Source organism: Gorilla gorilla, chromosome 1 (assembly GCF_029281585.2).
Source record: "Gorilla gorilla gorilla isolate KB3781 chromosome 1, NHGRI_mGorGor1-v2.1_pri, whole genome shotgun sequence".
In the NCBI taxonomy this organism is placed as follows: domain Eukaryota; kingdom Metazoa; phylum Chordata; class Mammalia; order Primates; family Hominidae; genus Gorilla; species Gorilla gorilla.
This window is the reverse complement of record NC_073224.2, coordinates 115934897-115999739: the sequence shown is the minus strand read 5'-3', so window position 1 is coordinate 115999739 and position 64843 is coordinate 115934897. Positions and strand designations below refer to the sequence as shown.

Genomic DNA, 64843 nt, shown 5'->3' with positions numbered 1-64843 from the left:
AGTTGACATTTGAAATATCTATTATCTTCAAGGAAGCCTCACCTCCTATTGAGAGAGGTATGATCCTACTCTCTGTTCACAACAAACAAGAATGTGAAAACATAGTTGTTAAACAGTGGTACAAAAACCATCGCAGGGGTTGTTCCATTACATTTCTAAATTATAGAATTATGTCTTTATACTTGCAAATCAAAATTTATCTAGATTTTTTCTGGTGCATGATGAGTCCCTTCCAATTTGCAATGTCAGGTCTTTTATCCGCTCAAGAAAATTTCCTTCTATTGTATCTTTAGAGCTTATGGTTCACTTGTCCTGACTTTTCTTCAGGAGCATTGATATCTATGTGTTGGATTTTTATGGTCTTTCCTCCATATCTGTTATTTCTTCTTGGATAATTTTCATCTCTTTGTCCTTTCTTTTGGCATTTGGGAGAATTTCTGATATTGATTCTTTACAAAATTGATTTGGTATTATGTATTGTTAATTCTGCTCTTTATTTTTGAATTCTACTGTGGCACTGTTTCTTAACTCTGCCAGCTCCTTTTACAATTCAATCTAGTATCTTATTATCTTGTGTTTCATCTATTGTTTTATAGAGTCCATGTTTCTTTAACCTTTTTTTTGAGAGTACAAAACAGATTTTAAATAATTTTTATTTTTAAGTAAAGATTTTTTGAAATTATGCCATTCTTTTACTTTTGGTCTTAATTGTTTTCTTCTCATGTCTCTGAAACCTTCCACAGACTCCAGGTTATTCTCTGTCTAGTTGTTGTTATTTTCCCTATCTATTACTTATCTATAAAACTGAGAATCTCATCCATCCCAGAATACGTATAGGACCTGACTAGACACAATAAAATTATGTCAACAGAATTAATAAAAATGTAAAGAAGAATCCTCTTTGACTATTGGATAAGTAAATTTCTAAAAAATATTTAAAGGAAGACAAGTAATCTATAATTCAAGAAAAATAGAGTTGTCCTAGAATTTAGTGCCTTAGGCTGAAGCAATTATGAAAAAAAAAAAACTGGAGAAAGTTGACCTTCTGATGTGAGAGATCATAGAGAGATGAACAATTGTAATATCATAATGACATTCCCTGTCATAATGTCTGCCTTATAGATATCATTGAGTTTTTTAATTGTTAAGTTATATTCCACTGGCTCAGGTCACTTGCGTTTATCTAATCTCATCATTTTCTGTTGGTTACATTGATCTAACTCAATTTTGGAGGTACCTCATTGTTTCTTCCATCTACAGATCTGGCTAGTTTAAAGATGAAAACTGCAGCAGATGAGAAAGAAAAATACAACGTGAAAATTTGGCTGAATTAAAAACACTAAACAGTTTTCAGGAAAGCTGAGTGTCAGAGAGAAACAGACACTGGAGGAAAAGAAAAAAAGAGGACACAAAAACTGTCCTGGCCGAAGGGGTCATGACCACACATTATCCTCAGATGACGGCTTCTAATTTTTTCTTCTGCTTGATCAATTCTACAAAGACAAAAAAGTATAATAAAAAAGTTTTAAATTTCAAAGTTTGAAATGATATTAAAGTGGCACACAGTTTCCTTGGGAAAATCAAGTGAGAACCACAAACTCTGAGACTAATTCCAGCAAAAGTATGTAAATCAGTTTGATCTAATGGTACACGGTTAGCTTTGAAGGCCAAAAGGAACTGGTATCTAATTCTTATTCCTCTCTTCACTAGTTTTGTGACCTAGGGAAATTTTGCAATCTTTCTGAGTTTGTTTTCTCATCAGGAGCAGGATAATACCTAAGTAACAGGATAGTTCATAGATTTTTTTTTTTTTTGAGATGGAGTCTCGCTCTGTCACCCAGGCTGGAGTGCAGTGGCTCGATCTCGGCTCACTGCAAGCTCTGCCTCCTGGGTTCATGCCATTCTCCTGCCTCAGCCTACTGAGTAGCTGGGACTACAGGCGCCCGCCACCACACCCAGCTAATTTTTTGTATTTTTAGTAGAGAAGGGGTTTCACTGTGTTAGCCAGGATGGTCTCGATCTCCTGACCTCATGATCCACCCGCCTCGGCCTCCCAAAGTGCTGGGATTACAGGCGTGAGCCACCATGTCCGGCCAGTTCATAGATTTAAATATGATTGCATGGCAGTGGACATGAACCATAATTGTTAAGAATATATTTACACTGAGCTCTCCTTTATCCCTTAAAATTGTAGACAAACAACAATTGACAAAGAATAGACACAATGTTCTAACATAAATATTCTTCCTTTGTTTCTAGAAAGAAGTCACTCATACAGTAAAAATAGAGAGAACCTAGTTCATTTTGAACAATCTTCCCCAAACCCTGAAACAGGTCTACTTTCTAACACCAGAGATGTCTTGAATGAGTCCCACCCCTGCAGTCCCCTCTCTCTGGAATAGACTGAGGAAGTTTGCTCCAGCCTTAGAACAGCATGGGCTGGCAAGCGTGCTCAGAGAGGCTCTCAACTTCAACTCTAAAGGTCCTGAGGAATATGTGCAACTGGGTCGGGTTAAGGCCAAGCTGAACCACATGACCAGGGCTCTCACCAGCACCAAAGTCAGTGGAAGGATATCAGTCCCCAGAGCTCTGTCACAGGCCATGGGATGCTCCATGGAGGGGTGGTGAGCATATGAATAACAATCAGGAGAAACATCGGTAATGGACAGGAGGCATAAATAAACAATGTCCGCCCTCCAGTAAAACCCAGGAAAGTTCTCATTCAAAAAACTATGTCTTGAAGAAAACATAGGTACAAATCTTTGTGACTTTGGATTAGACATTTTTTAAGTAGGCATGAACAACCCAAAAATAGATAGATAAATGGACTTCACTAAAATAAAAAACTTATATGCTTCAAAGGATAATGTCAAGGAAGTGAAAAGATAATCCACATAATGGGAGAACTATTTCCAAATTATATATTTGACATGGGTCTAGTACCTAGAGTATATAAGGAATTCATATAACTGAGCAATAAACGACAAACAACCAAATTTAACAATGGGGAAAAATCTGTGAGTAGAGGTTTCTCTAAAGCAAACACACAAATGGCCAAGAAACACATGCAAAGGTGTTCGATGTTTTTCATCATTAGGAAAATGTAAATTTAAATCAAAATGAGATACCACTTCACACCCACTAGTATGGCTTAAGAAAAAATAAAGACAACACATGTTTGGAAAGTTATGGAGAATATGGAATTCTCATATATTACTAGTGGGAATGTAAAATGGCATAGCCACTGAAGTTGGTAAACAGTGTGTAAGTTCCTCAAAAAGTTAAACATAAAAGAAAGTTAAACATAAAGTGACATGATGCAGCAATTGCACTCCTAGGTTTATAAGCAAGAAAATGAAAAACAGATGTTCACTCAAAAACATGTACAAGGCTGTTCATAGCAGCATTATTCATAATGGTTAAAAAGTGGAAACATCTTAAACCACCATCAGTTGATGAATAAACAAAATGTGGTATAATCATATGGTGGAATAGTATTTGGCCATAAAAAAGTTGAAGTACTGATGCAGGCTAAAAAGGATGAAACTTGAGAACAAAATGCTGAGAAGCAGATGCAAAATGCCACACTTTGTTATCCCATATAGAGGAAGTGCCCAGAACAATTACATTTGTATATAGAGAAAGTAGATTAGTGGTTGTCAGAGACTGCAAGAAGCGGGGAATTGGAGAGTGACTGCCCATAGGTACAGGCATGCTTTTTGGCATTATGAAAATATTCTGGAATTAGGTAGTGGTGATGGTTGCAGAACTTTTGGAATATGGTAAAAGACACTGAAATATATGCTTAAAAATGGTGATTTTTGTGATATGTGAATTATACTATAGAAATAATAATAACAGTAATAAAGCAAGGTGTCTTTCCACATCTCCATGCCTTGTATTTTCATTAAAAAAAAAAAAAAGCATTTCAGGGCCAGGCTCAGTGGTTTACTCCTGTAATCCCAGCACTTTTGGAGGCCTAGGTGGGAGGATCGCTTGAGGCCAGAAGTTCAAAACCAGCCTGAGCAACATAGCAAGACTTTGTCTCCATGAAAAATAAAAAATTAGCCAGAAATGGTGGTGTGTGCCTAGAGTTCCAACTACTTGGAAAGCTGAGGCAGGAGGATCGCTTGAGCCTAGGAGTTCAAGGTTGCAGTGATCTATAATCACCACTGCACTCCAGCCTGGGTGACAGAACAAGACCCTGTCTCAAAAAAAAAAAAAAAAAAAGGCATCTCACTTTAATAGTAAGAGGCCAGAATATGACGCTGGCAGCATGTTGTGAGGAAATGTATTAGATGAAAAAAGTTAAATTCCAGTTCTCCTTTTTTCAGAAATGACTTATAGGGGAGAGAAACACGTACTTGGAAAGAATTGACCCAGCTGAAATGGAAAATGTGGGAAGGGGATGGGGAAGAGGCTGCTCCACCTGAGATCCGGCTCCAGGACTTACAGCAAGGGGAACTTGGGTAAGTTACAGACTCTCTATGCCTCAGTTTCTTCCTCAGCAAAACAGAAAGAATCATCCCATAAACTATAAGGTCGATGGTATCAGCGGGTCCCCAAACTGACTGCACATCTGAGTCATGTTAACAAACACATTCCAGGCCCCACCTGAGCCCTCTGAATCAGAATCCCTGCAAGGAGGACGATGAACTTGTATTTGCACTGACTTTCCCAGCTGTTTCTTACTCTGATCAACTTGGGGGTAGGACCCATTGAGCTGCATCACATCATTCCAAAGCCAAAACACAACAGCAGGACAAGAATATTTTCAAGGCAGTCTCTAAAGCAGAGGAGAAACTGTTGAGGGAACCTAGAAGTAAAGGAGATCTGGCTTGCTGGGCTCCATTTGAACTTTGAGTACAACAGAGACATGAGCCCTTTGGGACACATGCCTGAGGTAGTGACAGTCCAACTTTGGAAGAGTGGAAGCCCTAGTTTCAAATTCAAGCATGCTTTGAGTAGAAATTAAATTTACCTCTTTTTGCACAGCAACATGGCCAATCTTTCCTAAGCTGCTCAGCTTACAAGAAAAGGAATCATACTGCTAAGAATTCAAACTTCAGCAGTCATAGATAAGTAAGGAAGTCTTATAAACCTATTCTAGCCACCGAACCAGAAACCCGAAATTTAGCAGGTTCTTTCAGTTTCAGGACAGTTGTGTTCACTAGATCAGAGGCATTGAGACATGAAGAACAGACCCTTAAAAAGGGAAAGTGTTCCCTTCAGTTTGAGGACATCACTGGAACATTAGGGAAGTGGGAACACAGCTGCTCACTCTACAGTATGGGTTGCCTTTGTGTCTGGAATGTGTCTGACGTCCTGATCCCTGTGCACATTTCAGGGAGCCTTGGGAGGACCCTGAATCACCGATGGAATTGGACAGTGCATGGAGATGGCTCAGCAGGACGAAGGTAAATGCAGGGGCAAGTCCAGGTCATATGGAGAGACAATGAGTGGCGCTGATGGGGACAAAGATAAAATCAAAAGTTTGTGCTTCATCTTCAAAAACTCAAGCTGATGACAAACTTGGCCTGATGAGAAATAATAAGTATTTTTCTATTTACATGAGAATTTAATCTCAAAACAGAAATCAGAAAAATATGAAGTCCAGGGCATAAAACCTAAACCATTGCTCATATCAAAGTGTAAAATCTTCTCCATAAGACATACATTGTGGTTATAAAAAGGCAAAAGTCTTAGTGAGAATCATTGGTATTCCACAGAAGAGTGAATTAAACACAGCCAAGGGAAGACCCACGTCTCATACTTCTCTTGTATATTCCAAAGTTCCAGGGAAATTCCAAGTGATAGAGGTTATTTCCCATACTGTTAAAGCAAGGTTTCAGACACTTCTGAATTTTGGTCCCAGTACTCTAGAAGGGCACACCTCTGTCCTGGAAAATAATACAGGAATGAATACTCTTCCCGTGACTCATTCTGGTCATTCTTCCAGCATCACAAAAACCAAAAAATGGAAATATGGCCAAATACATGATTAACTATCCCTCATCTTCAGGTTTCTTAATTGTTACTTATGGATAATAGCATTACCTTAAGGATTATGATGAAGATACAATGTCCAAATATAAACACAGTTTTGAGCAAAATGCCTTGTACGAATTGGTCGATGAATAATTACTAAATATGTGAATACTTACTGGATTGTATGGATCCTATGAATAATTACTGAATAATTATTGTGATTGCTTTTATTGGCTGTGCTGAAAACTCATCCCTTTGTGACCTCAAGTAACCCATGTCACTTTGTGAACCTGCAGTTTTTTCATTTAGAAACTTGACAGATTTTCATTCTGACACAGAATGTCAGGTCTTCCAGACCCTAGAAAATACATTGACTTAAAGCTTTTGATACATCTCAGAGCATCAACCCACTGCACCCTCAACTCAGGCAAGTCCAGCAGCCAATCTTAGGAGACCTGGGCTGCAGAACAGTCTCTCAAGTTCCAGGCTCACAAAACCTAGGTGGGGATGAAAACTGAGAAAGCAAAGAGGTGGTTTAGGGGATCACTCTTTCCTACTTGTTCCTCTCACCTCAAACTCACCTTCTACTGCACAGCAACACTGAGGATCACCAACCAACCCTGACCATAACCTTGATCTTGCCATGTTCTGTTAGTGGAATGCAACCCAAAATCAATGGTGTTAGGTCATCTCAACAAAATATATATCAAACCATATTCCATAAGAACTGCTCGTGGCCCTGTTCTTTTCAGTATATGGGAAAACAAAATGGAAACAACAAAATAGCATCAGGTTTACAAAACTTCCCAAGATAGATGGTCACACATGTTTTCAGGAGACCTCTATATAAATGACTTTGATCACTTGATACCTTGAAAAGAGGTCTTGTGGCACTAGAATGACATCTATAAGTGACAAGTATAAAATGTAGTGCTCAGTGACATTAAAAAACAAATCAACCCACATAGAGGAAGAGCTTTGGACGTACGGATGTCAAACTGGCCTAGAATGTAACGAAAACCCAAGAAGGTGCCCCAGTAAGAAAGAAGAAATCAACCTAACAATGGGATGCAGCAGCAAGAATACTGAGACAGGAAAGAAAACATTTTAAAAAAATGAATTATTCATCCACTTTCTAGTGGATACAGAAAAAACTGCAGAAGACCCAGAGGATATCAGGGCAGGCTAAAAGTTTGATATCTTACACCTGTGGAAAAGCCTTAAGCTCTGTTTTAACTGAGAGCAGGTGGGGTGACTTCATGACTACCATTAAGAAAATATAACCTGTTGGGAAACTGTTTCTGCCTTGATGATGTTGTACAGACAAGAGATAAACAGTGAGGAATATGCTTAGATGTACTGGGAAAGACACGGGTCTGTGGCATTGTCACAAGGGTACACGAATACTGAGAGTGAATGCTGAAGGAATGATCCCCATTGGTGGTGACCCTCAGGTGAGACTAGGGTGCCTGTGTTTCAGCAAAGCCTGGGCAATTGGAATGCAGGGCTCCTAAGATTCCATGACACCCCCACCTTCTAATTCTGTTATTGCAACTGCAGACGGTTACCTGGCACGCTGGCCACAATCTACCTCACTCTTATCAGAGTCTGAGCTACTGGCAATGTTTTCAGCTCTGAGTTCAGGCACCTCGAACCTTGTTTTTGTGGTGAAGGATCCTAAAGTGCTGTGGGGAGTGATCACATTTTTCACAACAGTAAGTTAAGAATTTCAGTTACTGACATCCCTCAGTCCTGATTAAACCTATTTGATTTCACCAGTTTTTAACCCATCGTGTTTGCCTTTCTTCTCCCCAGTCCTTGGCTCCACCTCTCCTGCCACAAACATCAGCATGGTGGTATCAGCTGGCCCTTGGTCCAGCGAGAAGGCAGAGATGAACATTCTAGAAATCAACGAGAAATTGCGCCCCCAGCTGGCAGAGAACAAACAGCAGTTCAGAAACCTCAAAGAGAAATGTTTTGTAACTCAACTGGCCGGCTTCCTGGCCAACCGACAGAAGAAATATGGTAAGATCTATAGGCTCACCATCATGAAAGTGATGAATGATGTCTTGTCTTCTCTCTGAGACACTAAATGCTCTCTCCATCAAAAATAATTTCATCCTTCCTGTACTTCTGGGAAAACAGAAATGGGTATTTTAACATTTTGTTAAAGTTGGAAGACAGAGGTACCAAAGTATTTAGCAACTTTCCATGTTTGCAATCAGGTGGGGGTGGGACTAGAGTTAAACTCACAGTTATTGATTTCTGACACAGGCACAGAACGACCTGTTTTCTCCAAGGGGCTCAATCATGTTTTCAAGAATCCTCTCTGTACCATATAAGATCCCGCAGACTAATAACATCTAGTCTGTTGTTCTAAACGTCTAGGACTAGTGAACTTTTATTCAGTTCAAGTTTCTGTTGAGGCCCAATAGGCAAAGCTCTGTTCTAGTGACTCTGAGGGAAACTTGGTGATAGTACCCAGTACCTGCTCTGAGGGGCTTCAAGAGGAGTCTGCTCCTAATAGAACCTGTGCTATCTATAAGTGACAGCATCAAGAGCAGGGAGTAGGGGCCGTGCATGGTGGCTCACTCCTGTAATCTCAGCACTTTGGGAGGCTGAGGCGGGCAGAGCACGAGGTCAGGAGTTTTAGACAAGCCTGGGCAACATGGAGAAACCCCATCTCCACTAAAAATACAAAAAGTAGATGGGCGTCATGGCGGGCAACTGTAATCACCACTAATCGGGAGGCTGAGGCAGAAGAATCCTTTGAACCCAGGAGGCAGATGTTGCAGTGAGCCAAGATTGCGCTATTGCACTCCAGCGTGGGTGACAGGGCAAGACTCGTCAAAAAACAAGCGAACAAAAAGATAAATAAAAATAAAAATAAAAAGCAGAGAGTACCTTGGTGAGAGTGAAGTCCTGCTTCCTGGGGCACAGGCTCTTGTTCCTAAAGAGGAAGAAAGATCACACCCGAGAATGTGTGGAAGCAGCAGTGCAGTGTGCAAAGCAGGGACCCTCAGCCTGTCTCCTGGGCTCCATCCAAGTTGCTTGTCTTGTCTGTCCGTCAGTTTCCTCATCTGTTCAGAGGGTACTACAATAATACCTACCTCTGTAAATTGCTGCAATGAATTACATGAGCTATTTCCTGTCAATCTCCTCAAACATTAATTGGCACAGTGTAAACACTACCTATTAGTTCCTCTTCTGCTGTTTCTAAATTAACACAAACTAATCTTATGCTGTTTCTAAATTAACACAACTAATCTAAATCTTAATGCTGCCTGACATACTAGTAAAGTATTTGGGCATATTTCCTTCATGGCCTTATTGTCTTATGTCTCACACTTTATGCTTCAGATATGATTCTTAAAACCATATCTGAATATATGATTTAAAAATGAAATATTTTTAAAGTCCTTGACATATTTGCCCTTGAAATACTCAGTAAAAGGGAAACCATCAGTCCCATAGTCCTAGGGGCCTTCCCGACTGTACAAGAAATCACTACTCATGCCCCAGTGCAGTGTTTTAGAGGAGAGGCTGCAAGGCTTGGGAAAGTGGCCCCGCATTCAGAGTCAGACCTCAGGGACTGTGAGTTCTGACTCCACTTCGTTGTGGTTGAATCATCTTGTCAACTTCCTTGATGCGCCCTTGAGTTTCTCTTTCTTCGTCTTTAAATTTTGGAGGATCAGATGCCAGAAAGTCAGGAGACTGAAGAGTAAAGATGTGGAAATCCCTGCCTAGAGCCTGGTACTGGGGAGAGTTTTGTCCTTGGGATGGACCTGGCTCCTGCCCTGTAGGCAATGACCACAGCAGCATGTCCAGCCTTCCACTGAGGCAGGCGTGTCTGTCTTTTCTCAGAGTATGAAGAGTGCAAAGACCTCATAAAATCTATGCTGAGGAATGAGCTACAGTTCAAGGAGGAGAAGCTTGCAGAGCAGCTCAAGCAAGCTGAGGAGCTCAGGTGAGGGGACCCCGTCGGGGGAGGCAGGCGGGTAGGTGTGTAGATCTCTGAAGTACAGCAGCTCGGTGGGGAGAAGTAAGAACGAAGCTGGGCCAGGGGAAGGGCAGAAATTGCCATGGCAGGCTCACGACACACAAATATTTATCAAACAGAGAACAAGGATAATAATAAGTTATGTGTTGCAGTTGTTTCTTAGAGCCTTGTTTTCTCTTTTTCAAACAAGTAATTGTTGAGGTGAAATTTGCATAACACAAAATTAACCAAAGGAGTGGGAACCACACAGCAGCATTCAGTATACTTAAAATGGTGTGCTATCACCACCCCACTTACCCTTAGTGAGAATCACCTCCTGACTGACTGCGGCTTCTCATTCTTTCACTCAATCAATGTTGCCTTCTCGAACCTGTCATTCTTTTCTTCTTTCATCTTTTCAATTCGCCCCATCTGCACCTGGCCTCATTTCTGTACATGGCTTTGTATCTAGTGGCTGCAAGATGCACTATGTGTATTTTCACATGGAAATGTCCATGGCCAGAGTGAGGAACTGAAAGGATGTCTTTTTGAAACGGAATTAGGAAGACACCTACTTTTGTTTACAGAAGGGAAAGATGAATGGAACATCATCGAGGATCTTGCAGGAGCCCTCTCTGATACAGAGGAAGCCTGTAAACCATTTTCTATTCTTTCTCTTGGCCACAGACATTCCTTTCAACATGTGCTGACCTTCTGCTTGGAGGTCTCCTTGAGGACATTGTCTCAGAAATCTCTGTTGCAATATTTGAGCGGATCACTCAACCCTTTCCACTCTTAAATTTTCTCTACCGTCTCACCTTAGGCAATATAAAGTCCTGGTTCACTCTCAGGAACGAGAGCTGACCCAGTTAAGGGAGAAGTTATGGGAAGGGAGAGATGCCTCCCGCTCATTGAATCAGCATCTCCAGGCCCTCCTCACTCCGGATGAGCCAGACAAGTCCCACGGGCAGGACCTCCGAGAACAGCTGGCTGAGGGGTGTAGACTGGCACAGCACCTTGTCCAAAAGCTCAGCCCAGGTAAGGTGGCCATAGGCCCTGATGACCCAAAACCCCAGGCTTATGAGAGGCTCCAGACCTCCACACTTTCACAATGACAGTTGTATCAGTGGGGTTTTTTCTGCTACACATATGTGGTCATGACATGACCAGGACTTCCTGGGTAAGAGCAGAGATGGGAAACCCATGGGTTTGGAGGTCACAGTATTGCAAGTGTCCCTCCTTCCTTGATGGAAGGTGGTCTTTGGAGCAAGAGACAGCATCTATCTAGTTTTAAAGGACAGGAAGGGGGCTGTGATGGGAGGGCGCTCGTTGGAGTGAAAAGAGCTCTGGACTAAGAATGAAGGTTCCCAGGCTGTCTTTTTGGCAATGTTCTTAGTAACTGTCGGTGAGTGAGTGATTTATCCTTCCAGAGTTTCTCTCTCTTCATCTGCAAAGGCAGACAAATTGTCTCTTGCAAGGGTCTGAAGCATCCAAATATGGGAACACTTACGAATGCTTTTCAAAATGAGATGAAGCCCCTCTCCGTTTGGTGTTGGAGAAGGCACTTGGTGTAGGGGCATTTGATGGTAGGAAGTGCTTCAGAGTGGAGCACTCCCCATGGATAGAATGTCCCTGAATAACACAGCAGAAGCCACATGGAGGGCCTGTGCAGTCTCATGACACATAGAGGACTGTAGGACAAGTTTGTCCTCTCCTAAGAGAAAGAATGAGGTTTGAAATGCGAACTGTGACAGGACACCAAGCCTGTTCCTGGGAATCAGATCTGTGGCAGGATGGGGGAGACAGCTGCCAAAGTCCAGAGAGAGGGTGCACAAACCTCCAGTGATATGGGAAGCAAAAGGTCTTTTCAATATTTGGCCACATCTTGATGGTGGCCCTCCAGATCAGAAATGCATTGCCCGATGGACCAGGAAACCATGCCAGGGCATTTTGTGAAAGATAAAACATGAGAGTTTTCAGTACAATGCTGAACCATACATAGATGTTCATGTCTCTGTGCACATTGGGCTGACTGTGCTTGCAGAATGTGAAGTGGGAAATATCTGAACGAACATTTGGTATTTACAGAAAATGACGAAGATGAGGATGAAGATGTTCAAGTTGAGGAGGCTGAGAAAGTGCTGGAATCATCTGCCCCCAGGTGACACTGAATACTCAGGAGCAAGTAATGGGTGGTAACATATGAAAATGTCTAGGAGGCACACCCTCTCTGGCATCTATGATGGGCCAAATGCCCGCATTCCCTTGGCCACAGTATGTGAAATTCAACCCAGCTTAGACACAGGGTGCGGCAGCTGTTGTGTTTCTCTATGTGTGCCGAGTGTCATGTCTGTACCATACAGGGATAGCTGAGTCTTCATCCTCCTCAGCTCCTATCTGTCCAGTACACTGAACACCAGCTGCTCTCTTCCTCTCTGGTTCCCATGGCAGCCATGCTCTGTTGCAGAGAGAAGAGGATTGCCTGTTCCCTCTTTCAGGGAACCTCCATTTTGCTTTCTGGGACCACTCTCTTAATGCCGCCTGTCAAAACCAACTAGGACTCCCTGGGGTCCAATCCCTCTGTGTTTAATCTTCTGTCATCTCTGTCCCACCTGGCTCATCAGGGAGGTGCAGAAGGCTGAAGAAAGCAAAGTCCTTGAGGACTCACTGGAGGAATGTGCCATCACTTGTTCAAATAGCCACGGCCCTTGTGACTCCAACCAGCCTCACAAGAACATCAAAATCACATTTGAGGAAGACAAAGTCAACTCAACTCTGGTTGTAGACAGAGAATCCTCTCATGATGAATGTCAGGATGCTCTAAACATTCTCCCAGGTAGCCTCTATTTTCCTTGTGTCTCATACCTCTGTCTAGGCTATGGAAGATCAATTCTGAGGACAGGCTGTATATACACATATTGTTATTGTTTTAGTCAGAAACTAGGATGGAGCTAGGTGCTGTGACTCACACATATAATCACAGCACTTTGGAAGGCCCAAGTGGGAGGATGACTTGAGTTCAGGAGTTGAAGACCAGCCTGGACAATATGGTGAAACCCATCTTTACAAAGAATACAAAAAATTAGGCAGGCATGGTGCTGCGTGCCTATAGTCCCAACTGCTCAAGAGACTTAGGTGGGAGGATCGGCTGAGACGATCCTCCCACCCTCGTTCACTCCTCTCAGGCTAGACTCTCTCTCGTTTTCATTGGCTTGTCTTAGCTATTAATAAGAAGTCTCGGCCGGGCACGGTGGCTCACACATGTAATCCCAGCACTTTGAGAGGCCGGGGCGGGTGGATCACGAGGTCAGGAGATCGAGACCATCCTGGCTTACACGGTGAAACCCCGTCTTTACTAAAAATACAAAAAAAAAAAAAATAAATTAGCTGGGCGCGGTGGTGGGCGCCTGTAGTCCCAGCTACTTGGGAGGCTGAGGCAGGAGAATGGCATGAACCCAGGAACCGGAGCTTGCAGTGAGCCGAGATTGTGCCACTGCACTCTAGCCTGGGAGACAGAGCGAGACTCCATCTCAAAAAAAAAAAAAAAGTAAGTCTCTGACCAGGGGCGCTGGCTCACATCTTAATCCCAGCACTTTGGGAGGCAGAGGTAGGTGGAACACCTGAGGTCAGGAGTTCGAAACCAGCCTGTCCAAGATGGTGAAACCCCTTCTCTACTAAAAATACAAAAATTAGCTGGCATGTTACTTGGCGCTTGTAATCCCAGATGCTTGGCAGGCTGAGGGATGAGAATCGCTTGAACCCGGGAGGCAGAGGTGGCAGTGAGCTGAGATTGTGCCTCTGCACTGCAGCCTGCGCGACAGAGTGAGACTCCGTCTCAAACAAAAAACAAAAAACCAAAAAAGAAAAAAATTAAAAAAGCAAAATGAAATCTTTTGTGCTACACAGAAACATTGGCCACTCATGGGGTAAAAATCTCAGGGCCAAGCCTTGCTTTATAGAAACTTATAAGCAAGAAAAGTGTAGAAGTGTTTATGTCCTGGTTTCAAGGTGACTGCATAGCTAAGACAAGTTGACTTAAAGGAGATCAAGACTGGAGATGACAAGAGTGAAACCAGGGAAACAACATCTTCAAATAAGTAGACAAAGCTGCCAGTGACATCCCTCAGTCCTGATTAAGCCTATTTGATTTCACCAGTTTTTAACCCATCATGTGTTTGCCTTTCTTCTCCCCAGTCCCTGGCCCCACCTCTTCTGCCACAAACGTCAGCATGGTGGTATCAGCCGGCCCTTTGTCCAGCGAGAAGGCAGAGATGAACATTCTAGAAATCAATGAGAAATTGCGCCCCCAGCTGGCAGAGAAGAAACAGCAGTTCAGAAACCTCAAAGAGAAATGTTTTGTAACTCAAGTGGCCTGCTTCCTGGCCAAGCAGCAGAACAAATACAGTAAGATCTATAAGCTCACCATCATGAAAGTGATGAACGAAGTCCTGTCTTCTCTATGAGAAACTAAGTGCTCTCTCCATCAAAAATAATGTCATCCTCCCCATACTTCTAGGAAAACAGAAATGGGTATTTTAACATTTTGTTAAAGTTGGAAGACAGAGGTACCAAAGTATTTAGCAACTTTCCATGTTTGCAATCAGGTGGGGGTGGGACTAGAGTTAAACTGCCATTTATTGATTTATGACACAGGCACAGAATGGCCTGTTTTCTCCAAGAGGCTCAATCGTGTTTTCAAGAATCCTCTCTGTACCATATAAGATCCTGCAGACAAATAACATCTAGTCTGTTGTTCTAAATGTCTGAGACTAGTGAACTTTTATTCAGTTCAAGTTTCTGTTGAGGCCCAATAGGCAAAGCTCTGTTCTAGTGACTCTGAGGGAAACTTGGTGATAGCAGCCAGTACCCGCTCTGAGGGGCTTCAAGAGGAGTCTGCTCCTAATAGAACCTGTGCTATCTATAAGTGACAGCATCAAGAGCAGGGAGTAGGGGCCGTGCATGGTGGCTCACTCCTGTAATCCCAGCCCTTTGGGAGGCTGAGGCGGGTAGAACACGAGGTCAGGAATTTGAGACCAGCCTGGGCAACATGGAGAAACCCCATCTCCACTAAAAATACAAAAAGTAGATGGGCGTGGTGGCAGGTGACTGTAATCACCCCTGCTCAGGAGGCTGAGGCAGGAGAATCCTTTGAACTCAGGAGGCTGAGGTTGCAGTGAGCCAAGATTTTGCCATTGCACTCCAGCCTGGGCGACAGGGCAAGACTGTTAAGAAAAATAATAATAATGATAAATAAAAATAAGAATAAAAAGCAGAGAGTAGCTTGGTGAGAGTGAAGTCCTGCTTCCTGGGGCACAGAGTCTTGTTCCTAAAGAGGAAGAAAGATCGCACCCGAGAGTGTGTGGAGGTAGCAGTGCAGTGTACAGAGCAGGGACCGTGGGCCTGTCTCCTGGGCTCCATCCAAGTTGCTTGTCTTGTCTGTCCCTCAGTTTCCTCACGTGTTCAGAGGGTACTACAATAATACCTACCTCTGTAAATTGCTGCAATGAATTACATGAGCTATTTCTTGTCAATATCCTAGAACATTTATTGGCACACAGTAAACACTATCTATTAGTTCTTCATTCTGCTGTTTCTAAATTAACACAAACTTTATTAACATTTGGGCATATTTCCTTCATGGCCTTATGGTGTTATGTCACACTTTATGCTTCAGATATGATTCTTAAAATCATAACTGAAGATATGATTTAAAAATCAAAGATTTTTAAAATCTTTCACATACTTGTCCTTGAAATTCCCAGTAAAAGGGAAACCATCAGTCCCATAGTCCTAGGGGCCTTCCCGACTGTACAAGAAATCACTACTTCATGCCCCAGTGCAGTGTTTTAGAGGAGAGGCTGCAAGGCTTGGGAAAGTGGCCCTGCATTCAGAGTCAGACCTCAGGGACTGTGAATTCTGACTCCACTTCGTTGTGGTTGAATCATCTTGTCAACTTCCTTGATGTGCCCTTGAGGTTCTCTTTCTTCATCTCTAAATTTTGGAGGATCAGATGCCAGAAAGTCAGGAGACTGAAGAGTAAAGATGTGGAAATCCCTGTCTAGACCCTGGTACTGGGGAGAGTTTTGTCCTTGGGATGGACCTGGCTCCTGCCCTGTAGGCAATGACCACAGCAGCATGTCCAGCCTTCCACTGATGCAGGCGTGTCTGTCTTTTCTCAGAATATGAAGAGTGCAAAGACCTCATAAAATCTATGCTGAGGAATGAACGACAGTTCAAGGAGGAGAAGCTTGCAGAGCAGCTGAAGCAAGCTGAGGAGCTCAGGTGAGGGGAACCCATGGGGGCAGGCAGGGGAGCAGGTGTGTAGATCTCTGAAGTACAGCAGCTCGGTGGGGAGACGTAAGAGCTAAGCTGGGCCAGGGGAAGGGCAGGAATTGCCATGGCAGGCTTGCTACACACAAATATTTATCAAACAGAGAAGAAGGATAATAAAAATTTATGGGTTGCAGTTGTTTCTCAGAGCCTTGTTTTCTCTTTTTCAAACAAGTAATTGTTGATGTGAAATTTACATAACACAAAATTAACCGAAGGAGTGTGAACCACACAGCAGCATTCAGTATACTCAAAATGGTGTGCCATCACCACCCCACTTACCCTTAGTGAGAATCACCTCCTGACTGACTGCGGCTTCTCATTCTTTCACTCAATCAATGTTGCCTTCTCGACCCTGTCATTCTTTTCTTCTTTCATCTTTTCAATTCGCCCCATCTGCACCTGGCCTCATTTCTGTACATGGCTTTGTATCTAATGGCCGCAAGATGCACTATGTGTATTTTCACATGGAAATGTCCATGGCCAGAGTGAGGAACTGAAAGGATGTTTTTTTGAAACGGAATTAGGAAGACACCTGCTTTTGTTTACAGAAGGGAAAGATGAATGGAACATCATCGAGGATCTTGCAGGAGCCCTCTCTGATACAGAGGAAGCCTGTAAACCATTTTCTATTCTTCTCTTGGCCACAGACATTCCTTTCAACATGTGCTGACCTTCTGCTTGGAGGTCTCCTTGAGAACATTGTCTCAGAAATCTCTGTTGCAATATTTGAGCGGATCACTCAACCCTTTCCACTCTTAAATTTTCTCTACCGTCTCACCTTAGGCAATATAAAGTCCTGGTTCACTCTCAGGAACGAGAGCTGACCCAGTTAAGGGAGAAGTTATGGGAAGGGAGAGATGCCTCCCGCTCATTGAATCAGCATCTCCAGGCCCTCCTCACTCCGGATGAGCCAGACAAGTCCCACGGGCAGGACCTCCGAGAACAGCTGGCTGAGGGGTGTAGACTGGCACAGCACCTTGTCCAAAAGCTCAGCCCAGGTAAGGTGGCCATAGGCCCTGATGACCCAAAACCCCAGGCTTATGAGAGACTCCAGACCTCCATACTTTCACAATGACAGTTGTATCAATGGTGTTTTTTTCCACTAAGCTTATGTGGCCATGACGGAGATGGGAAACCCATGGGTTTGGAGGTCACAGTATTGCAAGTGTCCCTCCTCCCTTGATGGAAGGTGGTCTTTGGAGTAAGAGGCAGCATCTATCTAGTTTTAAAGGACAGGAAGGAGGCTGCGATGGGAGCAGGCTTGTTAGAGTGAAAAGAGCTCTGGACTAAGAATGAAGGTTCCTAGGCTGTCTTTTCGGCATTGTTCTTAGTAACTGTCGGTGAGTGAATGACTTGTCCTTCCAGAGTTTCTCTCTCTTCATCTGCAAAGGCAGACAAATTGTCTCTTGCAAGGGTCTGAAGCATCCAAATATGGGAACACTTATGAATGCTTTTCAAAATGAGATGAAGCCCCTCTCCATTTGGTGTTGGAGAAGGCACTTGGTGTAGGGGCATTTGGTGGTAGGAAGTGCTTCAGAGTGGAGCACTCCCCATGGATAGAATGTCCCTGAATAACACAGCAGAAGCCACATGGAGGGCCTGTGCAGTCTCATGACGCATAGAGGACTGTGGGACAAGTTTGTCCTCTCCTAAGAGAAAGAATGAGGTTTGAAATGCGAACTGTGACAGGACACCAAGCCTGTTCCTGGGAATCAGATCTGTGGCAGGATGGGGGAGACAGCTGCCAAAGTCCAGAGAGAGGCTGCACAAGCCTCCAGTGATATGGGAAGCAAAAGGTCTTTTCAATATTTGGCCACATCTTGATGGTGGCCCTCTAGATCAGAAATGCATTGCCTGATGGATCAGGAAACCATGCCAGGGCATTCTGTTAAAGATAAAGCATGAGAGTTTTCAGTTGAACGGTGACCCATGCCTAGATGTTCATGTCCCTGTTGCACAATGGGCTGACTGTGCTTCCAGACTGTGAAGTGGGAAATATCTGAACGAACACTTCTGTATTTACAGAAAATGACAACGATGACGATGAAGATGTTCAAGTTGAGTTGGCTGAGAAAGTGCAGAAATCGTCTGCCCGCAGGTAACACTGAATACTCAGGAACAATTAATGGATGGTAACATATGAAGAATATCTAGGAGGCACACCCTCTCTGGCATCTATGATGGGCCAAAAACCCGCATTCGCTTCGCCACAGTATGTGAAATATAACCCAGCTTAGACACAGGATGCGGCAGCTGTCACGTTTCTCTATGTGTGCTGAGTGTCATGTCTGCACCGTACAGGGATAGCTGAGTCTTCATCCTCCTCAGCTCCTATCTGTCCAGTGCAATGAACAGTGGCTGCTCTCTTCCTCTCTGGTTCCCATGGCAGCCATGCTCTGTTGCAGAGAGAACAGGATTGCATGTTCCCTCTTAATGGGAACCTCCATTTTGCTTTCTGGGACCACTCTCTTAATGCCGCCTGTCAAAACCAGCTAGGACTCCCTGGGGTCCAATCCCTCTGTGTTTAATCTTCTGTCATCTCTGTCCCACCTGGCTCATCAGGGAGATGCGGAAGGCTGAAGAAAAGGAAGTCCCTGAGGACTCACTGGAGGAATGTGCCATCACTTGTTCAAATAGCCACGGCCCTTATGACTCCAACCAGCCACATAGGAAAACCAAAATCACATTTGAGGAAGACAAAGTCGACTCAACTCTCATTGGCTCATCCTCTCATGTTGAATGGGAGGATGCTGTACACATTATCCCAGGTAGCCTCTGTTTTCCTTGTGTCTCATACCTCTCTCTAGGCTGAGGAAGATAAACTCTGAAGACAGGCTCTATAAACACAAATTCATTTGAATAAAAAACTATGATGGGTTTCTGAACAGATATCAGGGAGTTTTTTTGTCCTTCTCAGCTAATGTCATGCCTTTGTCTGCCAGTCCCCAGTATCAAGTTACTCGACCCCAGGCAAGTGTGACAATCTCACAGTCACCTGAGTGCAGGAGGTGCACAGGCAGTATCTGTCAGGTCTCCTAGCTTTGATTCAGTATCTCTTGTCATCTGTGATTAAGTCATCTGTACCTGAACAATGTCCATGGAGTTTCTATGCCTGTTTAAGGAAGCTGGCAGCCTTGCCTTTGTATTTGGAAATATTGTTCCCCAGGCTTCACTGCTCTCAGCTTTCATCTGGATCTCCTTTAAGTCAGCTTGCTTAGCTGCACAGTCACCCTGAAATCAGGACGGAAACTTTTCTTCTTTACTTTGCTGATATATTTCCTTAAAGCAAGGCTGGACCCTGGTTCTCCACCCTGTCAATGCAATGGCTGATCCAATGTTTCTTTGTAGCATCGTAGATTTTTTTTTTGTTTTTTGTTTTTTGCGATGGAGTCCTGCTCTGTCACCTAGGCTGGAGTGCAGTGGCACCATCTTGGCTTGGTGCAACCTCTGCCTCCCAGATTCAAGTGATTCTCCTGCCTCAGCCTCCTGAGTTGCTGGGACCACAGGTGCACAACATCACATCTGTCTAATTTTTGTATTTTTAGTAGAGACAGTGTTTCTGCATATTGGCCAGGGTAGTCCTGAACTCATGGCCTCAAATGATTCCCCTGTCTTGGCCTCCCAAATCACAGATTCTTTTTAAAGCAAGAGTTGTTCAAATGTATCTATCAGTCTTGTTTCATGTATAGATGCCTCTAAACATTTAATGTCCCTGTTACCTAGTGATATAAGTCCGTATTGCAGCAACACTCTTAGAAAATTGTTTGACCAATTTTTGGAGATTTTTTTGGGGAAAAAATTTAGTTTAACTTTGACTCAGGCAGGGAATATGGCATTATGGTCTACACGTAGAGGGAGATTTTGGCCTGCGGGTCTGGAAAGCAGGGTCATCTAATTCTCACCAAAGTTAATCTAGGGCACCCTAGAATATTCCTGTCAGAATCCTTATTCTTGCACTGAGAATAGTTATGTCCTTGTGCTATGACTGGACAGTGATTTGGTCATATGTGAAGTATGAATTGCTTAATGTGACCTGCTTCTCTGAATTTATTTACAGAAAATGAAAGTGATGATGAGGAAGAGGAAGAAAGAGGGCCAGTGTCTCCCAGGTAATGTTGTGGAATTGTTGGCTGTTAATTCAGTAGCGACATCTGGAGATTGTAGATTTAGGGAAAATGAGGAAGTGATGAATAGAACTATTTCTTCCATTCACCCAGCTACAAATTGCGCTGATTTACAATGTTGTATGTTATTTGTGGCACTTGTATTGGTTTTAATTTCATAGTCCTCTCAAGATAGGAACTTGCCATCAGATGAGCCAGGTGAACTAGCCAAACAGGGTTTTCTTGTTGATCTTTTCAAAAAACCAGCCCTGGATTCATTGATTTTTTGAAGGTTTTTTGTGTCTCTATCTCCTTTAGTTCTGCTCTGATCTTAGTTACTTCTTGTCTTCTGCTAGCTTTTGAATTTGTTTGCTTTGCTTCTCTAGTTATTTTAATTGTGATGTTAGGGTGTCAATTTTAGATCTTTTCTGCTTTCTCTTGTGGGCATTTAGTGCTATAATTTTCCCTCTACACATTGCTTTAAATGTGTCCCAGAGATTCTGGTATGTTGTGTCTTTGTTCTCATTGGTTTCAAAGAACATCTTTATGTCTGCCTTCATTTTGTTATTTTCCCAGTAGTCATTCAGGAGCAGGTTGTTGAGTTTCCATGTAGTTGTGCGGTTTTGAGTGAGTTTCTTAATCCTGAGTTCTAATTTGATTGCACTGTGGTCTGACAGTTTGTTGTGATTTCCATTCTTTTACATTTGCTGACGAGTGCTTTACCTCCAACTATGTGGTGAATTTTGGAATAAGTGTGATGTGGTGCTGAGAAGAATGTATATTCTGTTGATTTGGGGTGGAGAGTTCTGTAGATGTCTTTTAGGTCTGCTTGGTGGAGAGCTGAGTTCAAGTCCTGGATATCCTTGTTAGGCTTCTGTCTCATTGATCTGTCTAATATTGACAGTGGGGTGTTAAAGTCTCCCATTATGATTGTGTGGAGTCTAAATCTCTTTGTAGGTCTCTCAGGACTTGCTTTATGAATCTGGGTGCTCCTGTATAGGGTGCATATATATTTAGGATAGTTAACTCTTCTTGTTGAATTGATCCCTTTCCCATTATGTAGTGGCCTTCTTTGTCTCTTTTGATATTTGTTGGTTTAAAGTCTGTTTTATCAGAGACTAGGATCGCAACCCCTGCATTTTTTTGCTTTCCATTTGCTTGGTAGATCTTCCTCCATCCCTTTATTTTGAGCCTATGTGTGTCTCTGCATGTGAGATGGGTTTTCTGAGTACAGCACACTGATGGGTCTTGACTCTTTATCCAATTTGCCATTCTGTGTTTTTTAACTGGGGCATTTAGCCCCTTTACATTTAAGGTTAATATTGTTATGTGTGAATTTGATCCTGTCGTTATGATGTTAGCTGGTTATTTCGCCCGTTAGTTGATGCAGTTTCTTCCTAGCGTCAATGGTCTTTACAGTTTGGCACGTTTTTGCAGTGGCTGGTACCGGTTGTTCCTTTCCATGTTTAGTGCTTCCTTTAGGAGCTCTTGTAAGGCAGGCCTGGTGGTGACAAAATCTCTCAGCATTTGCTTCTCTGTAAAGGATTTATTTCTCCTTCACTTGTGAAGCTTTGTTTGGCTGGATATGAAATTCTGGGTTGAAAATTCTTTTCTTTAAGAATGTTGAAGGTGCTGGAGAGGATGTGGAGAAATAGGAACACTTTTACACTGTTGGTGGGAATGTAAACTAGTTCAACGATTGTGGAAGGCAGTGTGGCAATTCCTCAGGGATCTAGAACTAGAAATACAATTTGACCCAGCCATCCCATTACTGGGTGTATACCCAAAGGATTATAAATCATGCTGCTGTAAAGACACATGCACACATATGTTTATTGCAGAACTATTCACAATAGCAAAGACTTGGAACCAAGCCAAATATCCAGCAATGATAGACTGGATTAAGAAAATGTGGCACATATACACCATGGAATACTATGCAGCTATAAAAAATGATGAGTTCATGTCCTTTGTAGGGGCATGGATGAAGCTGGAAACCATCATTCTCAACAAACTATTGCAAGGACAAAAAACCAAATACCGCATGTTCTTACTCACAGGTGGGAATTGAACAATGAGAACACATGGACACAGGAAGGGGAACATCACACACTGGGGCCTGTTGTAGGGTGGGGGGAGGGAGGAGGGGTAGCATTAGGAGATATACCTAATGTTAAATGATGAGTGAATGGGTGAAGCACACCAATGTGGACATGTATACATATGTAACTAACCTGCACGTTGTGCACATGTACCCTAAGACTTAAAGTATTAAAAATATATATATATATACACATACACACAAAAAATAATAAAGGAAAACTATACATATGGAAAAAAAAAGAATGTTGAATATTGCTCCCACTCTCTTCTGGCTTGTAGGGTTTGTGCCAAGAGATCTGCTGCTAGTCTGATGGGCTTGCCTTTGTGGGTAATCCGACCTTTCTCTCTGGCTGCCCTTAGCATTTTTTCCTTCATTTCAACCTTGGTGAATCTGACAATTATGTGTCCTGGGGTTGCTCTTCTCGAGGAGTATCTTTATGGTGTTCTCTGTGTTTCCTGAATTTGAATGTTGGCCTTCCTTGCTAGGTTGGGGAAGTCCTCCTGGATAATATCCTGAAGAATGTTTCCCAGCTTGGTTCCATTCTCCCCGTCACTTTCAGTACACCAATCAAACGTGATTTGGTCTTTCCACATAGTCCCATATTTATTGGAGGCTTGTTCATTTCTTTTTACTCTTTTTTCTCTAAACTTCTCTTCTCGCTTCATTTCACTAATTCGATCTTGAATCACTGATGCCGTTTCTTGCACTTGATCGAATTGGCTACTGAAGCTTGTGCATGCATCACGTAGTTCTCGTGCCATGGTTTTCAGCTCCATCAGGTCATTTAAGGTCTTCTCTACACTGTTCATTCTGGTTAGCCATTCGTCTAATCTTTTTTCAAGGTTTTTAGCTTCCTTGCGATGAGTTCGCACATCCTCCTTTAGCTCAGAGAAGTTTGTTATTACCGACTTTCTGAAGCCTACTTCTGTCAGCTCGTCAAAGTCATTCTCCATCCTGCTTTGTTCCATTGCTGGCGAGGAGCTGCGATCCTTTGGAGGAGAAGGGATGTCAGGTTTTTGGAATTTTCAGCTTTTGTGCTCTGGTTTCTCCCCACCTTTGTGGTTTTATCTACCCTTGGTCTTTGATGATGGCGACCTACAGATGGGGTTTTGGGGTGGATGTCTTTTTTGTTGATGTTGATGCTATTCCTTTCTGTGTGTTAGTTTTCCTTCTAACAGTCAGGTCCCTCAGCTTCAGGTCTGTTGGAGTTTGCTGGAAGTCCACTCCAGACGCTCAAACAGGGATTTCTTGGTGTCGCCTATTCTCTCCCATGTGTTTAAATCCAGGGAGAGATGTATATATGCTTTCTTCCTATTTGTTGGTAGTATGTTGGCTAGTATTTTTGCAAGAAAAGAAATTGAAAAAGTAAATATATTATATCAAAATATTGGGAAAATGGGGCCCTTAATACACAAGATCTGTGTCTGCACTGCGTCAAGAACTCTCTTCACTTGAATGCTGCGTGTAAAATTCAACGCAATTTATGCAAAGTAGTTGAAGCCCTGTGTCAGTTCTCTGTGCTGCAAGTCATGATGGTAGTTTACAGGGAGAGTCTGGGTGCCCTGAGTTGGCTCATCTGTGGCAAATGTACTGAGCACATGCTGCCCATTTTTGCTCTGTCCCCAGAGCAGTCACCCTCCACCGTGTATTTAGAAGGATAGTTTTATTTCTCTTGAAGGAAAAATGCCTTTGGTTTCTGTGACCACTCCATTCTGTCTCCCATCAGATCATCTGGGAGGTTTTGTTGTCTAATGTCTGTTGGTTAAATCTTCTATCATCCCTGTCCTGCCTGGCTCATCAGGAATCTGCAGGAGTCTGAAGGGGAGGAAGTCCCCCAGGAGTCCTGGGATGAAGGTTATTCGACTGTCTCAATTCCTCCTGAAATGTTGGCCTTGTACCAGTCTTACAGCAGCACATCTCACTCATTAGAGGAACAGCAAGTCTGCATGGCTGTTGACATATGCAGTGAGTACTCCATTGTGAAGGTGACAAAGCTCCAGTTCATGGCCCAGGTAGACCCCATAATCTTTGGGCCTTGTGCCCCTTGTTGGGCTGAGATTTGCCATCACTGTGGGCTGAACCTATATATCAATGTAGATTTCAATCACTCTGGAGTCGAGTCTGAAGCACAGGCATGGGGTGGGTCAGTGAACTTTGCTCTCTTCCTAGTCTCAGGCCATGCCCGTGCCAACCTGGACTGACTGTCACGACACTGAACTCAAGGCAGGTGTGGCAAACTCACACCAAACTATGCAGCACATGCCCAGGAGTTTTCTGTCAGATCAGCTCATCTGAATTAAATGTCTCTTGCCAGCTACAAAATTCCTTATGAGTTTTGTTCCCAAAGCATGTCTGTGTGGTTCTTTACCTGCCCAAGGCCAGTGTCACCCTTGTCTACCTCTCAGTGAAAGATGTGACCCAGGTTTCACTGAATTTATTCCCATTTTCTGTGTCTCCTAAGTTCGCTTCTTTTAGCTCATCTGTCCGTCATGTTCCTGGTATGTTTTCTAGATAAATGGCTGACTTTTCACCCACAAAAGCCATAATAGCTGATGCTTCTGTGTAGAACCAAGTTTCATTTTGACTCAAGAGCTGGTACACTGCACCCCTTCATCAAATCTCTGTGTCCACAATCTCATAAACTATCAAATTCTGGGTATTTGATGAGAGAAAGCTTAATATTGAAGTATCTCTCCTATGAGGTGTTAAAACTATTTGCCTACAATTTATTGGGGAAAAAATTGCTCATTTGTGTACACAAACCTAGGACAGAGCACATAGGGAAGATAACATTCCAAAACAGGGTAATTTTGCTCAAGGCTCATGAAAGAACCCAAGCCAGTTTTCTCAAGACTTGACCTCAGGCCTACTGGAATATTTCTCTCAAAGTCTCCTGTTCTTACACTGACAAGACTGATGTCCCTCTGTTAGGATTGGACAGAGGAATGTTTCTGTGTGCAAGGAAGAACAGCTTAATGTAAAAGGCCCCATCTGAATTTATTTGCAGGACATCGGTGGGATCAAGTGAAAAAGGAGGACCAAGAGGCAACAGGTCCCAGGTGAGTCTGAGAAATTGTGGACAGTTAATTTGATGTTGACACCTGGAGATGCCAAGTCCAGGGAAAACAGTACATGCTGAAAATAATGATTTTGTCTTGTCAGACAAGTCTGAATTATGCCTACTACATTGCTTTTTGGTTCTTATTAGAGTAAATGTTTAGGTTTCCATTTCTTCCTACCCTTATCATTTACTAACCTAGTGAAGGTTGACCATACCTCAAAAGCTGTATTCTCATGGTGACTGCAGGGAAACTTGAGCACATTTTATGCAAAATTATTGAGGCCATGCTTTTCATGATCACTTTTCACTGTGTGTCCTGAGGGCACAAATACAGAGTGTCCTTTGACTCCCTCATCAGTGTGTCACCTGGCCAATTCACCGAGCTCACTCTGTGTGTGTGTCTGTGTGTGTGTGTGTGTGTGTGTGTGTCTTTCTCTTTCATCCTTTTCTACCTGGCCCTAGTCTATCCCAACATAAAGGCAATAATTTGTTACCTCATTCATGGATCTGTCCTTTTTCTTTTCAAACTCTTCCTTATGTTAGCTATGAAATCTAGCTGGGGCTGTGTGGTTTCTGATTCCCCCTGGCTTATTCTTTACTTTTTCCCACTTTTCCAGGCTCAGCAGGGAGCTGCTGGATGAGAAAGAGCCTGAAGTCTTGCAGGACTCACTGGATAGATGTTATTCAACTCCTTCAGGTTATCTTGGACTGACTGACTCATGCCAGCCCTACAGAAGTGCCTTTTACGTATTGGAGCAACAGCGTGTTGGCTTCGCTCTTGACATGGATGGTGAGTACCTTTCTATGAAGGTGATAAGGATCCACTGAGTCTTCTGGTTAGGGTCATATTCCTACTGCAAGTGGCCCTTACTGAGCTGAGAGATGTCATTGCCACAGGGAGGACCTATAGGCACATGTAGGTTGAATGAAACTCTAGTTCCACTTGGAAGCCCAGACAAGGGATGGGTCAGTGAGCAAGGCTCTCTTCCTAGTCTCAGGCCATGCCTGTGGCACCCTAATCCTACTCTCAAGATGTTGGATCTGGGCAGATGTGACAAATTCACACAACTCTGATTTTGTCTCAATTTTGTAGATCTTGTAGATTTCATCCTTCACTCTAATTTCAGCATCTAAAATCCTCGCTACCGTGAACAATCTGAGTGTTTGATGAGACACGGCTGAATAGTGCAGTTTGTCTCCTAGCAACCATTTGGGAGCATTTGCTTTAAATCGATTGTTAAAATATGGCATAACCATTTGCACAAACTTGGGACAAATGATATTGGGATAACGATCTACCAGAATAGGGAATTTTACCCACAGTTTCTGGGACAAAAACCAAGGAATCTCTATCGTGATCAGCCTTCAGGCCTCCTGAAGAATATCTCTCACAGTGTCCTATTCTCATGCTGAGGAGCCTGAAGTCCCTGTGTGAGGATTAGACAGTGGATTGTTATGTGTGTAGGAGAACCAGCTTAATATGTCTGTCCATGTCTGAACTTATTGCAGAAATTGAAAAGTACCAAGAAGTGGAAGAAGAGCAAGACCCATCATGCCCCAGGTAACTTTGAGCAATTATGGATGCTTAATTCTGTGTTGACACCTGGAGATGCCAGGTCCAGGGAAAACAAGAGTGTGTTCAATTTCATGTTTTCAACGAAGGTTGAATTACTCCTACTGACATTGCTGTTGGTTTTCATTGCAGTAGATGTTTAGGTTTCCATTTCTTCCTCCCCTTATCATTTACTAACTTACTATAGGTTGACCATACCTCAAAGGCTGTATGGCAACTGCATGGAATCTTGAGCAAGTTTATGGAAAATTATTGAGCCCACTCTTTTCATGATCACTGTTCGCTGTGTGTCCTGAGGGCACTAACTCAGAGTGTCCTTTGACCCCTTCATCAGTGTGTCACCCAGCCAATTCGCTGAGCTCACTTTCTCCTCTCTCTCTCTCTCCCTCTCCCTGTCTTTCTCTTTCATTCTTTTCTACCTGGCCCTGGTCTATCCCAACATAAAGGCAATAATTCATTACCTCATTAATGGATCTGTCCTTTTTCTTTTTAAACAGTTCCTTATGTTAGCCATGAAATCTAGCTGGGGCTGTGTGGTTTCTGATTCCCCCTGGCTTATTCTTTACTTTTTCCTACTTTTCCAGGCTCAGCAGGGAGCTGCTGGTTGAGAAAGAGCCTGAAGTCTTGCAGGACTCACTGGATAGATGTTATTCGACTCCTTCAGGTTATCTTGAACTGCCTGACTTAGGCCAGCCCTACAGAAGTGCTGTTTACTCATTGGAGGAACAGTACCTTGGCTTGGCTCTTGACGTGGACAGTGAGTACCTTACTATGAAGGTGATAAGCCTCCACCTGGTCTTCCAGATAGGGGTGATATTCCTGTTGCAAGTGGCCCTTACTGACCCGAGAGATGTCATTGCCGCAGGCAGGACCTATGGGCGCATATAGGTTGTAATGAAACTGTAGTCTCAGCTGGAAGCCTAGACATGAAATGGGTCAGTGAGCAAGGCTCTATTCCTATCTCCAGCCATGCCTGTGGCAACCTGAGCCCACTCTCAGCACATTGGACCCAGACAGATGTAAAAAATTCACAGAACTATGATTTGGACTCAAGGGTTTGTAGATTTCCTCCTTCATTCTAATTTCAGTGTCTAAAATTCTTGCATCCATGAACGAGCTGGGCATTTGATGAGACAGGGCTGAATACTGCAGTTTTCCTCCTAGAAATCATCTGGGGCATTTTCTTTGAACTGATGGGAACAATAAGGCATAACTCTTTGCACAAACTTGGGATAAATGATTTTGGGATAACGATCTACCAGAATAGGGATATTTCACCCTTGATTCTGAGATGCAAACCAAAGAATATCATGACCAGCTTTCAGGCCTCCTGAAGTATATCTCTCACATTGTCCTGTTCTCATGCTGAGGAGCCTGAGATCCCTGTGTGGGGATTAGACAGTGGACTGTTATGGGTGTAGGTGAATTGGCTTGTTTTGTCTGTCCCTGTCTGAATGTATTGCAGGAATTAAAAAGGACCAAGAAGAGGAAGAAGACCAAGGCCCATCATGCCCCAGGTAACTGAGCAATTGTGAACAGCTACTTCTGTGTTGACATCTGGAGACTCCTGGTTCAGGGAAAACAGAGCGGGCTGACATTATCGATTACATCTTTTCAACCAAGCCTGAATTATTCCTACTAACATTGCTGTTGGTTTTCATTGCAGTAGATATTTAGGTTTCCATTTCTTCCTCCCCTTATCATTTACTAACCTACTGTAGGTGGACCAGACTTCAAAAACTGTATTCTCATGGCAACTGCATGGAAACTTGAGCACATTTTATGGAAAATTATTGAGCACAGTCTTTTCATGATCACTGTATGCTGTGTGTCCTGAGGGCACTAACTCAGAGTGTCCTGTTACTCCCTCATCAGTGTGTCACCTGGACAATTCACTGAGCTCGTTCTCTCTCTCTCTCTCTCTGTGTGTGTGTGTGTGTGTGTGTGTGTGTGTGTGTGTGTCTATCTGTCTTTCTCTTTCATTCTTTTCCATTTGGCCCTATTCTGTCCCAACATGAAGGCAATAATTTGTTACCTCATTAATGGATCTATCCTTTTACTTTTTTAACCACTTCCTTATGCTACCCATGAAACCTAGTTGGGGCTCTGTTGTGTCTGATTTCCCCTGGCTTATTCTTTACTTTTTCCTCCTTTTCCAGGCTCAGCAGGGAGCTGCTGGAGGCAGTAGAGCCTGAAGTCTTGCAGGACTCACTGGATAGATGTTATTCAACTCCTTCCAGTTGTCTCGAACAGCCTGACTCCTGCCAGCCCTATGGAAGTTCCTTTTATGCATTGGAGGAAAAACATGTTGGCTTTTCTCTTGACGTGGGAGGTGAGTATGTTTCTATGAAGGTGATAAGGATCCACCGAGTCTTCCATATAAAGATCATATTCCTGCTCCAAGTGGCCATTACTGAGCTGAGAGATGTCATTGCTGCAGTGGGGACCTATAGGCACATGTAGGTTGAATGAAACTCCAGTTCTAACTGGAAGCCCAGACATGGGATGGGTCAGTGAGCATGGCTCTCTTCCTAGTCTCAGGCCATGCCTGTGGCACTCTGATTCTACTCTCATGACATTGGACCTGGGCAGATGTGACAAATTCAGAGAACTATGATTTTGACTCAAGGGTTTGTAGATTTCCTTTTTCACTCTAATTTCAGTGTCTAAAGTCCTCAGAACCATGAACAATCTGAGTATTTGATGAGACAGGGCTAAATATTGCAGTTTTTCTCCTAGAAATCATTTGAGGGTATTTGCTTTAAATTGATTGGAAAAATATGGCATAACTGTTTGCACAAAATTGGGACAAATGATATTGGGATAACGATCTACTAGAATAGGGACATTTTACCCACAGTTTCTGGGAGAAAAACCGAGGAATTTCTATCACGACCAGCCTTCAGGCCTCCCGAAATATATCTCTCACAGTGTCCCATTCTTATGCTGAGGAGCCTGAGGTCCCTGTGTGAGGATCAGACAGTGGATTGTTATGTGTGTAGGGGAATCAGCTTAATGTGTCTGTCCATGTCTGAATTTATTGCAGAAATTGAAAAGAAGGGGAAGGGGAAGAAAAGAAGGGGAAGAAGATCAAAGAAGAAAAGAAGGAGAAGGGGAAGAAAAGAAGGGGAAGAAGATCAAAACCCACCATGCCCCAGGTAACTTTCAGCAATTGTGGATGCTTAATTCTGTGTTAACACCTGGAGGCAACAGATTCAGGGAAACCAGAGTGTGTTTGATTTCATGTTTTCAACGAAGGCTGAATTACTCCTACTGTCATTGCTGTTGGTTTTCATTGCAGTAGATGTTTAGGTTTCCATTTCTTCCTCCCCTTATCATTTACTAATGTACCATAGGTTGACCATACTTCAAAAGCTGTACTCTCATGGCCACTGCATCGAATTTTGAGCATATTTTATGGAAAACTATTGAGCTCTCTCTTTTCATGATCACAGTTTGCTGTGTGTCATGAGGGCACTAACTCAGAGTGTCCTTTTACTCCCTTACCAGTATGTCACCTGGCCAATTCACTAGCTCACTTTCTCTCTGTCTCTGTCTCTGTCTCTCTCTCTCTGTCTTTCTCCTTCATTGTTTTCTACCTGGCCCTGTTCTATCCCAACATAAAGGCAATAAATTTTTTTTTTTTACCTCATTAATGGATCTATCCTTTTTCTTTTCTAACCAGTTCCTTATGTTACTTCTGAAATCTAGTGGGGCTCTGTGGTGTCTGATTTTCTCTGGCTGCTTCTTTAGTTTTCTCTCATTTTCCAGGCTCAATGGCGTGCTTATGGAAGTGGAAGAGCCTGAAGTCTTGCAGGACTCACTGGATAGATGTTATTCGACTCCGTCAATGTACTTTGAACTACCTGACTCATTCCAGCACTACAGCAGTGTGTTTTACTCATTTGAGGAACAGCACATCAGCTTCGCCCTTGACGTGGACAATAGGTTTTTTACTTTGACGGTGACAAGTCTCCACCTGGTCTTCCAGATGGGAGTCATATTCCCACAGTAAGCAGCCCTTACTAAGCCGAGAGATGTCATCCTGCAGGCAGGACCTATAGGCACGTGAAGATTTGAATGAAAGTACAGTTCCATTTGGAAGCCCAGACATAGGATGGGTCAGTGGGCATGGCTCTATGCCTATTCTCAGACCATGCCAGTGGCAACCTGTGCTCAGTCTGAAGACAATGGACCCACGTTAGGTGTGACACATTCACATAACTGTGCAGCACATGCCGGGAGTGATCATTCAGACATTTTAATTTGAACCACGTATCTCTGGGTAGCTACAAAATTCCTCAGGGATTTCATTTTGCAGGCATGTCTCTGAGCATCTATACCTGCTCAAGGTCAGTGTCATCTTTGTGTTTAGCTCATCCAAAGGTGTTACCCTGGTTTCAATGAACCTAACCTCATTCTTTGTGTCTTCAGTGTTGGCTTGTTTTAGCTGATCCATCTGTAACACAGGAGGGATCCTTGGCTGAGGATTGTATTTCAGAACCACCAACTGCTCTTGACAATTGTTAACCCACTAGGCTCCTTTGGTTAGAGAAGCCACAGTCCTTCAGCCTCCAATTGGTGTCACTACTTAGGAAGACCACAGCTAGATGGACAAACAGCATTGGGAGGCCTTAGCCCTGCTCCTCTCAATTCCATCTTGTAGAGAACAGGAGTCAGGAGGTCCACTGGCAGGAGATAGCATGTCACCCAGGACTCTGCCTGTGCAGAATATGAACAATGCCATGTTCTTGCAGAAAACGCTTAGCCTGAGTTTCATAGGAGGTAATCACCAGACAACTGCAGAATGTAGAACACTGAGCAGGACAACTGACCTGTCTCCTTCACATAGTCCATATCACCACAAATCACACAACAAAAAGGAGAAGAGATATTTTGGGTTCAAAAAAGTAAAAAGATAATGTAGCTGCATTTCTTTAGTTATTTTGAACCCCAAATATTTCCTCATCTTTTTGTTGTTGTCATGGATGGTGGTGACATGGACTTGTTTATAGAGGACAGGTCAGCTGTCTGGCTCAATGATCTACATTCTGAAGTTGTCTGAAAATGTCTTCATGATTAAATTCAGCCTAAACGTTTTGCCGGGAACACGGCAGAGACAATGCTGTGAGTTTCCAACCTCAGCCCATCTGCGGGCAGAGAAGGTCTAGTTTGTCCATCATCATTCTGATATCAGGACTGGTTACTTGGTTAAGGAGGGGTCTAGGAGATCTGTCCCTTTTAGAGACACCTTACTTATAATGAAGTACTTGGGAAAGCGGTTTTCAAGAGTATAAATATCCTGTATTCTAATGATCATCCTCTAAACATTTTATCATTTATTAATCATCTCTGCCTGTGTCTATTATGATATTCATATCTCTACACTGGAAATTTTGGGTCTCAATTTTTACTGTGCCTTTGTTTTTACTAGTGTCTGCTGTTGCAAAAAGAAGAAAACATTCTCTGCCTGAGTTTTAATTTTTGTCCGAAGTTAATTTTAATCTATACAATTAAAACCTTTTGCCTATCACTCTGGACTTTTGGATTGTTTTTTACATTCAGTGTTATAATATTTGATTATGCTGATTGGTTTTGGTGGGTACTGATGCGAATTAAAAAAAAAATTTCATTTCCATGTTTATTTTCTAATCTCTTCCACATTGTAGCCTATGTTTACCATACGTAGCAGAATGTATTTACATTTCTTGGTTCTAGTCATTTGTATTCTTCGTGAGTGTGTGTGTGTGTGTGTCTGTGTGTGCCTTTGGCATTTAGGAAGGGTTGTATAGCTCATGTTAAATATTGCACTAAAAATTTTTTTGATGGTTTTCCTCCCTTTGAACTAGATACACTTCTAATATTTGGTTTATAGTTTTAAATTATAACTTTCAGCACCAAGTATTTCCATACAACAGTCAACTACATGATGTGTTTTCTTTTTCCTACCTCCTTTACCTGCCACTTCTCATAATAGTATTTGAACCTAAACATATACCGGTGACATTCTGTGATTATCATCTTGCCCCTACCTTGGGTTTTGGTTTAGATCCACAATGAAATATATTAACGCTCATGAGCTATTCAAAAGTGAATGTCACAGTCATCACTTGCTGAGTGGTACTGATCCTTAACAGAGTCCTCATGAGGGAATCAGGTCTCGCTGAGTTTAGCATGTTTAATAATCTTTTCTCACGGTCTTGATACATGGATCGCATTACTAGATATAAGGTGCTTGCCCAAAATGATTTTTCTGGAGTTTTTTAGGAGATACTGTCTTCCTTGGGGGACATACATGGTGTATGTTCTCATTGTGGGATTCTATTTTGTTCTACCAGGACCTCTAATTTCTGCCAGTTACTTCATTCATTTGCTCTCTTCACCATGAGTCTCCAGAGGATACTTCCATGGTCCATGCCTCCCCATCTCCCAGCAATTCTGCATTTCCAAGATTGGCACCTCTGGTCCTCTTCAAGGTGAAGCCCCTTCCTTTCAATTCCCAAGTAGCCAGTGCTCTAATCCAACAGGTCTCAGGCATGATCTATGTTTCTCCACACTCGCTTTCTGAGGATAGTTTTGCCTGGGTTCTATTATGAACAGGCCCTCCCTGCTGTTCTGGCCTCTATTTGCATAGTGTTTCCTGCTCCCTCTGCCATCGTGTGGCTCCCAGACCTGGCTAAAGAAAATCACCTGAGGGCCACAGTGTTCCCTAGCCCTGGTGTTTAGGGGCAGGATCATGGGTGAGATTTTTGGGTCTCTAAGTTGACCCCTACGGCTCTGAAGTGTATGTTGAGAAATTCAGCTGTTATCATCCTAGGTGGACTTGCTCCCTCCTATCTTCCTACTTCAAATGCAGAACTTCAATCGTTTACAAAAGAAGACTGAATCGTATAATAGAACACACCCTTATTCATTGGCTGGCTTCACCAGTCATCTCATGGCTGAACTTGTAAAAATACAATCTTAGCCACATGCCTATGAAATGTATATGTGTGTGTCTATATATACATGAATTTGCTTCTGAGATTATGGAGGCTGAAATTCCCAAGATGGAAGGAAAGCTGGATACCCAGGAAAGCATTTGTTCCCATTAGGCCTCTTAATTCTCTCCTGGCCCTTGATTGATTGCATGAGGCCCACCCCTATTAAGGAGGGCAATCTGCTTCACTTAGTCTGCCCATCCCAATGTTAATCGTATCTGAAAGACTCTCTGGAACACAACCAGAATCATGTTTGGCCAAATGTCCTGGCACCCTGGTGCTCGGTCACAGTGACAAGTACAAGTAACTATCACACATGCCCTTTGTCATATTGGTGATTTCCACTGTTTTTCTCCCAAACTGCAGCTTATATTTGTTCTCTTAATACTGTTGAGCAAAAACTTTTAATTTTTGTAAAGTCGAATTTATCAATGTTTTCTTTAATGGTTTGTGTTTATTGATAATAAAGAACACTTTGCCTAACTCTGTGTCATGAAGATTTTGTCTTATATTTTCTGCTATACTTTTTCTAGTTTTATAGTTTATATTTAGTTGCATAATCCATTTTGGGTTAGTTTTTGAGTTAGCATTGAGGTTCAGGTGAATTTTTTTCCTTTGGGGATAAAAAAAAACAAATTGTGTAAAAAAAAGTTGTTTCTACACAATTTGTTGACAAGAGAATGCCTTCTCCACTGAATCATATTTGCACCTTTGTCAATCCATTGGGTGGTTGAGACTGGTGAGAGGACTGTCCTGGTGTTTGGACAGAGAGACAGGGCATGAAGCAGGGTGGTTCTTATGGGAAAAATTAAGGAAGACACATTTTTCCATGAAGAATAGGAAATCCCCAAGCACAATTGGGGGTACCCTCTACCAGCATGTTGTAGCACACTCATCTCTGCTCTACCTACCTGTCCTGCTGCGAAAGCTTGGGTGTGCATAGACACTGAGGTTGAGTGGTGTCTTTGGGTATTTTGAGCATTGACACCAAAGTTCCAGCATCAGATCTTAGAATATCAAGCAGCCAGATGGATCACCTGAGGTCAGGAGTTCACAACCAGCCTGACTAACATGGTGAAACCCCATCTCTACCAAATACAAAAAAATTAGCCAGGCATGATGGTGCATGCCTGTAATCTGAGCTACTTGGGAGGCTGAGACAGGAGAATCGCTTGTGTACCTGGGAGGTGGAGGTTGCAGTGAGCTGAGATCACACCATTGCACTCCAGCCTGCGCAACGAGAGCAAAACTCTATCCCCCCGCAAAAAAATTAAATAAAAATAAAAGAATATCAAGCAGCCAAAGAAGCAGGAAAACATGACACATAATGAAGAATGTAATAATCTAGTTGAAATTGACAGACATGTTGGAAATAGAAGAAAAGGACATTAGAGCAGTTAGTATAATTGTATTTTAATTAAATGGGGAGGTTGAAGATTTTTTAACTATCAAATTCTGTAAATAAAAAGTATGATTTACAGTCTGAAATGGAAGAAGGCAGTGGATTAAACATTGCAGAAGAGAAGATTATTGAACTAGAAGGAATAGAAGTTGAAACTAACATAAATGAAACACACAGTAACAAATGACTTGAAAACATAAAAAGACCATCGGCATCAAAACTTTAAACCCCCCAGTATAGGGCTAAATGGAATCCCTGAAGGGCGTGTAGTGGAGAAGAGAGACAAAGATATTTAAAACATACTGGATGAAAGATTTAGAAGCTCCATGGAAACCATAAACTTCAAATATTACAGAAATATGATTATTCTAAGAACAAGAAACATGAAGAAAACTTCACCAAGGAACGCCTTAATCAAATCCATCAAAACCAGTGATAAAAAGGAAATCCTAAAAGGAATAAAAAGGGAAAGAACATGTTACATACAGAGCACTAAATATAAGGATGGCATAAGATTTCTCATACAAACAAGAAGTTTGCAATAAAGAACTTAAAAAAAGAAAAACTGTCACCTACAATTCTACACCTGGCCAAATTATCTTTTAAAAATAAACATGAGAAAAAGTATTTTTGAACAGAAAACAAAATGATCTCAATTTGCAGAAGGTGTGATCCTATGCATAGAAAATTCCAAATAATACCTACAGAGGCAAACACACATACATGCACACAGAGGCCAGACACACACACACACACACACGCACACTCACATAAACACACTACTAGAGTTAATAAGCGAATTCAGCAAACTTTCAGCAAACAATCAGTTGTGTTAGCAATGAACAATCTGAGAAGAAAATTGACACAATGATTTCATTTATAATAGCACTTGTAAGAATAATATGCCTGGCAATAAATTTGTTCAGGAAGGTGCAGTACTTGTACACAGACAACTACAGAACATTGCTCGAGGACATTCAGGAAGAGCTAAATCAGTGGACAGACACCTTGTGTCCATGGGTTGGAAGTTGTAACATGGTTAAGATAAAAATACAACTCAAAGCAACCCACAGATGCAATACAATCCTATCAAAAAGTGGCCTTTTTTATAGGAATGCCTAAGAAAAACTTCATATTCCTAAAAAATAGTGTGTCCCCCCAAAACAAAAGCAATCTTGAAATGCAAGAAGGAACATTTTCTATTCCAAAAGTCTTTAACTGCTCTAAGCAGTACTTGGTAGTCTTCAATATATAGGCTTTCACATCTCTTTTTTTCTTCTTTTGTTTCTGCACAGGATCTGACTCTTTCACCCAGGCTGGAGTACAGTGGCACAATCACAGCTCACTGCAGCATGGAATTCTCAGGCCTATGACATCCTAGGGCCTCATCCACTGATTCCTGGGACTACAGGCTCACACCACCAAACACGGATAATTTTTCTGATTTTCAGTAGAGAAGAGGGCTCACTATGTTGCCTAGGCTAGTTTCAAGCTTCTGAGATTAAACAACCCTCCTGCCACAGCCTTCCAAAGTGCTGGGATTTGAGGCCAAGCCTGGCTGGCTTTCATGTCTTTTCTATGTAGTTTATATTTCTGGATGCCATTGAGAGTCTGGCTGGCTTTCACATATTTGCTATGTCGTTTATATTTCTTGATGTTGTTGTAAATGTTTATTAAAGGAATCTTTTAAAAACTTTGTTTTGGCCAGGCGTGGTGGTCCACGCCTGTAATCCTAGCACTTTGGGAGGTCGAGGTGGGTGGATCATGAGGTCAGAAGATCGAAACCATCCTGGCTAACATGGCGAAACCCCATCTCTACTAAAAATACAAAAAAAAAATTAGCCTGGCGTGGCGGCGGGCGCCTGTAGTCCCAGATACTTGGGAGGCTGAGGCAGGAGAATGGCGTGAACCTGGGAGGTGGAGCTTGCAGTGAGCCAAGATGGTGCCACTGCACTCCAGCCTGGGAGACAGAGTGAGACTCCGTCTCAAAAAAAAAAAAATTGTATTAAAATTATATATTTAAGGAATTACATATATATTTATATATATGTAATACATATCCTTAAATTATATATATTTAAGGAATACAACCTGAGGACTACATATACATACACATAATGAACTAATGCCTACTAGGTGAGGGGCTGCCTTGTGAGCAACCCCAAGGTCCCTGGCTTATGAAGCCTTTGTCTAGAAGGATGGAGGGATCAGCAAGGTGGGCACACAGCAGGTTCTGTCTTTGGTGTGGGCATCTGCCCACTCAGGTCTCTGGCAATACTAACCAGTCTTCACGATGGGTGAGGTGAGCTAGGAATGGGAAAGTGGATGACTTCAGATCCAGAGACTTCAGTTGTCACCTGGGGACCTGGCGTAGGCGTGGAGGAGTCTCCCACTGACTTGGCCCTGGGTCAATGCCCAAACATGCACAAGGATGGGACTCTCGGCCTCAATGCTTTAGGTGCCCCCAGTCTTCTAAAGAGGGTTTGTGGTGGGGAAGAATGTTCAACAAAACAGAAGAGTTATGGGTACTCTAGCTTGGCAACAGAGAATACTTCCTTGTGCTACTAAATGGCAATATTTGACAATTATGGATGACACAACTGAGCAACAGCTTTCACTGTTTAACAAGCAGTGTCTCTGGAACACTAGGTTAGTGCTGTCAGATGTTGACTGAAAAGTCAGTGGTTTGAGCCCATCCAGTCATATTAATGTTTCTAGCTGATGTGACCTTCCATCTGAAGAGTCTCTTCCTTGGACCAAATATCTCTTAAAGCTTCTCTTCCTCTTGTCTCTTGTCTATTTTCTAAGGTGCCTCTTTGTTGCTTGGGGCAAAAAAAGTCCATTTTAAATCCACACCCAACAAACATCTACCCTTACGTATCCTGGTTTTTAGGGTTTTGAGTTTGTTGTTTGTTTTCTCAGCTTCTCATATTTGGAATACTGGAAATTCCTAAAGTGGAGAATGACAGAACGTGAATCACATCTATGGTGAAGCCATAGGCTCTGGATGAAAAACCTAATCTGCCAGGGTTTGAAGTTAAACACATTAATCTTCTGTGCCTCCATTTCTATCTGTCCAATGGGCTAAATCAGAACACTTAGGTTGTCCAGTGTTTAAATGAGCAGTGCAGGAAAAGCCTGGAGCCAATGCCTGCCACGTAGTAATTGGTCAACATGCACGAGCTCCTATCAGCGCCATGGTCTCCAGCATTTCCATCAGGTTTTGATCTTTGAAATGTCCTTCTTGATATGAATGGATCATTTCTCAAATATTCTCTAACCGATGGCCATGAAATTGCTCCAATGTGTATTATTACAAATACAACTGCAGGGACCAGACTGACACATGTATCTGTCGTGCATCGCTTGTCTATTTCTCCGCAGACACCTGGAGATGGAATTGTCAGACCAAAGTATTTATACATGTTTGATTTTGCTAATTTCTGTCTAAATTACTGTGAAAAGAAAATATAACATGTCATACCTTTAACATTTTTTGGGAATTCTTTTTTTCTCCATCTTCTGGCCAAAACTGGGAAGTACTTGCCTACCATTTCCTCTGAACTCACTTTTGCCAACATTTGTGTAGTCATACAATGGGATCACATTATATGCATGACATCAAACTCAAATCCTTAAATGAAAGCAATTAACATGACTGTGTAAAAATTTGTCTTCAAAATACAATGAATACATATATACACACATACTTATATGGGAAAGGAATTATTTTATTTGGATACTTTATCAAAGTTATATATACTTGAAAATTTGTTTAGTAAAATAGCAGTCCCCTTGTGTACTCCCAGAGTTTCATCACATAGAAGCAATTATTTCGTTATTTATCTCCTTATGTCTAAATAGATATTATTACTTTTTGATTTTCAAGTTTAGGCACTACCTCTCCTTCACATACTTGCTCATCACCACCACCCCCAAACACGCCTCTCACCACCTTACCCTCCAACACGTTTGTGTCCTCGTTTGCTGGGTCAATTGCTACACTGTTATAACTTGTATATTTTATTCAGAGTTCAGTCACATTGGATATACATAGCAGGAATGAGAGGCCAGTATCTTCAGGGACTCTCTCTCAAGTAGATAAGCTTCAGAGATTTTTGTAATCTTTGGTCACTCTCCCCATCTTTTTCCTATTCCAGGTAAGTACTGGATCTGATGGGCCCAGCTCAGGTCAGGCACTCTCTCCTTGAGCAGGGGAGAGCGGGACATCTTCATGTGTAGTACCAGGAAGACACTGTCCAAAGAGGGAAAGGTAGTTCTAAGACAGAAAATTTGTCTGGGGTACAGGTAGGCAAAACAAGGACACACACACAAAAATTAGTCTGTTCTGTGAGGGGAGCATGCAGTAGAGGGTGGATTCAGAGTGGGAGGGGAGAGTTTTGAGAGATATGGGCCATGGATATCACTCTGTGGGCCGGAGCCACACAAGACGGTTGGGGTCTCTCAGGGGCAGGGAGCTGAGGAGGATCTGCCCTCCCCAACCTGGGAGACTGGTGAGGGGACTGTCCTGGTCACCAGACAGAAATGAGGTTTGGGCCAGGGCAGTTCTGGTGGGAAAGAAAGAACAGGACATCTCCTTAAGGAAAGGTCCTGAGTCAGGTCTTGGCAGGGAGGGAGGTTATCTTGCCCATTGGCAGCTGAAGATGGTTGGCCAGATGAGGGCACTGAAATCCATGTCCTCTAAACTTGTAGTTCAGTAAAAGAATGACTGCAGTAAAGGGTCTTTAGGAAGAGGAGGTGGAAGACCTGATTTGGGTTGGGGGCTCCAAGAAGAATGTCTGCCTTGCTGTGCAGAAGCCTGCTACACAACCTCCCTGGTCCCCTTGCTCAGTCTCCTGGACAGACCCCTGTGAGCCCTGGAAGTGCACAGTCAGCTTAGCCAAGGCATCTCCAGCCAGGACTCATCCCTGGGCATTTCTGTGGCCTTGGGTGCCCTGGCCTCCAGGCCCTGTCTTGCAGGCAATCATCCTGCAAGGTAAGGGGGAAGGTAGGCTACTTGACAGTTAACTCTGAGCAGCTCCACAAGGTCCTGACTTAGCTACTAGTCACTTGCAAACCTATATACCCCCTTCTCATCCCCCAAACGATGAAAAGAAACTTTGCAGGACTCATGCCAGACAAATAGGGTGGGACCATTCTGTAGAGCCAAGTTCTCAGGATATCAATAAGAGATGGAAACCACCTGCTGGAAGGTGCCACAGTGGGAACCTTGGGGTCAGGGAGCAGTCACTGAACTGTCAGGGTGAATCGTGGCTCCTGGCCCTCACACACCCTTTCTCCCCCTCCCTCCTTCTCTCCTCCTGTCTGCTCTTTCCCCTCTCTCTCCTGAATCCCTCAGGTACCTTCCATGGGCCCTGACCCCTCCTTTTCAGAGGCTCCAAAGTGAGCCCTCAAAACACTTGGTAACCTTGGACATTTCCAAAACTGAAGACTTGACCACAGCATTTTTATGAGCTAGGAAGGTCCTCCAGAGCTCTTGCCTAAATTTTTCTGCTGATGAGAAGAGAACAAGAGTTTCCATCTGATCTGGTCCTAAGGCAACTTCTCCTTGGAGCAGAGTCTGGGCAGGAAGAAGGGGGTTGCCCAGGGCCCTGGACTTGCCCCTCCCAGCTGCTCTGCTCCTCTCCCCTTCACTGCGGGAGGCTGGCCAGGGATCAGGAACCTCTGTTCTCCACAGATGCTGGGATTCCAGGCTCAAATCTAAATATTGGCTGACTTAGGAGGCTAAGGGAGGCAATTCCCAGAAGGGAGGTGTCAGGATTTGGGACAAGAGCAGCATCTATTTGTCATCCACAGAGACCCCAAGGACAGGAATCCACTGGTAGCCGGTTGGAGGGGATCCCATGAAAACAAAATGAAACGCTCGCATTAGTACTGGACCCAAGATCAGGAGATGAAAAACTGCACTGTCCTAAGGGATGAATGAATTAGGGAATCCTGGAAGTAAAGTTTTTCATATAGGTCATTTCTTCCAAAGAGACATAGGGCAATGGCCCAATGATGTGAACAAAAGAAAACTCGGGGTCTAGGATTGAGGGGAGGCAGGCTTTTTAGTGGACCTGTGACCTGGAGGCCCAGGGTCACCCTGAGAGGGGAGGGGTCTTGCTGATCGCTGGGTCCGGGACTCCAATTGCACACAGCCAGTGGCATGGAGGGTCTGTGACCATGATTGGGCAATTTCCCCCATTCTGCTTATGGAGCAATAGAAAGGAAACTCACTGGAATTATACAGAAAGGTTCCAGTGAGACTTGAACTCTGATCACTGTATTCAGAGTCCAAAGTGCTCACCATTACACCATGGAACCTCACACTAGCTTATAACTGGAGGTAATTGAGTTCATACTTAGCAGCCATAGTTCCCACACACCTATGTTAAGGCATTTCTTCTGATCCCTCAAGCAACACCAAAGAAGGTGGACCTGCGAGAGAGGATTCATCCTCTTTCTTTCTCTCTGCCCTCTCCTTTGATCAACTTTCATCATTTCATTTGCACCTCAGAAAATGAGGCAAAATCCAGTTTGGGCTTAGGGCCAGAGAAGAGCCCTTGAGGCCTCCCTCTGGAAAACATACTCTCTCAGTTTACCAGAGTTTCCTGTACCAAGGGGAAATTTCTGCAAACAGTAGTGTTATATTCTATTTGCCTTCCCTCTTTTCCCTTTGCCCAGGGAGGCCAGATGATTGTGAGAACAGGACTTGAGACTTCCTGGGTGTCTTGCCCCCTTCCTCCATGTGATAAATAATGGCTGACACCAAGCAAGTGGGATTGGGAGGCAGGGAATCTTTCATTTTCTTCTTCATATACTTCTATGCATTTGTTTGGTTGGTTTTGGCAAGATTTTCTCACCAGAAATGGAGATTTGTTGGGTTTAAAATAAAAAGTAATCAGCCATGCTTTACATTTCTATAAAACACTCAAACCAGGCCATACTCCCCTGCTGTGCCTCAAAATCAACCATAAACTGTCGAGGGCAGGAGGTAGGGCCCTGACACTTAAGCACAGTGTGTTTCCTCAGAATTGGCCAAGTTGATGCCACTCCAATTTCTCAATATACCACAACCCATTAATAGCGGTTTTTAAAAGTGTACATGTATTTTTACCAAAACCCCAGGGCTTCAGTGTTCTCAGCACACAGAAAGACAATCATTGAGACATTGAGTATTGCTGAGGAAGAAGGCTTTAATCAGGTGCTGCAGCTGAGTAGACAGGAGATGAGTCTCAAATCTGTCTCCATGATTGACTAAAGTTACGGGTTTATATAGCACAGAAGAAAAGTTAACTGTGTGTGGGAAAAGAGGAACTAGGGAGGGGTGAGGAAGCACTCATGATGAGTGAGGGGACTGGCATCTCATTGTCTGGATGCTGTGATTGGCTGAGTTTCAGGTCTCTGATGTTTTTTGAGAGGCCTGAGAGTCCTTTCCTGAGGAAGGAACTCAGATAAAACAAATATGTTTGTTTTATAGAATGGCTTGACCTCAGGAGTTTGAAACCAGCCTGGGCAATATGGTGAAACCTTGTCTCTACCAAAATACAAAAAGAAAAAGAGGGTTGCTTCCAAGATGGCTGAATAGGAACAGCTCCGGTCTACAGCTTCAAGTGAGATAGACGCAGAAGACAGGTGATTTCTGCATTTCCAACTGAGGTACCTGGTTCATCTCACTGGGACTCATTGGACAGTGGATGCAGCCCACGGAGGATGAGCCAAAGCAGGGTGGGGTGTCGCCTCACCCGGGAAGTGCAAGGGGTTGGGGGATTTCTTTTTCCTAGCCAAGGGAAGCTGTGAGTGACTGTACCTGGAGGAGCAGTACACTCCTGCCCAAATACTGTGCTTTTTTCCACTATCTTTGCAACTGACAGACCAGGAGATTCCCTCTTGTGCCTGGCTCGGAAGATCCCATGCCCATGGAGCCTTGCCTGCTGCTAGCACAGCAGTCTGAGATCAACCTGTGACACTGAAGCATGGCAGGGGGAGGAGGTTCTGCCACTGCTGAGGCTTGAGAATGTGGTTCTATGGTCACAGTGTAAATAAAGTGGTAGGGAAGCTTGAACTGGGTAAAGCCCACTGCAGCTCAGCAAGGCCTACTGCCCCTAGATTCCACCTCTGGGGGCAGGGTATATCTGAATAAAAGGCAGCAGACACCTTCTGCAGACTTAAACGTCCCTGCCTGACAGCCCTAAAGACAGCAGTTGTTCTCCCAGCTTGGCATTTGAGCTCTGATAATGGACAGACAGCCTCCTCAAGTGAGTCTCTGACCACCGTGTAGCCTAATTGGGAGACACCTCCCAGTAGGGGCCGAAAGACACCTCATACAGGTGGGTGCCCCTCTGGGACAAAGCTTCCAGAGGAAGGATCAGGCAGCAATATTTGCTATTCTGCAGCCTCTGCTGGTGATACCCGGGCAAACAGGGTCTGGAGTGGACCTCCAGCAAACTCCAACAGACCTGCAGCTGACGGTCCTGACTGTTAAAAGGAAAACTAACAGACAGAAAGGACATCCACACCAAAACCCCATCTGTATGTCACTATCATCAAAGACCACAGGTAGATAAAACCACAAATATGGGGAAAAAACAGAACAGAAAAACTGAAAATTCTAAAAATCAGAGTGCCTCTCCTCCTCCAAAGGAATGCAGCTCCTCACCAGCAATGGAACAAAGCTGGACAGAGAATGACTTTGATGAGTTCAGAGAAGAAGGCTTCAGAAGATCAAACTACTCTGAACTAAAGGAGGAAGTTTGAACCCATCGCAAAGAAGTTAAAAACCTTGAAAAAAGATTACACGAATGGCTAACTAGAATAACCAATACAGAGAAGTCCTTAAAGGACCTGATGGAGCTGAAAACCATGGCATGAGAGCTACATGATGAATGCACAAGCTTCAGTGGCCGATTCGAACAACTGGAAGAAAGGGTATCAGTGATTCAAGATCAAATGAATGAAATGAAGCGAGAAGAGAAGTTTAGAGAAAAAAGACTAAAAAGAAATGAACAAAGCCTCCAAGAAATATGGGACTATGTGAAAAGACCAAATCTATGTCTAATTGGTGTACCTGAAAGTGACGGGGAGAATGGAACCAAGTTGGAAAACGCTCTGCAGGATATTATCCAGGAGAACTTCCCCAACCTAGCAAGGCAGGTCATTCAAATTCAGGAAATACAGAGAATGCCACAAAGATACTCCTCGAGAAGAGCAATTCCAAGACACATAATTGTCAGATTCACCAAAGTTGAAACGAAGGAAAAAATGTTAAGGGCAGCCAGAGAGAAAGGACGGGTTACCCACAAAGGGAAGCCCATCAGACTAAAAGATGATCTCTCGGCAGAAACTCTACAAGCCAGAAGGGAGTGGGGGCTAATATTCAACATTCTTAAAGAAAAGAATTTTCAACCCAGAATTTCATATCCAGCCAAATGAAGCTTCATAAGTGAAGGAGAAATAAAATACTTTACAGACAAGTAAATTCTGAGAAATTTTAGGCCTGCCCTAAAAGAGCTCCTGAAGGAAGCACTAAATATGGAAAGGAACAACTAGTACCAGCCACTGCAAAAACATGCCCAATTGTAAAGATCATCGATGCTAGGAAGAAACTGCATCAACTAATGAACAAAATAGCCAGCTAACATCATAATGACAGGATCAAATTCACACATAACAATATTAACCTTAAATGTAAATGGGGTAAATGCTCCAATTAAAAGACACAGACTGGCAAATGGATAAAGAGTCAAGACCCATCAGTGTGCTGTATTCAGGAAACCCATGTCACGTGCAGAGACACACAAAGGCTCAAAATAAAGGGATGGAGGAAGATTCTACCAAGCAAATGGAAAACAAAAAAAGGCAGGGGTTGCAATCCTAGTCTCTGAAAAAACAGACTTTAAACCAACAAAGATCAAAAGAGACAAAGAAGGCCACTACATAATGGTAAAGGGATGAATTCAACAAGAAGAGCTAACCATCCTAAATATATATGCACCCAATACAGGAGTACCCAGATTCATTAAGCAAGTCCTTAGTGACCTACAAAGAGACTTAGACTCCCACACATTAATGATGGGAGACTTTAACACCCCACTGTCAACATTAGACAGATCGACAAGACAGAAAGTTTACAAGGATACCCAGGAATTGAATTCAGCTCTGCACCAAGTGGACCTAATAGACATCTACAGAACTCTCCCCTCCAAATCAACAGAATATACATTTTTTTAGCACCACACCACACCTATTCAACAATTGACCACATAGTTGGAAGTAAAGCACTCCTCAGCAAATGTAAAACAACAGAAATTATAAAAAACTGTCTCTCAGACCACAGTGCAATCAAACTAGAACTCAGGATTAAGAAACTCACTCAAAACCGCTCAACTACATGGAAACTGAACAACCTACTCCTGAATGATTACTGGGTACATAACGAAATGAAGGCAGAAATAAAGAGGTTCTTTGAAACCAATGAGAACATAGACACAACATACCAGAATCTCTGGGACACATTCAAAGCAGTGTGTAGAGGGAAATTTATAGCACTAAATGCCCAAAAGAGAAAGCAGAAAAGATCCAAAACTGACACCCTAACATCACAATTGAAAGAACTAGAAAACCAAGAGCAAACACATTCAAAAGCTAGCAGAAGCAAAGAAATAACTAAAATCAGAGCAGAACTGAAGGAAATAGAGACACAAAAAACCCTTCGAAAAATTAATGAATCCAGGAGCTGGTATTTTGAAAAGATCAACAAAATTGACAGACCGCTAGCAAGACTAATAAAGAAGAAAAGAGAGAAGAATCAAATAGATGCAATAAAAAATGATAAAGGGGATATCACCACCGATCCCACAGAAATACAAACTACCATCAGAGAATACTACAAACCCCTCTACGCAAATAAACTAGAAAATCCTAGACACATACATCCTCCCAAGACTAAACCAGGAAGAAGTTGAATCTCTGAATAGACCAATAACAGGCTCTGAAATTGTGGCAATAATCAGTAGGTTACCAACCAAAAAAACTCCAGGACCAGATGGATACACAGCTGAATTCTACCTGAGGTACAAGGAGGAGCTGGTACCATTCCTTCTGAAACTATTCCAATCAGTAGAAAAAGAGGGAATCCTCCCTAACTCATTTTATAAGGCCAGCATCATCCTGATACCAAAGCCGGGCAGAGACACACCAAAAAAGAGAATTTTAGACCAATATCCCTGATGAACATTGATGCACAAATCCTCAATAAAATACTGGCAAACCGAATCCAGCAGCACATCAAAAAGCTTATCCACCATGATCAAGTGGGCTTCATCCCTGGGATGCAAGGCTGGTTCAACATATGAAAACCAATAAATGTAATCCAGGATATAAACCGAACCAAAGACAAAAACCACATGATTATCTCAATAGATGCAGAAAAGGCCTTTGACAAAATTCAACAACCCTTCGTGCTAAAAACTCTCAGTAAATTAGGTATTGATGGGACTTATTTCAAAATAATAAGAGCTATCTATGACAAACCCACAGCCAATATCATACTGAATGGGCAAAAACTGGAAGCCTTCCCTTTGAAAATTGGCACAAGACAGGGATGCCCTCTCTCACCACTCCTATTCAACATAGTGTTGGAAGTTCTGGCCAGGGCAATTAGGCAGGAGAAGAAAATAAAGGGTATTCAATTAGGAAAAAAGGAAGTCAAATTGTCCCTGTTTGCAGATGACATGATTGTGTATTTAGAAAACCCCACTGTCTCAGCCCAAAATCTCCTCAAGCTGATAAGCAACTTCAGCAAAGTCTCAGGATACAAAACCAATGTACAAAAATCATAAGCATTCTTATACACCAACAACAGACAAACAGAGAGCCAAATCATGAGTGAACTCCCATTCACAATGCTTCAAAGAGAATAAAATACCTAGGAATCCAACTTACAAGGGATGTGAAGGACCTCTTCAAGGAGAACTACAAACCACTGCTCAAGGAAATAAAAGAGGATACAAACAAATGGAAGAACATTCCATGCTCATGGGTAGGAAGAATCAATATCGGGGAAATGGCCATACTGCCCAAGGTAATTTACAGATTCAATGCCATCCCCATCAAGCTACCAATGACTTTCTTCACAGAACTGGAGAAAACTACTTTAAAGTTCATATGGAACCAAAAAAGAGCCCGCATCGCCAAGTCAATCCTAAGCCAAAAGAACAAAGCTGGAGGCATCACACTACCTCACTTCAAACTATACTACAAGGCTACAGTAACCAAAACAGCATGGTACTGGTACCAAAACAGAGATATAGATCAATGGAACAGAACAGAGCCCTCAGAAATAACGCTGCATATCTACAACAATCTGATCTTTGACAGACCTGAGAAAAACAAGCAACGGGGAAAGGATTCCCTATTTAATAAATGGTGCTGGGAAAACTACCTACCCATATGTAGAAAGCTGAAACTGGATCCCTTCCTTACACCTTATACAAAAATCAATTCAAGATGGATTAAAGACTTAAACGTTAGACCTAAAACCATAAAAAACCCTAGAAGAAAACCTGGGCATTACCATTCAGGACATAGGCATGGGCAAGGACTTCATGTCTAAAACACCAAAAGCAATGGCAACAAAAGCCAAAATTGACAAATGGGATCTAATTAAACTAAAGAGCTTCTGTACAGCAAAAGAAACTACCATCAGAGTGAACAGGCAACCTACAAAATGGGAGAAAATTTTCACAACCTACTCATCTGACAAAGGGCTAATATCCAGAATCTACAATGAACTCAAACAAATTTACAAGAAAAAAACAACCCCATCAAAAAGTGGGCGAAGGACATGAACAGACACTTCTCAAAAGAAGACATTTATGCAGCCAAAAAACACATGAAAAAATGCTCATCATCACTGGCCATCAGAGAAATGCAAATCAAAACCACAATGAGATACCATCTCACACCAGTTAGAATGACAATCATTAAAAAGTCAGGAAACAACAGGTGCTGGAGAGAATGTGGAGAAACAGGAACACTTTTACACTGTTGGTGGGACTGCAAACTAGTTCAACCATTGTGGAAGTCAGTGTGGTGATTCCTCAGGGATCTAGAACTGGTAATACCATTTGACCCATCCATCCCATTACTGTGTATATACCCAAAGGACTATAAATCATGCTGCTATAAAGACACATGCACACGTATGTTTATTGTGGCATTATTCACAATAGCAAAGCCTTGGAACCAACCCAAATGTCCAACAATGATAGACTGGATTAAGAAAATGTGGCACATATACACCATGGAATACTATGCAGCCATAAAAAAAGATGAATTCATGTCCTTTGTCGGGACATGGATGAAATTGGAAATCATCATTCTCAGTAAACTATCGCAAGAACAAAAAACCAAACACCGCATATTCTCACTCATAGGTGGGAATTGAACAATGAGAACACATGGACACAGGAAGGGGAACATCACACTCTGGGGACCGTTGTGGGGTGGGGGGAGGCGGGAGGGATAGCATTGGGAGATATACCTAATGCTAGATGACGAGTTAGTGGGTGCAGCACACCAGCATTGCACATGTATACATATGTAGCTAACCTGCACAATGTGCACATGTACCCTAAAACTTAAAGTATAATAATAAAAAAAAGAAAATATTTTCCCACTCCTTCTTCTTGTCTTTTTTTCTTTAACTTCTTAGATTCAGTGAAAAATTCCTAGAGTGCTATGTGCATTCAAAACAATTTTTTATCCCATAGTTATTCAGTGTCACACTCTATAAATATCAACTAGCAGAGGTAGGTTGCATTGCTGAAATCTTCAACTAAAATTATGGGTTTGTCTATATCTCCTTTTAGTCTATTAATTTTTGCTTCATGTAGTTTGAAACTAGGTTATTAGGTGCATAGACATTTCTTAAATACAGTCCCATATTTATATTTTAAAGAGTTCAAGTTTTAAAGGATGTGTTAGTCAATATCATATTTTTAGTAGAATCTATATTACTTGATGTGATTTTTAAACAGTTTTATTGAGACATAACTCACACAATAAAATTCACCCTTTTAAATTGTATAATTCAATGCTTTTTAATAAATTTATAGAGCTGTGCAAATATCACCAAACCCAACATTACCAACATTTTCGTCAGTTCAAAAAGATTTCTAATTTCCACTTGCAATCAGTCCCCATTTCTATTTCCAGCTCCAAACAACCACTAATCCACGTTCTGCGTCTGTAAATTTCATATTCTGGACAATTCATGTAAATTGAATCATATAATATGTGGCCTTCTGTGTCTGGCTTATTTCACTTAGCATAATGTTTTCAAGGTTCATCCACACTGTAGTATGTATCAGTACTTAATTCCTTTTTATTGCCCAATAATATTCCATTGTATGTGTACACCTCATTTTATTTATCCATTCAGCAGCTGTTGGACCTTTGGACTGCTTGCACTTTGAAGTATGAATGATGCTGCTATTAACATGTATGTACCAGTTTTTGTTTGAACATGTTTTCATTTCTCTTAGGAACATACCTGGGAGTGGAATTTCTGGGTCATTTCCTTTTGAAGAACTGCCAGGCCATTTTCCAAAGCAGCTATACCATTTTGCACCCCCAACAACAATGCATGAGGATTCCAATTCCTTCCCATCCTTACCAATGTTAATTAGCTCTCTTTTATATTATAGCTATCCTACTATGTATGAAGGGATATTTCATTGTGGTTTTGTTTTGCATTTCTCTGATGACTAAGGATGTTGAGCATGTTTTCATGTGCTTATTCGCCATTTATGTATCTTCTTTTTAACTTTTATTTTAGGTTTGGGGGTACATGTGAAGGTTCATTAGATAGGTAAACTCATGTCATGGGGGTTTGCTGTATAGATTATTTTATTGCCCAGGAATTAAGCCTAGTACACAATCATTATCTTTTCTGTTCCTCTCTCTCCTCCCACCCTTCACCCTCAAGTAGACCCCAGAGTCTGTTGTTTCCTTCTTTGTGTTCATAAGTTCTCATCATTTAGCTCCCAATTATTAAAAGAAAGAACTTGCAGTATTTGTTTTTCCTGTTTCTGCATTAGTTTGCTGAAGATAATGGCCTCCAGCTCCATCCATGTTCCCCCAAAAGACATGATCTCATTCTTTTTTATGGCTACATAGTATTCCATGGTGTATATGTGCCACATTTTCTTTATACAATCTGTCATTGATGGGCATTTAGGTTGAGTCCACGTCTTTGCTATTGTGACTAATGCCACAATAAACATTCATGTGCATGTGTCTTTATAGTAATGGTAGAATGATTTCTATTCCTCTGAGTATATACTCAGTAATGGGACTGCAGGGTCAAATAGTAGTTCTGCTTTTAGCTCTTTGAGAAAACCACTGCTTTCCACAATGGTTGAGCTAATTTACAGTCCTACCAACAGTGTATAAGTATTTCCTTTTCTCTGTAACCTCGCCAGCATCTATTATTTTTTGACTTTTTAATAATAGTCATTCTGACTAGTGTGAGATAGTGTCTCATTGTGGTTTTGATTTGAATTTCTCTAATGATGAGTGATACTGAGCTTTTTTTCATATGCTTGTTGGCCACAAACTATGCCTTCTTTTGAAAAGTATCTGTTCATGTCCTTTGCCCACTTTTCATTGGGGTTGTTTGTTTTTCTCTCGTAGAGATGTTTAGGTTTCTCATACATGCTGGATATCAGACCTTTGTCAGATGCATACTTTGCAAAATTTTCTCCCATTGTGTAAGATGTCTGTTTACTCTGTTGATAGTTTCTTTTTCTATGCAGAAGCTCTTAAATTTAATTAGATCTCATTTGTCAATTTTTGCTTTTGTTGAGATTGCTGTTGGTATCTTTGTCATGAAATATTTGCCCATTCCTATGTCCAGGATATTATTGCCTAGGTTGTCTTCCGGGGTTTTTATGGTTTGGGGTTTTACATTTAAGTCTTTAATCCATCTTGAGTTGATTTTTGTATACAGCATAAGAAAGGGATCCAGCTTGTCTTCTGCAAATGGCTAGCCAGTTATCCCAGCACCAATTATTGACTAGAGATAGTCTTTTCTGCATTATTTGTTTTTGTTAGCTTTGTCAAAGATCAGGTCGTCATAGGTGTGCAACTTTATTTCTGGGCTCTCTATTCTGTTCCATTGGTCTATGTGTCTATTTTAGTGCTATTATCATGCTGTTTTGATTACTGTAGCCCTGTAGTATGGTTTGAATTCGGGTAATGTGATGCCTCCAGTTTTGTTCTTTTTGCTTAGGATTTCCTTGGCTATTTGGGTTCTTTTTTGGTTCCATATAAATTTTTAAATTGTTTTTTCTAGTTTTGTGAAGAATGTTTTTGGTAGTTTGATAGGAATAACATTGAATCTGTAAATTGCTTTGGGCAGTATGGCCATTTTACTGATATTTTTTCTTAATATCCATGAGCATAAAATGTTTTTCCATTTGTTTGTGTCTTCTCTGATTTCTGTGAGCCATGTTTTGTAAATCGCATTATAGAGATCTTTCACCTCCCTGGTTAGCTGTATTCCTATTTTATTCTTTTTGTTGCAATTGTGAATGAGATTGCCTTTCTGATTTGGCTCTCAGCATGGCTGTTTTTGATGTACAGGAATGCTAGTAATTTATGTACATTGATTTTGTATTCTGAAACTTTGCGGAAGTTGTTTATCAGCTGAAGGAGCTTCTGGGCAGAGACTCGGTTTTTTAGATATATAATCATGTTGTCTGCAGATAGCAATAGCTTGACTTCCTCTCTTCCAACTTGGATGCCCTTTATTTCTTTCTCTTGCCTGACTGTTCTGGCTAGGATTTCCTATGTTGAATAGAAATGGTGAGAGAGGACATCCTTGTCTTGTACTGGTTTTCAAGGGAAATGCTTCCAGCTTTTGCCCATTCAGTATGATGCTGGCTGTGGGTTTGCCATAGATGGTTTTTATTATTTTGAGTTAAGTTCCTTCAATACCTAGTTTCTTGAGAGCTTTAAACATAAAAGGGTGTTGAATTTTATTGAGAGCCTTTTATGTGTCTATTGATATAATCGCATAGTTTTTGTCTTTATTTCTGTTTATGTGATGAATCACGTTTATTGATTTGTGTATGCTGAACAAATCTTGCATCCCAGAGATGAAACCTACTTGATTGTGGTGGATTTATTTTTGATGTGCTGCTGGATTCAGTTTGCAAGTGTTTTGTTGAGGATTTTGGCATCAATGTTCATTGAGGATAATGGCCTGAGGTTTTATTTTTTGTTGTGTCTCTGCCAGGTTTTGGTATCAGGATGATTCTGGCCTCATAGAATGGATTGAGGAGTCCCCCCCCGTCCTCAATTTTTCTGTAAGAATGCTACCAGCTCTTCTTTGTACATCTGGTAGAATTTGGCTGTGAATCCGTCTGGTTCTGGCCTTTTTTTGGTTGGCAGACTATTTATTACTGATTCAATTTCAGTGAGTGTTATTGGTCTGTTTAGAAAATGAATTCTTTCCAGGTTCACTCTTGGGAGGGTGCATATGTCCAGGAATTCACCCATCTTTTCTATATTTTCTAGTTTGTGTGCATAGAGGTGTTCATAGTAGTTTCTAATGGTTATTTCTATTTCTGAGGGATCAGTAGTAACATTCACTTCATTATTTCTAATTGTGTTTGTTTGGATTTTCTATTAGTTTTTTCACTGTTTTCTATTAGTTTCATTTTATTAGTTTTTTCATTTCATTAGTTTTTCATAGTTTATTGTTTTTTGAAAAAAAAAAAACAACTCCTGGATTCACTGATCTTCTGAATGGCTTTTCATGTCTCAATTTCCTTCAGTTCAGTTTTGACTTTGGTTTTTTCTTGTCTTCTGCTAGCTTTGGGGTTGATTTGTTTTGATTCTCTAAATCTTTCTGTTTTGATGTTAAGTTGTTAATTTGAGATATTTCTAAGTTTTTGATGTAGGCATTTAGTGCAATGAATTTCTCTCTTAATACTGCCCTAGCTGTGTCCCAGAGATTCTGGTATATTGTGCCTTCGTTCTCATTAGTTTCAAATAACTTCTTGATTTCTGCCTTGTGTTATTTACCCAAAAGTCATTCGGGAGCATGCTGCTTAATTTCCATGTAATTGCATGATTTTGAGTAATTTTCTTAGTCTTGACTTCTATTTTTATTGCACAGTGGTCCAAGAGTGTGTTTGGTATGATTTCAGTTCTTTTGCATTTGCTGAGGATTGTTCTATGTCCAAGTAAGTGGTCAATTTTAGAGTATGTGCCATGTGGCAATAAGAAGAATGTATATTCTCTTGTTTTGGGGTGGAGAGTTGTATAGAGGTCTGTTAGATCCATCTGGTCCAATGTTGAGTTCAGGTCTTGAATGTGTTTGTTAATTTTCTGCCTATTACAGTCAATACACTCAATGATCTGTCTAATACTGTCAGTGGAGTGTTGAAGTCTCCCACTGATACTGTGTTGAAGTCTATGTCTCTTCGTAGGTCTCTAAGAACTTCCTTTATGAATCCAGGTGCTCCTGTGTTGGGTGCATATGTATTTAGAATAGTTAGATCTTCTTGTTGAATTGAACCCTTTACCATTATGTAATGTCCTTCTTTGTCTTTTTTTTATCTTTGTTGATTTGAAGTCTGTTTTGCCTGAAATTAGGATTACAACCTCTAATCAAATTACAACCTTAGTAATCAAATTACAACCTTACTAAGCAAATGATTTCCTCCATCCTTCAATTTTGAGCCTATGGGTGTCATTTCGTGTGAAATGTGTCTCTTGAAGACAGCGTACCATTGGGTTTTGCTTTTTTATCCAGGTTGCCACTCTGTGCCTTTTAAGTGGGGGCGGTTAGCTCATTTACATTGAAGGTTATTACTGACAGATGTGAATCTGATCCTGTCATTGTGTTGTTAGCTGGTTATTGTGTTGACTTGTTTGTGTGGTTGTTTTACAGTGACATCGGTCTATGTGTTTAAGACTGTTTTTGTATTAGTTGGTAGCAATCTTTCCTTTCTATGTTAAATGCTCCTTTCAAAATCTCTTGTAATGCAGGTCTGGTGGTAATGAACTTTTTCAACATATGCTTATCTGAAAAGGATATTATTTCTCCTTTGCTTAGGAAGCTTAGTTTGGCTAGACATGAAATTTTTGGTTGAAGATTTTTTTCTTTAAAAATGTTGAATATAGGCTCCCCAATCTTGTCTGGCTCACAGGGCTTCAGCTGAAAGAACTGCTGTTAGCCTGATAGTGTTCTCTTTGTTGGTAACTTGCCCTTTCTCTCTAGCTGCCTTTAACTTTCTTTCTGGCATTTTAACCTTGGAAAATCTGACAATTATGTGTCTTCGAGATAATCTTGTATAGAGTCTTGCAGAAATTCTCTGTATTTCCTGAATCTGACTATTGGCCTCTCTAGCAAGGTTGGGGAAGTTTTCGTGAATGATATCCTGAAATGTTTTCCAAGTTATTTGCTTTCTCCCTCTCCTTTTCAGGGATGCCAATGATTTGTGTAGATTTGGCCTCTTTACGTAATCCCATACTTCTTAGAGGGTTTGTTCATTCATTTTTATTCTTTTTTCTTTATTTTTGTCTGTCTTACTTCAGAGAACTAGTCTTCAAATTCTGAGATTCTTTCTTCAGTTTGGTTTATTCTGCTGTTAATACTTGTGACTGCATTGTGAAATTATTGTATTGTGTTGATCAGCTCTGTCAGACCTGTTAGGTTCTTTTTTATACCACCTACTTCGTCCTTCAGCTCCTATATTGCTTTATTGTGATTCTTATTTTCCTTGGATTGGGTTTCGCTGTTCTCCTGAATCTCAATGATCTTCATTCCCATCCATATTCTAAATTTTATTTGTTATCCCAGCCAGTTCTTGTTGTAGAACTGGTACAGTCATTTTGAGGCCATACAAAACTCTGGTCATTTGAGTTACCAGAGTTCTTGCATTGGTTCTTTCTCATTTCTGCATATGGGTGTTCCTTTAACTGTAGTATAGATTGATTACAGTCAATAGACTTCTGGATGTTTTCACCTGGCTGAGGCCTTGTGCAGGGTCTCTATCTGAAGCTGATTTCTTGTCTCTGGTTTCACAGGGTGGTATGTTAGTGAGGCATTTTTTAAGCTGAAGCTTTGTGGTGTGATCCAGTAGGTGGCATTTAGGCTTACTGGTCAGTTGGTAGACTCACTCAGTTGTGTAGCTCCCCTATGTTTCCCCACAGTGGCAGCTATATTTCCTCTCAATCCTCTGGGAACGTGGCTTCCTCTCCCCCTTAACTGCTGACTGTAGATCACGGCTTGTCACTCCTGGACTGCCCACTGTAGCTCTGGGATGATCTCAGCATTTATGATTCTTCCCCATCTCAGAGGCAGCAGAGGAAGGGACCTTAGTCGTGGTTTTGACCAAGGGCCTTTTGCTTGTCTCCTGAAGGCTTCACCCGAAAGATGGAAGATGAACTGACCTCCTCTTCTTAAACTGACTGCAGCCTGTTGGAGGTATGGATAAAGCACTTAAAGCCTTTGTTCTTTCATTAGTCTGAGGGCAGCAAGGTCAGTTCTACTGCAGAGGCAGTGGCAGGGAAGCTTTCAGTTGCCCCTGGAGGCTCAGTCCAGGGAGCTGCTGAGTTGCTACTGGCTTAATAGCTCTGGCAGTAGGTGGCTGGAAGCCCTGGAGAACCTGCCCAGTGAGGAGATACGGGAATAGGCACCCATTCGTTCTGGCCAGTTTTCCATAGGGCTGCTGTGGTATGCTGGGGTCCCTCTCCAGTTCCTAGTTGCCTTGAATTTTCCAGTACGTGGAGATATCATCAGTAAAGGCTGCAATACAGCAAAGACGGTAGCCTGCCCCTCCCTCTGGAAGCTCCATCCCAGGAAGGTATGGGCCTGTTGCCAGCCCAAAAGTGCCTGTAGGAGGCGGCTGGAGACCCTGGTTAGGAGGTCCCACCTACTGAGGAGGAAGAGGATCAGGAACCTACTTTAAAAAGCACACTGGCCATGTTTTCATAGAGCATCTGTGCTGTGCTGGGGCTCTGCTTCAGCTCCCAGTCACCTCAGACACTCCAAAACCACCCAAACAGCAAAGACAGTGGTCCGCCCTTCCTCTGGAAACTCCATCCCAGTGAGGTTTGAATCTCTGTCAGCCAGAAAACACTGCTGAGGGTAGCTGGAGACCCTGGTTGGGAGGCCTCACCAAGTGACAGGGAATGGGATTGGAGACCTGCTGGAAAATGCAGTCTTGCCATGTTTTTGTAGGGAAGCTGTGTTGTGCTAGAGGTCCACTTCAGACTCGGGTCAGCTTGGACTCTCCAAAGCCCAAAGGCTGGAAAGGCTAAGTTACCCAAACAGCAAAAATGGTGGCCTACCCCTTCCCTGGGGAGCTCCGTCCCAGGAAGGTGCAAAGCTACTATCGGTGGCTGGCTGGAATTCCAAGCCAGTGGGTCTTATGCTGTGAGATGGCCGTGGATGCGGGGCCTGCAGACTGTAGCTGATCAGCCCCCTGGATTCAGTCTCTTTCCTAGGGGTATATATGGGGTCTATCCTCCTGCTTTGCCTGAGTTTCAGCTACTTTTCCTAGGAAGCCCAGATAGCCTGAGTATCTAGGGCTTCCAGGTCTCTGGAAGTGCTGACTGGCTGCTCTGACAAGACTCCATGTAACTGTGTGTGTCAGACTGAAGGGCCTGGTGGAGTGGGTTCATAAGGGGATCTCCTGACCTAAGGGCTGCAAAGATCCATGGGAGAAGTGTGGGTTCCCAGGGTCACACATTCACTCATTACTTCCCTGGGTAGGGAAGGTTCTCTTGGCTCTATGTCCCTCCTGGGTGGGCCACCATCTTGCCTTCTCCATTCTCCATGAGTCAAGTTGTTTCCTTGATTAGTCCCAGTGCTAGTACCTAGATGTTTCAGTTGAAGGTGCTGTATTTACTTGCCCCTTCCATTCCTCTCCATGAGAGCCATGCACACTAGCTGTTTCTAGTTGGCCATCTTGGCCACCTCCCCAATGTGTGTGTCTTCTTTGGTGACATGTCTACTTAGAACTTTGCTCATTTTTAAATAGAAAAATTTGACCTTTTATTATTAAGTTGTAACAATTCTTTATATAGTCTAGATACAAGTCCATTACCATATATACATTTGTAAATATAATCTCCCATTCTGTTGACTGCTTTTTCAATTCCTTGGTGTTGTCCTTTAAAGCACAAAATATTTTAATTTTATGAAGCCTAATTTATTCATTTGTTCTCTTGTTGTATGTGTTTTTTGTGTTACACCTAAAAAACCAATGCCAAACCCAAGGTCATAAAGTTTTATTTCCAATAAATCTCTGTCTGACACACGGAGCTAAGTGGAGTCTTGGCAGAGCAGCCACTCAGTCACTTTCAGATACCCAGGAGCCTTCCCTCTGACCTGGAGGCACAACTTTGCCCCGAAGAACTGCTAGGCTAGTTTTCTTTTTTTTTCTTTTTCCTAAGAATTGCATAGTTGTAGCTCATACATTTAGGTCTATTATCCATTCTGAGTTAATTTTGTGTATATTACTTATAAATCCTACAAATGATATTTTGTAAACAAAACTCATCTGTGAACTGGGAACTGCCTATAACACATGACCTTTTGAATAACATAAGATTTCACCTTGACATTAATTGAGATGAATAGAAATATGTCAAACAACTGCCTTGGTGCTTTTGTTTTGGGAAGTAGGCAAGGAGGGTTGTCCTTCACAAAATCTATTGGTAAACGTATGTTAGTAAAATGGACCATTCATTCGGGTGTGGGCACTTTTTAAAAAATAGGCAGCTGGGCCACAAAAGTTGAATCTCGCTACAACATTCCTATTTTGTATGCCTGCTGGCTATGCCCAGATTTCATACAATTTACATGTCTGTATTATGACATTTCTAAGGTCTCCTCATAAGCAATATTGCTCCTTAGTGAGTAGAAATAACATAAATTACTAATGATGTCTGCATTTTTGATATATAAATCTGACACTGTCAGATGTTTTTGTCCTAGTTTTGTTGCAGCGAAATATTGCAAGATTATTCAAGCCTACTGCCTTCCCTCTGACCTGGAGGCATAACTTTGCCCTGAAGAGCTGCTGGTTTTCTTTTTCCTTTCTTGTATTCCAGAGGCAATTGCTGTTAGTACCAGGTCTTGGGAAATGGCAAGCAGAACATCAGGGGACCTATGAACTGCAGGAAGCTGGGGGGACGCCAGAAGGCACAGCATTTAGGAAAGCATTTTCAATCAGAGCATGGGTTGGTACTAAGAAAGTGGTGTATTGTTAGAACCATACCTTTGGTGCCAAAGCACAGGTCAGTGTAGGTTGGTAAGTCAAAAGAAAGGGAAGGTGTGATATGGAGTCCAAGAAGGTCTGTGTCTAAGGACACCAGCCCAAATGGAGGAAAAAGTCCATGTGTGAAGTCTAAGTAAGTACATGGGCTATGGTTGGTATACTGAAATCCAGGCAATAAATACATCAGAGAGGTTTGTGTAATCCCAGCTTTGGGAGGCCAAGGCAGGTGAATCGCTTTAGCTCACAAGTTTGAGACCAGCCTCGGCAACATGGCAAAACCCCATGTCTACAAAAAATACCCTTAGCCAGGCATGGTGGTGCATGCCTGTAGTCTCAGCTATTTGAGAAGCTGAGATGGGAGGATGACTTGAGCCCGGGAGGCAGAGGTTGCAGTGAGATTGTGCCACTGCACTCCAGTCTGGATCATAGGGCCAGACTTTGCCTCAAGAGAGCGAGCGAGAGAGAGAGACTGAGATAGTGGGTTTGCTAGCATGTATAACCATGGGAAGAATATGGAGGGTACTCACACTGGCCTTGAGGGAAACAGGTAAGGAGCGGAGTTCAAAAAAGCAAGAAACAGAAATTTGGATCATAGAACCCCAGAGCAGCATAACCAGCATTACGGCTGTGAGCTTCTTAAGGCTGGGAATTGTGTCTTTTCATTTCTGTTACTCCAGTGTCTAAAATGGACCGGACATAAAATAAGTGCTCAGTGCGTGCTGTAGAATTAATGAATACATGAATGTTTATAATAGGATTGAAGTTGTCTGCTCCTAGGCTTAGTTGTTTTTGTGGATGTCTAAGGTTGCTGGGTATGCACAATTCTCTAGAGAGGGGAAGGACTCTGTAGATGATTAAAGTTGGAGACCATAGCTTACGGGGTGCGCTGACTTTGGTCCACTGAAGAGTACTCACTCTCAATACCCAATAGTCAGAAACACAGTGGTTAAGACAAAGAGGAAATGCAGTAAGGTGCAAGTTTGCATAAATTAGGAAAAGAGTCAAGAAACGATGACAATTTAGGTGGCCTGACCAAAGTTATACTAACGAGCTTCAACAATCAGCCATTCACAGAGAGTCTGATTTGAAACTTAAGTTATGGAGAGTGGCATATTTTTGCTATCTCTGCCCTCTTACAGCATAAAAGAGAGCTTCAGGGGAGCTGAGATGGAGAGCTAATCTGTTCACTGGGTGTGTGGGATGACCAACACAAAAAAATTCCTGTGTTCCTTGCAAACGTAAGGATTTAATCAGAGAATTCTCAACCCTGAAAATAACAGACCAGAGGATGATTTGAACCAGTGTCAGGAATACCCTAGTCTCAGGGACTGTCTACTGCTCATCAGAACTAACTGATTTAATCCACTGAGAAGAAATGTTTGGACTCTTACGGTATTATAAATAATATCATATTTATAATACATAAGCGTCTGAGCATGACAATAAAAACTCATGATTGGTAGGAGCTGTTAAGAGTGATCTCACTGGATGTAGCAGTCCAGTTCAGTCATGAGGAGCTCATTACTCCCTAAAAGCTATAAAATGCTTGTTCAATTAATAAAACAAGGAATTGAAAAGCAAAAACAAATATACTAACAACAACAAAGACAAATTTTAAAAACCAAGCCTCTATGACAACACATACTTGCCTCAATTAAACACAAGAATGAGATTATTACAATTCACTACCAACTTACCAGCTTCTCCAAATGCTAATCACACATTCTCTGGGAAAACTTGTGGATTTACAAGTAAAGAAAGTAAGTTCTGAGTTGAAACCTGAACATCCTGACATTTAATATGGGGAGAAAGTTTAAACTTCTAAGGTTACTCAACAGATATTTCATATTTTGTCAAAGCAAATTATTGACAGGCATACTCATTGTGCTTCACTTTATTGCACTTCACAGAGATTGCATTTTTTACAAAATGAAAGTTTCAAGCAAGTCTATCGGCAAAGTATCAAGCAATTCTATCGGCTCCATTCCAGCAGCACATGCTCACTTCATGTCTCTGTCATATTTTGGTAATTCTCATAATAGTCACATTTTTTCATTATTATTTTGTCTGCTGTGTTAATCTGTGATTATTGATCTTTGGTGTGACTATTTTAATTGTTTGAGGTGCAAAAACCACACTCTTATAAGATGGCAAACTTAATCGATTAATGTTGTGTGTGTTCTGACTGTTCTACCAACTCACCATTCCCCTGTTCATCTCTCCCCCTCTCCAAAGGCCTCCTTATTTCCTAAGACACACCAATATTGAAATTAGGCCAATAATAACTCTCCAATGGCCTCTAAGTGTTCAAGTAAAAGGAAGTGTCACATGTCTCTCATCTTAAATCAAGAGCTAGAAATGATTAAGCTAAGTAACTAGTAAATGATTAAGCATGTCAAAAGCTGAGATAAGCCAAAATCTATGCCTCTTGCACCAAATAGTTAGCCAGGTAGTGAATGCAAAGGAAAAGTTCTCAAAGGAAATTAAAAACACTACTCCAGTGAACATGTGAATAAGAAGAAAATGTCATAACCTCATTGTTTATATGGAGAAAGTTTTAGTGGTCTGGGTAGAAGATCAAACCAGCCACAACATTCCCTCAAGCCAAAGCCTAAACCAGAGGAAGGTCCTTACTCCCTTCAGTTCTATGAAGGCTAACAGAGGTGAGAAAGCTGCAGAAGAAAAGTTTGAAACTATCAGAGTTTGGTGTTTATAACATAAAAGTACAAAGTGAAGCAGCCAGTGTTGATGTGGAAGCTGCAGCAAGTTGTCAAGATTTAGCTAAGATAATTGAGGAAGGTGGCTACACTAAACAACAAATTTTCAATGTAGATGAAACAACCTTCACCTACATTGATGAAGATGGAAGAAGATGTCATCTAGGACTTTCATAGCTAGAGAGAAGTCAATGCCTGGCTTCAAAGCTTCCAAGGCTGTGCTGATAGTCTATTGCAGCTGGTAACTTTAAGCTGAAGCCAGTGCTCATTTACCATTCTGCAAATCCTAGGGCCCTTAAGAATTATGCTAAACCTGGCCAGGCGCAGTGGCTCACACCTGTAATCCTAGCACTTTGGGAGGCCAAGGCGGGAGGATCACGAGGTTAGAAGATCGAGACCATCCTGGCTAACGCAGTGAAACCCCATCTGTACTAAAAATACAAAAAAATTAGCCGGGTGTGGTGGTGGGCGCCTGTATTCCCAGCTACTCGGGAAGCTGAGGTAGGAGAATGGCGTGCACCCAGGAGGCGGAGCTTGCAGTGAGCCGAGATCGCACCACTGCACTCCAGCCTGGGTGACAGAGCAAGACTCCATTTCAAAAAAACAGAATTATGCTAAACCTGCCCTGCCTGTGCCCTATAAATAGAACAATAAAGCCTGGATAATAACACATTTGTTGACAGTGTGATTTACTGAACATTTTAATCCCACCATTGAGACTTACTGCTAAAACAAAAATCTATTCCAAAATATTACTCATTGACAATTCACATGGCCATCCAAGAGCCTGACAGAGATATATAAGGAGATCAGTGTTGTTGTCATGCCTGCTAACACAACAACCATTTTACAGCCCATGTACCAGGGAGTAATTTTGCCTTCAAGTCTTATTAAGAAATACAGTTTGTAAAGCTCTAGTTGCCATAGATAGTGACTCCTCTGATGGATCTGGGCAAAATAAATTGAAAGTCCTCTGGAAAGGATTCACTATTCTAGACGCTATTAAGAACATTTGTGATTATTAGGAGGTCGAAAATGTCAACATGAACAGGATTTTGGAATAAGTTTATTCTAACTCTCATGGATGACTTTGGAGGGTTCAAGACTTTGACAGAGGAAGTAACTGCGGATATGGTGGATGTAGCAAGAGAACTAGAATTAGGAGTAGAAACCGAAGATGTAACCAAATTGCTTCAATGTCATGATAAAATTTGAATGGACAAAAAGTTGGTTCTTACAGATAAGCAAAGAAACAGTTTCTTGAGATGGAATCTACTCCTGGTGAGGATACTATGAACATTGTTTAACTGTAATCAAAGGACTTAGAATGTTACATAAGCTTAGTTAATAAAGCAGCAGTAGGGTTTTAGAGGATTGACTCCAATTCTGAAAGGCGTTCTCCTGTGGGTAAAATGCTATCAAATGGCATCATATGCTACAGAAAAATCTTTTGTGAAAGGAAGAATCCATCAATGTAGCAAACTTTATTGGTCTCTTATGTTACCAAATTGCCACAGCCACCTTAACCTTTAGCAACCACCACCCTGATCAATCAGTAGCCAACACCGAGGCAAGACTCTTCACTAGCAAAAATATTAAGACTTGCTGAAGGCTCAGAAGCTTAGTATTTTTAGCAATAAATTAAGGTATGTACATTGTTTTTATACATAATGCTACTGCACACTTAACAGACCACAGTATAGTGTAAACATAACTTTCATATGCACTGGAAACCCAAAAAATACATATGACTCATTTTATTGCAATATTTGGTTTGTTGCAGTGGTCTGAAACCAAATCTGCAATGCTGTTGAGGTATGCCTGTATTTCTTAGGACCTTCTAGGCTTGTTGTATTTCTACCATTTAAATTTAGCTTTAGGAATTGTTGCATTTTAACTTCAGTATCAAGTTTCTATTGAATAATAAATACTTCAAAAGATCCTGGAGACTCTGAGATTTGGAATTTTTAATAAAAGCTATGTTTGCCTATTAATCATGTGTCTTGAATGCTTGGAATAAAGAATAAGTAGCGTGCATTATTTTTCATGTGCTTTAAATATTTCAAAGTATTTTTAAAACATGTCATTTCATAATTATATAATATGGCATATTATCTAATAATTCATAACATTATTATAGCCACTTAACGCCTCTATGCCTTGAATTTCTCATCTACAAAATGAGAATAACGGTATGACCTCAGTGTTGTAAGGATTACAGAGCTAATACATGTAAACCAATTTCAACAAATTCTGGCATCTAGTAAGTTTTCAATATGTTATTATTATAATACTGTCTAATATGTATACATACACAACACGATTTGGAATATCCTGGTTAAATTCAGGCAGGTGAAAAATGCATGTTTTCAAATTAATAGCCCAGATTTTATTTGCATATTTGTCAGTTTATAATGAACTCAATCTAAAGGTGACAAGTCGGGATAGAGGATACACAGCACAGCATTGACGGCATAGACTCTAGAGTCTTATAAGCTGGGTTTATATCTCACTTCTGACACTTAGCTGAGTGAACTTGGGCACCTTATTTAAACTTTCTGTGTCTCGTTTTTCTCAGTTGTAAAATGAAGTTCATAATAGTATCTATCTTCTAATGTTATGGTAAAGATAACCGAATTAATATACATAAGATATTTAGAGCAGTGAACTCCATATAAGGGTTTACTACTATTATGTCTACTATTATTTTTCAGGGCCTACCTTCAAGTAAATAAAAGTCACATATCAAGATATTTAAAATAAGCAATGAGACTAATTCCAAAGACAACCAATTTTGACCCTGAATATCTGTATCCTTTTTGTTCATTTGGTTATTCAAAAACAAGGCAAGTGTCTCTCAGAGAAACTATAGAAAGTGTCCTTTTTTCTTTTCCTTCTATAAATACACCTGCATCAAGTTGGAATATTTATTTAGGATTTTCTATATCGTGAGATAAAGTAATATACCAGCTCCCAAGGGAGGAGGAACTTGAGGTTTATCATCAGAGATGATAAAAACCATAAAAAGCAGCACCCTCATTACAGAGAAATTTGTAACAAGTATACTCAGATTCCTAACCCATTTAAGGGGTGTATTTGCTGAAAAATCAATGCCTAAGCCTTGGGCATTTCAGTGCCTGCAGCCAACTCTGGAGATTGAGGTATCTGGAAACCCATCACAGATCTTCTTTGACAACTTTTTCTACCTTTTAAATATATGAGGACCCCATCCTCAGCTTCTTCTTTTTGTAACTACTCTCCCTGGAACATTTCATACACAGTCAATGGCTTCAACAC

The 64843-nt window shown here is 41.8% G+C and overlaps 1 protein-coding gene across 1 annotated transcript; it reads left to right on the top strand.

Moving 5' to 3' along the window:
- The first annotated feature begins 7808 nt into the window (after positions 1 to 7808).
- Positions 7809 to 32674, top strand: LOC129525691 (neuroblastoma breakpoint family member 1-like). The gene is made up of 20 exons (XM_063696531.1): positions 7809 to 8013; positions 9853 to 9955; positions 10791 to 11005; positions 12056 to 12128; positions 12592 to 12803; positions 14162 to 14371; positions 16147 to 16249; positions 17084 to 17298; positions 18326 to 18398; positions 18863 to 19068; positions 20358 to 20409; positions 24309 to 24472; positions 25515 to 25566; positions 26186 to 26358; positions 27078 to 27129; positions 27726 to 27898; positions 28607 to 28658; positions 29301 to 29473; positions 30188 to 30299; positions 30913 to 32674. The coding sequence occupies exons 1-20, from the start codon at positions 7839 to 7841 to the stop codon at positions 31154 to 31156; spliced, it is 2832 nt and encodes a 943-aa protein (XP_063552601.1). The 5' UTR covers positions 7809 to 7838; the 3' UTR covers positions 31157 to 32674.
- Positions 32675 to 64843: the final 32169 nt, after the last annotated feature.

Bases quoted from the DNA above. Each gene is read 5' to 3' on its own strand.
- LOC129525691 (XM_063696531.1), top strand. From the start codon at position 7,839: ATGGTGGTATCAGCTGGCCCTTGGTCCAGCGAGAAGGCAGAGATGAAC. The intron at 8,014-9,852 runs GTAAGATCTATA...GTCTTTTCTCAG, and splicing joins CAACCGACAGAAGAAATATG to AGTATGAAGAGTGCAAAGAC. The intron at 11,006-12,055 runs GTAAGGTGGCCA...TGGTATTTACAG, and splicing joins TGTCCAAAAGCTCAGCCCAG to AAAATGACGAAGATGAGGAT.